We start from the raw sequence: 72,089 nt of genomic DNA on the forward strand, positions 1-72,089 counted from the left end.
GGGGTGAACAGCCCATGTAGGGCAGCCTTTTATGGCTCCCTGGGGGCAGATCTGTGCAAACTACACTACAAATTACACAGTGGGTTGCTGTGCACCCTGAGCCAGTGTAAACAACAACACCATCCCCCCCCCCCCACCATGAATCAAACTGAACTTATATGACCCATGTCTGAGTCCACACCCTTACTTTGTACGCCCAAGAAGGCTTTTAATGACACACCTACAGAGCTTCCTCTCTCCTCCCCCTCCCACTGATTTCATTCATAAAAACTGCTCCTCATTCACTGTGTCCCACTGTGCAGTTGTTTCATTTTAGGAACCCAGGACTGCAGAAGTTTGCCTCGCAGCCACCAGACTACTCTCAGAGCCAGTTGGAAACCACAGCCAATACTTGTCCGAAGTGCTCTGGCAAAGTTAAATATAGAGCCCCTAAGTTGTTGTAAGAGATTTAATAAATTCCTCCTTCAAAGTTTGCATAATGCTCTCTGGTTTAAAAGACCAAAGTCCCCTCACTTGTTATTTCCCAGGCCTATTTGTTGATCTCTTATTGCCGGAATATAGAATTTCAGTAATGGTCTGCTGCAAAGCAGCTGATGTGTTTAATAAACTTTACTGGGCCTCAGTCTGGGAGCTACCTCCCACTTAGTCATAGACATGGAACAAGGCAATGGGCCAGAGGAGGATTCATTCAAACTGTTAATTCAGAAATTAAAGACCCACCATGTATAACTTAGTGTTATTATTGTTTTATTGTCTGCAATTATAATGGAACGTTAATTAATTTGTTCAGTGTGTTTAAAAAAGATGAAGCACGAAGGGCTTGTCAGAAATACTCAGGTGAGAAAAAAAGATAGACAACTTTTTAAAAACTAATGAAGCCTATATTTACATGTATTTGTTCTTCCTACCCTTTTATTAATTTAGCAAATAAAGAGACAATGACAAGATTACAGTTTTTCATCGACTCATAATGTGCTTGTCTGTCCTGTATGAGCTGCATATTTAACAAGGATTGCAGTCTTGATTAAACCAAGCTGTCTGTTTGGTCTGAGATGTGTTTTGATGTCTTTACTTTTTTCCATGCCAATCCATGTTATAAACATGAAAAAGTGGTAATTGCAGTGCTTTATTTTCCACAAACAATGCAAAATAGTTTACAAAAAATGCTGGTAATGAATTGTTCCTGCTCAGGTAAACTGTTTCTGCAGATGATTAGAATATTGTATTATTATTTACATAGGATTAAAAAGAAAGTCAGACAAAAATGTTTATTTTGGTATTTTAGTACAAGGATCTGGGAGCTAATGTAAATCATGTTTTTTTCATGATCAAGCTGCTTTTAAATTTAAATTTAGTGTCAAAGTTCAGTTGTTCTTTCTACATGGCTAAACTCGTGATCTGAGACCTGAACTGGCGTCTGCTTCAGCAAAAGTACTTATCAATGTCTTCATAAACCATTAAAAACTTGCAATCCGGGTGGCACACTCATCCTCAGGTATCAGTAAAAGCAGGCAAACTGGCAGATTCGCTCACCAATATGTGAACCAGCTGTGGGTCTGGGCCTGGCAGTGTGCTCTCCTTAAGACAGAGGGGGGCTCTGTGGCGGAGGTCTGTGTCACGCAATCAGAATGTGTGGCAGTGTGCTGTGGGTCCTGAGAATAAGAGCCTGGAGCTCTGCATTATCAGCTGGGTTGATAACAGCATGGAAAAACTGAGGCCAACAGGAAAATCATGTAGGGATTCTTCCCAGACCTGCACGGCCACTGTTCTCAACAATGCCAAAAACACACGTCACAGTTTAAAATGTTTTACGCAAGCTGTTGGCTGAGAAAGTGTTATGTAAGTTAAGGCCACTATAACTGATATTTTACACATACAATATAATAAATGATACTATTGATTGATCAATTGTTTTAGGTCATTGTTCAGTTGCTTCATGAATTTATTGGTTTATTTTCACGGCTCTAATAGCTGCGATTTAAACCGATGCTGGCTACTGTTTTTTGAATTTCAGAAGGCATCTTTAATTGCACAGCACATGACTCATAAAGGATCAAAAAGCTGAAGCAGCATGCTAATAGAAAAAAAAGACTTAAACAGAGCAGAAATATGACCCAATATAAAAACTAATAGCAAAACTACTCCATACTCCATAGCAAAACTATTGAATGCATACAAATGTATCAGCTTGCAGGTTTCCCTTATCAACTTAAAAGGATATGTCAATGCTGTGTTCACAACTTTTTTTTGCTGCTCCACAGATTTAAAAAGTAAAACGGACATCATGAGGACAGCTGAAAAACAATAAGAAAATAACTCCTTGTATCTTCGCTTTTTACAAGTAAATAATAAAATGAGAGAACATTAAATCTTTTTGATGCTACGAACATTTAAATTTGGAAAATCCAAATTATGCACTCATGATTGACATTTTATCAAATTATAAATTTGTACTTAAAACATATTACTATGACAACAATCATTTACATATTTTGGACAGTTTTGAGCTATGATTTACATATTTTCTTTTTACTATATTTGACATCTTTTCAGTAGCAGGTTTTTAGAGCTCATTTATTGAAATTAAACATTTGTTGATAAAAACTTGACTCAGACTCTTATTCTTGGACATAAAACTTGATATAGCCATGAGTTAATTAATAGGAAGTGTTCCATTGTCACATGGAAAAACACCTCCATCCCACTGACCTCCTCATGTTGTGCGTCCATGATGTTACTTCCATACATAAACACATAGTGGGAGCGGCCATGTGAACAGAGGGTTGTAATTAAAACCATGTACAATTTCCCCTGTTTTCCTGCTCCCCCTCCACACACACACACACACACACACACACACACACACACACACACACACACACACACACATCCCCCAACCCCACATTAACAAAATGCCTCTCTGCCTGTCCCTCCTCCCGTCTCTTCCTCCTCAGAGGGGAAGAGTGCAGATGTGAGGAGGGTCAAATAAATAGCCGTGATTCAGCCACAATTCCACTTTGACATCCACTTAGCCTCAGGTTCCCTCTGCCAGCAGCCACCTGTTGCTCCTCTTTAAACACTGCTGGTGAGGAGGAAGTCTTCTAATGTGGAACTCAGCCCCCGCCGCCCCCAACCCACCACCCCCGAAACGCTCCCGGGAACTGTAATGGCTTTAACAAAATGGTCCAGGGCCTATAGGCGACGTCATTCAGGCCTTTTACATGCTGTAGAATTATGCAGACAAAAAACAGAGAGAAAAAAAATAGAGGGAAAGGGGGGCAGCAAAAGATAGAGAGATTCAGCCATGAAGCAAGATGTTAAAACCATCAGTGAATGCAGAGAGAGGAGAGATCTACAGTACAGAGTTGGATATAAAATAGCAGGAAACAGGCTGCTGGGATTTTACTATCGAATATTAAAAGAGAAAACATGTACTCTATTTATTCCAACAGTTTAAAAAAAAAGCACATGCACATGCACATTGATTTAAAGAAATGTTTTTCTAATGTTTTTTATTTTTCAGATACATTCCAGAGTAAAATATTTTGGAGGATATACTTTGGCTAAATACCTGTCTTTACTATCCCGTCTCCTAAAGCAAAATGCAACAGTCAGACTAAAAGGCTATTTGTCACATCAAGGTTTTTATAGATGTGCACCAACTTTTGGAAACTTTGCACAGGAAACTACAAATGACTTCAAATGCTTTTCTGATCAAACCCTAATTTAACCATAGGCAATTACTAAAGTGAAATTAGCAACATTTAAAAGCATCCATTTACTTGATTAAAGTTAGATGATGAGAGTAAGATAAGTGAACACCAATACGGGAGGAGATGAAAGCAATAGGTCAAGATATTGGGTGTCACTTGAGCGCACACAGACTCAGAGAACCACTGTGAAAAAAAAGCCACAGGTAAATAAATGAAGAGCGATGACTGTGTCACATCCTCCCTGTCGAGCTCGACTGGGTATCGTGTAAAGCTCAGAGCTTTGCCTCAGAGTGTCATATGCTCCCACACAGGCCCCGCCACAGATGTGCTGGGCCTCTGGTTACAATACAGAGAAATCCGGTCTGCTCAGACCTGGCTCTGTTACTGCCATCAGAACACCGAATGAAAGGTAACTGCCTACCTGAAATTAATGTAGAAGGGTCCTGATTTATGCAGCTCAAGGTGTCAAAGAGGAGCTCTTACTGTATGTATGATGCAGGCCTGACAGGGATCATTATTGTCTCATTAGCAGCCTCTACTTCTCCTTGAACCAGATGAACTGGATATTACCAAGTGTCCTCATGTTAACTGGTAGAATGACAGATCAAGCTCCCTGTGAGGAGAAAACTGTCAAGACTGAGCCTATTGTGTTACTCTAGCCTTGCCAGCTATGAGTGTGTAAAGCATTTGTTACCCCATTTAAATCCCTAAAAGAAAAAAAAAGAGCCTGAGTTTCACAAGCCTTTTGAGTAGCAGATGTTATAAAATAGTCCCAAGACATCAAACCAATCAGGAGCATTTAGCGTAGCAGCTCTGTCTGACCAATAATTAGCTTAAATTGACCTGTTTCTTTCTCTCCTTCCTTCAGTCTTTTCAGGCACTGATATGAATAATGAGGCAAGGGGTTAACACTGGGTCACACCAAGCTCCCTATCTGCCATGTTATTTATTCAGTGGAATGAGAAATTGATCACATTATTGTGTTAAGAGGGACCTGATTCGTTATAATCAGCCCAGTATTGGCAGGCCGGGCCCACGGGCTTCACTATTGCATTAGAAATGCTCAGCAGCCATAGGTCACCCTTGCTCAGGCCATTTTACAACTTCGCATCACCTCAGTGACCTTTTGTTGACCACTGACAAAGACAAAAGAAAAGCAATATATGACAAAGCGATATGGGCTGCTGTTCAACACCATGCATCTTCACCGTAGGGGGGAACAGGGACAATCATCTCCCACAACTTCTTCTGTGTTTGCAGCAGCTAAAACAAAAAGTCCTTGTTTGTTCCAGCCTAAACACTTATAAACACGCTATATTTCTGCCAAAAAGATTGACATTTATTGAGCAGAAACTTAATCATTTAATGATTAAAAAAAAAATACAAATCCGAGTCTGAGCCTTCTCTGTGTTTCTTTGACTGTTTGCTCCGTCACGGCAGCGTTTCAGCAGATGAATGGAAAACTGTGTAAACAACCAGGTGCACTTACGTGGTTACATCATGCCAGCTCATTAATCAAATTATTCTGCTGCTCTCTTTGCACTGGGCCAGAACATATGAGTTGGTGATTGTTGATTAAACCAGAACACTTTAGCGCTTAAAAAATAGCTTTGGATTCGATATTTGTTTTGTCTTCAACAAGACACATTTTTATTTTATCAGAAACCATTAACCTTCAAATCTCTGTCTGTGCTTATTTGCCGCGTGTTAGTTTTTTTTTTTATTAATATAATTTAAAATCAATAGTAAACATTTGCAGATATATAAATCCTGGGACAGCCACATATTTGTGAAACTCTCTGCGCATCTCACTGTTGGTCAGCTACACAAACTGAACTTGTCTCAGACAGCAGAGCCAATAAAGATTATTCAAAACAGATCTACTAAATAGTTGTATTGTTAAGCATGTGTATGAATAGTATAAGGTCACTGTGACATGTTACCAGCTGGCACATCTCACAATGCCTGATTGACAGAACAGTCAACAGTCATGTTCACAACATACACTAAAAGAATAATGTCCTACATCTACTAAAATTATCTTTGATTTAAAACTTATTTTAATGGTTCAAATACATTTTTAGATATTATACAGCTTGATCAACAAAATACTTTTACTGCCATACTTTAGTTATCAATGCATTAGCAAAAAAATTAACTCCAAACTCACATTACATTGACTAGTAGCTTCCTAGCTAACATGACATTATACATTAATATCTTTTTTCTTGAACTTTGATTCATTACCAACTTAGCATATGTCTTACTATAGCTAACTGGTGATCAACAATTGCATTTCAACTAAATATTTGACAAGATCCTTGTTCAGGTTTTCTATGTTCATTTTCTTTTCTTTTCAGGTGTTTACACACAAGGAGGAGGTTAGATGATAAGGATTAAGTTATCCTTACATTTTCACAAGTAATAAGACAGCAGTAACAATAATACAGTGTTTGAGCTTTCCACTCTGACCTTTACAGCAGAGGAAAATGGTAGCTGTGTGAATTGTGGTCAGTGGGTTAACACATCTTAGCCTTGTTGGTAAAAGCTTTCGAGCCTTTCACAAGGCTTGGTCTGTCAGGAAGAACCCATGTTGCCTTCAAGGAACCGTGACACAATAGACGTATTGTACTACAAATGTGTTCAGTAAATGTAAACCGAGAGTATTCTTCAGTTTATGTCAACGTTTTAAAGACAATTCTCTCTAACTTGAGCCATTCTCCATACAAAATATATTTACGTTTGAATTCAAAATTTGTAGAAACACCACCGGCGTTGAGTCATGTTTTTCAGTATGCTTTCCACCTCTGGAAAACACCCCTTACTCTCTCTCTGACTTTCATCCCCTGCCTCCCCCCACATTCACTACTGTTTACAGTGAAAAACATCTGCACTGAAATTATTCCACTTCCTGGGGCTTGAATAAAATCAAAGCTCCACAAAACAACAACATGAAAAGGGCCATTTTTACAATAGCTGCGTTTAAATTGATGAAACCTGCTAGTAGAGATGGTGTCATCAAGGACAGGTGAAAAATAGCAACCTCTTTACACATTAGCAGACGCTGAGAGAAAATAAACCCTAAAACAATCTTTGTCTGAGCTTTTTCGTTTTATAAACAAAGACTGTTTTACTGGTAACCAGCTTTTTCTTTCAATTGATTGAATTTAATTCTGCATGATTGCTTTCTGCCCATGTATTAGGATTGAATTCACTCCTGCAACATAATTATCTTTTAATTCTATTTGAATGTTATCTGTACATTTTGTACCTCTTCCTTTTTCTTCTTTTTCTAGACAGCATATGTGCTTCTCTAACTTGAGTGTTCTTTCCTTGTGGACATGCAAAGAGCACTAACTGGTCAATCATTAGCGAAGAGCAGCCTCTCCTTACCCTGGGCAATACCACATATGCAGGTCACTCCATGAATTTACTACACTTTTTTTTCAAACTGGGGACTAGGAAAAACAAAAACAACTACAATGGATTTTTACCTTTGGTCCTTATTCATTTTTAAAAAAAAATGGTGATAAATAAAAAAAAGAAGAAAAAAAAAATTAGAAGCTGTTAAATGTGCTAAGAATTTATGGTGTTTTAAAAGCTTGTAATTTTTTTTGACAAGGAGGTCATTTATTAGCTCATTTATCAGATTTGTCAAACAACATATCAACAAAGGTTAAAAAAGTATCTTTCATCCACCCAGTCATAAATAATAAAAAATAAATAAAAACGTTCCTTCTGCACTTTACGTGATCTTTCTCTCAACTCCCCCCCCCCCACAAAAAAACCAAGTTCCCCTGGAGACATGCAGCTTTAGAGGTGAGACCAAAACACTCGAAATGCTTCAGGTACTGATATAAACAATCTCCATTACTTTTCACGCTGCTTGAAACTTGTTTAAAAACGTCTTAGCTTCACCCTGAAACGTTTACACAAGCTATTGTGCACGCAGAATTAATCCTACAAGCTTACAATTAAGACATTGAGGAATTTCCCTCGACATGAGATGAGGCTGGCAGCCTGATTCTCTCTGCCAACAGTAGCCCTGAGAAGATGTGTGTACATAAACTCCTGTGGTTACCTAAATGTTGTAAACTGTATAACTAAAGCTTATAGGCCTCATTCATAAGCTGTTTACCTGGTCGATAAATCACAGTGTCCCTCAGGCGACAAGTCGTGACAGGAGACTCGCTATGACCAGAGACCTGGATACTTTAAGTCAGAGACAACAAACAGAAATTATCTGTTTAAATAACTACACTAAACCTTGGCTTGTGTTTAGGCACAGAGGAGAAGGCTGTGAAGTGCCTGGAATGACAGATAGACAGATATCCTCTGCCACACTGGCTGATGTTCTAGATGTTTTCTTGTGTGCGACTTTTAGACACTGAGCTTGAACAATCTGAGGTCACATGTGGAACAATAAGAAACATTAAAAAAAACTGTCAATCAAAAATCATGTAAGATCACATTCATACTGACACATGGACATGAGTATGTAAGTAAAAGAAATAAGCTTGAACTCTTTTTTTTTTTTTAAGTGACTCTAGCTGTGGTTTGTCATGAGGATGTGTACTCCACAAATAATGCAGTGTCTGTCGACGGAGTCTAAACTGTGAATTTAGGTTCAAGTTAATCATATATTAAACACAGCACTTGTGATTCCTTCATGTCCGTAAAACACGTTCTTGCCTGTCTATGCAGCTTGCATTGGAGGATCACACTCTAATAGCTCTGTGTCTGCTCATACTGTATCTCTGCCTCTCGTCAACATAATGCAATACAGAATTATTTGTTGTCATTATTTCCTGTGTTTGCAACAAGTTTAATGAGGATTCTACTAGCAGAAAGACTGAGCGGTGTTTACAAGCTGGTGAAAGGCCTCAACAGGTTGTTTTCAGAGGGGGAACTTTTCCTGCTAAGGGAGAAGACGGATTATACTTCGGCACATTCCTCAAGTCACTGCAGTCTGCTGGACACCTCGGTGCCAGATTCCTCATAGTGGCAAGTAAGTGTTCACTTGATACTGTCTTCAAAAGGCTAGCACGGCAGACCTGCGCCACGCGTCATGTCCCAAGTTGATGGATGATCTAAAACATGTCAACTGAAATTAATATCATTACAAAGAGAGCTAAATATTGTAAAATATAATCTGATCTTCAGTACATCTTAGACCATGATTGTTCAGTGTCACTATACATAATGCAACGGCTAATTAAACACAAGAATCTGTAAGTTACACCTATGTCCACTTATTGACACACAACAGTATCATATCACTGTATCCTTACACTGTGCCTCCATTACCCCTCTGAGGAGAAGCACCTGCTGTGACAGAAGTCACCGGGGTCATGACACTGAATTTCTCTGCAACAGGGGGTCTCAAGGGTCAATTTGTTTCTCTGAGCGCTTTTCTAGGTCACCTTCACGAACCCCACCTTGGATCAATGATGCTTGACCCAACTCCACTGAAAGTCAGTCAAGTACACACACTGGAAGCAGCAAGTTACTAATTTGAAACTAATAGTCATGGAAGCCAACTGAATAAAAAAGTGCATTTTTTTAAAGCATTCTGGTAAAAAATTACACTTTTTTGTTAATGTTTTACATTTTTTTTACAAAGGTTTTTCCCTATAATTCACACAAATGTGTGCCTTTAACAGAGCCTTTCCCATATGTGGGAAAGAGTATCCAAAGTTGTATTTACCAATTACAAAACATAAACGTGTTAAAAAGTTGTGAATCTTCATTGAACCAAGAGATAAAAACACACATTTTACAGCTGCTGGTTCTGATTTCACATTGTCCTATGAGAATTACGACAAGCAACAATATTTAAAAAACACATTTCATGAATTAAAAGTAAACAATCCTCTGTTCCTGTAAATCATGAAACTTTAAGCTCTAAATCCTGAACCCAAGTGTTGATAATTCCTATTTAACTTAATATAATTATTTCATGTCTTTTTCTGTAATCAGATAACAAAGAATAATTTAAGATGCTGGATTAAAATGTAATTAAATAATTCATACAACAAAAACAAAAAAAGAGCAAGACAGATGTTCCTTAATTTCAGTTTGGCATAATTTACTTACAACAGCTATACTTAAGACAACAGCAGCAGCAACTACAATACAATATTTTATTTCATTTTTTTTATAATTTATACTGTACATAGCTATCACATTACCATTGCTGCCTAAATTAGTAGTAATTTAAAAGAAAGAGAATATGTAATTTGATATTGCTAAATGTATTCATTGGGCTGCCCTCTCGACTTCAGAAATGAAAAACAGAAAGCGTCATGCAGCAGCAAGCCCTGGCAATGTATTTAACATCAGCAGTCACACTGTTTTCACCTGGTAAAGTCACCCTGTAGCTTACACTGAGTCAGCCAGCCGAGGCACTGTCTGAGAATAAAGATACCCAGTCCCATTTACGACAGACCAGCCCAGTAAAGTTGGAGTCAGTCTGCAAGTGAAGTGTGGAAAAAAGGAGTTTCTCATGTTTAGAGGGGCCAGACTGAAAGCACAGAGGCCCCGTCCCACAGAGAGCTGTCCCTCTGTTAATAACACTTTAACTGTGAAATAATAGCAGCAATACAGATTGTGTGTCAGTTCATATATATCTGTGGGATATGCTATAACAATTTACATTGAACATCTATCCTTTAAATTGTGCCATAAAGCAACTTCAGTTAGAAATCCATAACAAATGATACACAAGTATATTTCAGGTTAAATATATTGTACACATTTTTAATGATTTTTTTATTCACACTCTAAATATTCCAAAACAAGTTATATTCCATTAAGTGCTCTCCTCTACTTGTTTTTGCAGCTTGCAGGATTACAGGAATTACCTAACAAGCAAAAGTGCTTACAATCTCTCTTTCATTATGAATGATATCACTGAGAAAGTATGTAAGTAGAAATGACTAGTTTTACATTTTTGGTCATGGACCTCTGCGGCGGCACATGGCCCTTTTGTCAGCACGGGATTATCAGGAGCGAGCGCTCACAAAAGGAAATGCTTGTGGAGCTACAGTAACAGAAGGATAAAATCAGCCGTGTGATGATTGGGGTGACACATTTGTTTGGCTGTAATGAAAATAAGCCCATTGATGGAGCATTCAGTCACAGGCCCCCCAGCCCACATCCTGTCTCTTTATCCTTCATACAAGTGGCAGACAGATAGCGAGCAGGGGGATATTACAGCAGCCAGCCAGTCAGAGGGGCTCAGTGTGTGTGTGTGTGTGTGTGTGTGTGTGTGTGTGTGTGTGTGTGTGTAGGCCTGACAACCTGTCACTTTGCATAATACTGCTGATGTGTATGACGGAGCTGTCTCTGCTGCGGTCCAGCTAATCAATGTATGTTAATCTGGAGGCTTTAAGGACTTTAAAATACCACACAGACTGACGAGAGGTGTAAAAAAGTAACAACTGATTTTTTTCTTGAACCTTTATTGAACTTTAGTAGAAGTTTTGAAAAAGATATGTGTTGCTTTTTCAAAATGTTTGAGCCAATTTCTATGTTTACTTCAAAACTGATTGGACTTTATTTCCTTTATATATTCATTTGATGTGTGTTTGCAGCAACATTTTAGGCCTTCTCACTCTAAATATCACTGAGCCTCAGCAAAACCCCATCGAGCTAATAAAACATCAGGCCTGATGGTAAACTCAGATCCCACTGGATGCGTGTGATTCTGGGATAGCGGCTGTGACTCACCGCTCTGTGTGTGTTTCAGCCACTGGGTTGCACACACATGGTGAGAACATGGCGGAAACCTGCCTTCAGTGCACCACAAGGTGACTGGATGACTGCAGACTCAGTGTATCAATCAGAAATCTACCCTGCGCCCCACCCGTCAGCCTGGCTAAAGCCCTGGGCTCAGACATGCCACACACAGGAATCAGATCAGGATTCACATGAACACGGTCTCTCTCTGCCAAACGTCTTGGTAGCTGCAAGCAGCTGTTGTGTAAGGACTACCAAGGATGATAAAGAGAGCAGCAGGCCTTCAGCTACAAGATTTAGATCTGGTCTGGTGTTTTTGAGTGATACAATGTGCTCTGTTTTAAATACTGCACTCACACAGACTATTCCGCATCATGTGTAATTGTTAAAAGCGTGTCGGTTCTCAAGTCCAAAGCCCAATGTCTTCACTCATTCAGCACCAATTAAATAGTGAGTGATCACATCGACAAGTAACAATCTTATTGTTCATCCAGTGGTGATAGCTTTTAAGAATTTGCTGACTTTAATCATTACATTGTGTATCAATCATCGTTTACATTGAACCATCTGCAACTTTTGTTCTACAAAAGTAGAGCCAAGCTTGCATTCAAGTTCATAAATCATCTTACAATAGGCTTTTTAAAGTTTTAAAGCATCGACATATGAGTGTATTACACTTCAATGTACATATCTGGGAAAAAACAAACAAACAAAAAAACAATTGTGTTGTTTAAAAATGTCACCCTGAAGTGTCTACAAGTATATGCAAACTTGTGTGTCTAAGCAGAGGGCATCAGTGTCCCAACTGGGAAAGTATGCTGACTATTACAGATCTATGGCATCTTTCATTTGTGTGTGAAAGTGTTGTGGGCTATTGTATGTATCCAATCATCTACCAATAGTGTTAGTGTCCTTGAACTTTGTGTACAATTATTTCAGTAACTATATGTAAAATGAAAAAGTTGTCAGATCAGAAAACCTTGTTGTAAAGCATCAAAGATGTATTTTGGATCTATTTCTACAATTTCTCAAATATTCTTGTTTTTTTAGGAGGACTGGTTAAAAGTTGATTGCAGACATATTATATAGAAATTGATAAGAATACCTTTAATATTTCTAAAGAGCTGTTAAACATAATTGTCTTTTAACAAAATAAGAAAGAGATCTGACAAACTTTTTATGTTATTCAGCAGAAGTGCTTTTAGACTTAAATGTGCAAGTGTGTAATGTGTTTCATCCAGTGGTAGCACTAGCATTTATTAAATATATATATTAAAATAAACAGAAAAAGAAAAGGACAGTTAGTGTTGGTGTACAGTAAATCCCCTGAGAAAAAAACAACAAACAATAACTGAAATATATGTTAGGTATTGTTATTTTTAACACAAGTTCTGAAAATAAACTCTGTTTTCCAAACATTTTCAGATGTTCTTGTGGCATTTTGTGCTCAAACAATTAGCCCCCACCGCTCCACCCCCACAGTGTGTGTGTGAGAGCTCTGACATGGTGTTTGTGGTATTAGGTGTTACACAGGGGTGCATTTCCCTCTCAGTTGTCTGAGCAGAACACACCCGCTGCAGCAGGGGCCCCCCTCGGCTCAATGTGTGACAGTAATTTTACACAGTCGTGGTCCTCAGTCCCAGAGGTGGGCCATTAAAGTTCAGGTGAGGTTAATTACAGAGAATTGTTAAAGCTGCTGCTGTGCGCTGGACTGGTGGGAGGGATTTGATGCCTCCAATACTGATTTCTGTGTGACAAGCCTCCGCCAGCTCCACGGGTGTTCAGCAGCAGATTTACACACAACACCTACAGGCGCCAATCACTCACTAAAACAGCTCGAAATTAGACCCCGCAACACAGCCACATGAAAATACTACAGCTTGTTATTATACTTGACGTATAAATTACAACACACAACATGCAATTATCCACATGAAATACGCAGCAATTGACTATAACTACCGTTGAATAAACAGCCAAATTTAGGAGAATTATTTTGCATACAGGGAAGGCGATCTCTTCCACCAAAGAGGTTTCATTAACTCTTCGACGAGCCAGAAGCCAGAAACACAAGAAAACAAGCAAAGAGCGACTCTAAGATGCAGTCGGCTGTGTTTGAGTAAGGATGAGATTATATTGGATTAAAGGGGATTTTTGCAATGCAAATGAATGCACCTCAAATCAATGCTGCCTGTTCTACTCAATATACAAACTAATTAAGAGGTAATACAATCAAACCAGAATAAAACAGATTGTGCAGCTTCCTCAGAAAGAAATCCAATCAAACCTTTTTATGTGAAAAGATAAAATCTAAAGCGATCTCTCTTTGTACAAATAATGACCTGGGCTTTGTGTCCATTTAATAAGGAAAACTTGTCTTAAGAGGTTACGCTCAATGTGCATATTCTAATCAATATGAATTACATAGGGTTTTATCTATGTTATCTGCTCCAGACTGCTAAGCTAATTAATGTTTTATTGAGTGTTTTAACTCAATTATTTCACAAAGTCAAAGAGGTTCAACGCAATTCTCTATGAGCATCAGGAAGATTTTCAGAGGAGGGGGATGCTTGAATTCAGTGGCCTTTGAAAGACACAGAAACATGTTTACTATGTTAAAAAAAAGTTAGCAATTAAAATATTTTAATGACACATTTCCAAAGGAATTAAAGGTGGCATTCACTGTAGTTCATGGATTTGTAGAGAATAAAGCCTAACAGGCCCAGTGTTACATTTTGTCTTGTATCATTACTAAAGTTTGGACGAGTCCCCCCTCCTCTTGCGCTTCATTCCAGCTGATTGCTCATTTTCTAATGCTAATGGTGCTGGGCCGGGGCTAGGGTTTCTCCCCTGTCAGCTGGCCACTGGGGCTGTGGGACGGATCTAATGGGCTCTGACAGGAGGGAACTGATCTCATTCAAAGGGGATTTGATATGTGGCATGAATGTGGTGACCCTCAATGGACATATTAATGACCGTTATCATTCACAGACTTTGAGCCATTCATAAAGCCCCTTTTCTGTTGGATGCACCGGTGCTGTGCCAAATGCCATGACTTATGGATGAGCTAGCCATATATTGTTTTCACTGCCTTTTAGGTAACATGTCAAAGTGACTCACAGCTCCGCTCTGGCGGCAGAGGCGGCGGCTGGTCCAATGGTTAGAGCAGCATCGTGCAGTAAATAATAACATGGTGGGTGTTGTTTACAATTCAATTACAACCACACGCTGGCAGAGGGAAAGACAAAGGCATACAGTCACAGGAGACATCAGTGTGGAGACGCACTGTCAATATTTAGCTTCGCCCCCACTGCTATTTATGACTGAGGTGTCTTTTCATGCATTCAGCTATTGTTTGTGCACATTTCAAATTGTTTTCTCACTACCCTGAGATAAGCAAAGAGGAAGTAAAGTGGAACGTTTGTAAAAAAAAAAAAAGGTGAGATTTCTTGAAATGACTACAAACAATCAATAAAGTTTAAATGCTACAAAAGGTTGAATAATTAAAAAAAAAACTGTCAATACACAAGTCAGAGTTCATGAAATGTATGAATATACAGACATTATATGACAATTTTTTTCCTTTCCCATCAGTCCTAAAATAATCTCTATGCAAAAACTAAAAAAAAACCCAACAACATTACAATCAACATGTGGACGCCCCTGAATAAACAAGTCTTAAAAAGGCAGCACTGCTGGTGCACAAAACTGAGCAGCCACATTTTAAATGTCTTGGGCAGGATGTTCATCAGAGTGTGGTTTCCCCAAAAATCCCAAACAAATCTAACCCGTCTATAAATGGTTATTTGGTCATATTCAGCCATACATGCATCCGGTGAGAAGTGAAGAGGAGAGATTCTTTATTACACAGAAACAACCTCTGCAAACACATGTGGCCGAGCGGCTGCAACCTGAGCTGTTCATACTGGTACCTGGTTAAGATATCTGTCAGAAACTTGTGTATCTTTTAAAAGAACAACCAAGACATGAAACAACAATCAAAGGTTTTTGCATCCTGCATCAATCAACAAGCGGAAAAATATAATCATCATATTCACTGACTTTTATCAGCAAATGTAAACAATCAAAATGAAAGTCTACTTTGAAATCAAAGACCACATGAGTGTGTGTTCTTGGAAAAGTACATTTGCTCCACTAAAATGGTTGCTATTACAAATTCATCATTAACTTCTAATTTGATGGTTTGTATGATTAATTATGAGCATGATGGGCGCTTTCAATTTTCCCAGCATGCTCTGTTATGGGGCGGAGGTGCAGATCTGAGCACAGCGGCAGCAGCTTGGGAGGTGCTGTGAAGCGTTCTCGACAGCTGCACAGGATGTTACAGCCCTCCACACGTCGAGGTGTCACCAGCAGCGTTTTTACATTTCCAATTTAAATCTCAGATTCCTGCCAAATGTCAACTTCAAAATAAAGTTGTGCTCCTTGTTGCCTCCTAATAACAATCTGTGTACTTTCGACAGTGTCACAAACATGCAGGGCTCAATTAATAAATTTGCTCTGTTCTTTTTTCCCCCCCAGTTCTTCTTGTAATATATTCACAAATGTCTGTTTAAAGCACAATACACAATGAGATGAGACACTGTTCAACTTCCTTTAAAATGTCTAAGATTTATGAGAAACATGGTAAATTTGGAAAATATTGCTCTTTATTTTATTTATCGAAATGTAAAAAAAAAACATCATTTTGTGAAATATTTGAAAAGTCAGTTTTAGTGACATTCGACTAGTTATGGCATCATCATTATTATTATTCTGCATTCAAGTATAATTGGTTCATAATCTTATCATAAAATGTTACCTCTACTTAATATGTTTGAACTGAGGGAAAATGTCCTTTTAAGAGTATTTTACATATATAGATAGTTCAACATCCACTTTAAGAACATATTTAAGCTTATGTATGTACACCACTTTCATTCTGTCGCTTGTATCTTGAGAATTTTAAAGGAAATAGGTAGCCAAAGTGCCACCTGACCTTCAGGTGTATTCTGTTTCAAACTTAACACAATCAACAACAATGACTGAGTAAACTTCCTATAAACAGATAAAAGAAAAAAGCAAATACGAGAAGTAAAGTGCTGTTCCTCAATCTGAGGCAGAGGCAGCGGGACGTTTGTGCCTGGCTTCCTCCACAGTCTGGAAAATCCTCCCCACATTACAACCATTGTGAGAGCAGCTTTTCTTTCACAGTCCAAAGATCAAAACAGCAGCCATGTTTCCAGGGAACAAATGTCTTACCAGCTGGGCTGGTGTGAACACAGATATAATGCTGACAGGAAGCCGAGGCAGTCACTTGTAGAGCCAATTATGGGCAAAGCCATGGGGGCAGGTTTACAAACACTGCTTTTCTTCTATCGTGCAACTCAGAGGTGTATGATTAACTTCCTCTCCAAAAGTACCCAGGCAGCCCTGAATCTGCCTCTCTGTAGGTGGCAGAGCTGGTGAGTCGAGGCATAGCCTGGCCGACACCAGACTGCTAAACCAAACAAACCCTAGGCTAAAAGCATTCATTTTGTTGTTGTTTTTTTTTAAGTACTGACTGTATTTCCACATTCTTAGGCCTTTAACAGCTCTTCTTCAGGACCTGTTTAACTGTTTGGTCTAGACTAGTTTTACAGTACTTCCATCACTACGAGAATGCAGGTTACAGGCCTCTCCTGCAGCCACAGAAGCTCTACATTCTCCATTGGAGTCAGGAGGAATTCAGATTGACCCATCTGAAGAAAATACCTTTGCTTTCTAATTAAAGGCCTTTCATGTGAATGGGGGTTGAAAGAGCAGCTTAAAGTGTGTCCACTGCTGCATTCCCCCAAACAAAATCATTTTCTGGAGGATCACAGGAGCTTTTTCCTCAGCATTAATGTAAAAAAATTCCTGTTGTTAAATCTTGTTTGAATAAAATGAGTGTCCACAGTGAGTACCTCCTCCCATGTGGCTTTCTGGCAATGGTAGAGCAGGGTTACCAGCAAACAACAGTCCTTTAACTATCCATGGTCCAGCAGCCGACCCTCACTGCTGAATTGAAAAAGTTCCTTTCAGCACATCTGCCCTATTTGTGCGGCCTTTTCTTTACCTGACTTGCTCAAGAGATTCGTTTTATCTTAGAGGTCATTAAATTCAACTGGGCAACAAACAGTGGTGAATATAATTGTCCCCAATCTTTCCCTCACAGAATTCATGCTTGAGTCGTCTCAAATAAAGAGCATCCCTGCCAGCGAGAAGAAGGAGCTCACAATCAGCCTCCATAGGGGCGGCTCTATAGAAAAGAGTCCCTGTATCATACAGTCCCCCTTTACAACTCTACATTTCCATTTAATGACACCCTACATATTAACCCTGGTCAGCATCCAATTACACTGAATAAGAGATTTATCTGTCCCAGTGTGCAATTTAAAAATGTTTTTCATGCAACGCAGGGCAGAGGGGGAGCCGGTGCCCCTTTTTTATTTCCATCAATTCAGCATTCATTGAAGTGCAAGCTTGAGTTATTTCGAATCCATTAACTCTAAATACAGGTGATTCCCAGCCCCTCCATACACAGGACCACCGAGATTCCCTGTCACAGGGTGTTTGAGGGATCTAGAATGACACCAACACAACTGATTTGATGAGCTTTCCTCCACAGACCGGCACTCAACCAAACAAACTGTTCAGACAACCAACAGCGCTCCATTCATATTTAATTACAGCTTGCTAACATCCAACACAGATTACATTACAGACAACAAATATGGGAGAAAGAATTGCTATGAAATAATAACACATAGTGAGAGGATAATTCAGAGTGATTAGCATCATACAAATCGGACTAATAAAACTTAAGAGAATTAGATCAGATAGAAAGTCAGGGAGAGTAGCACTCGTCCCTCTTTTAATGCCATGTAAATAACACCAGGTGGTGAATATTTAGTATCAAATGTGGGACTCAGTCTGTGTCACATGACCCATCTCTGTGGGTGTAAAGTCACTGGTGTGCTCCCAGGCAACAAATGTGTGTGTTTGTGCATTTGAGTGTGTGTGTGTGTGTGTGTGTGTGTGTGTGTGTGTGTGTGTGTGTAGGTGTGTGTGCATGTGCACGCAGAGGGGGTTTAATTTAGCAGAAATGACCAAATGAGGAGTACAGCCATATCATGTCAGGTTTACTGTATGTAGCTCTTAAGAGCACAGACCAGCTCCCATAAATCTTTAACACTTACACCTGCTTTATAGTAATGTCTCTGTAGGTTTAAAGGCATCAGAAAGTTATATGATGGAAGTGATATTATTTCAGTATGAATTATTACATTCCCCATAGATTTTTGCTCACAATACAAACTTTTTTTTGTGTCAGATAGAGATTTATCTTCATAGTTCTTAAGATCATTCCAATGACTGAACTGAGTTGCAAAACAAAACGTTGTCTTAAATATTAAAAAGGCTCATGTCATTTTATTTGCAAGTAGAAGTGATTAAAAGAAACATAATATTATATAATTTTCTTCTTCTCCTTAGTATTCCTGTTGTTCCTGTTGTCCACACTTCCAAGCCATGGCAACAAAAAAGAATTTCTGGGAACCTAATACAAGCTAATTTTGTGTTTTATATAAAAAATGATAGTAAGCAAACTCCTGCACGTCTAATTTATACTGAGACATTGCGCAGGATTTTTTTTGTATTTTTTGATGGAACCGTTATACTGGCAAATGTATATATATATATATATTTGCCAGTATAAGGGTGTGTGTGTGTGTCTGTATATATATATATATATATATATACACATACAGACACACACACACACACATCTTTTCATGGGCCAAAAATTCCTGGAAATGCCTCTGCACATAAAAAAAATAAAGATACTGTATACCTGAACACACACACAGAACACACATTCATAGTCTCATGGTGTGTCATCGTCTGTTGGCGCCTGTCACTCAGTGGGGTCCTGGAATATGCACTGGGGCCATCGACAGGCATCTGTGTCAATGCCTTACAAACCTCAAGGCACCAGGCTGTAATTGGAACGACCAGCCTAATCCTCAGATCAAACCAGACTCATTGACAACCTAAGCGGGCGGCAATCCCAGCAGTGCCTTATTAGCAAGGCTGGCCTCTTTGCAGGGTGCTCTGGTGACATCACTTCGAGCCAAAAGATGCTGCAAAAGGCTTAAAGCAAACACACGACAATGTCAGATTTTGTAATATGAACATTTACATATGACATGGGCTGTAGTGTTTTGTTCTTTTGAATAAACTTGTGTTTTTTGTTTGTTCTACACTAGTAAAGATTCTCACCTTAAACGGACAAGGAACTATGCCAATTGGCCACTCAGTCAAAGAATGGAGGTTGCCATAGTAAAGCTTTTACATATCAAAATCGCAAGTGTCCGGTGTTCCCATCCTGTTTAGAGTTACTCCTAACTTCATAAACCTCAAATAAATCGTAAAAAGTGGAAACAATTACACTGCACTCCAAAGTACATTTTTGGTCATTGTTGCAAAAAACCACAAAAACAGGATGATCACGTAAACTTGAATAAATATTAAAAGAATAGTTCATCATTTTTGAAAAGGCACTTAGTCAGATTTTATATTTGAAAGCTTTTTACAGTGTTCCAGTATGTCATATTTTTTTAGAATTTGGTCGAAGGTCATGAGCAACTTAGTTTCTGTCTCAGACTGGCTTCTCCTCTCTTATTCCAGGTTGGGGAGATACAGGCTTGGTTGTTGATTAAAAACATGGGTTTAGAGTTGTGTGTGGATGAATGGTGAAAAGCTACGGTTGAGGCTTCCAACCATGTGCAAAGGAATGTTGATTGTGTTGTTGTTTTTAAATCAGCTTTGAGTTTTAATGAATTCATCAATAAGTAGGTGAGTATGAAATTGTAATTATAGAGCATATAACACTTTTCTGTATCTGACCTGGTGCTGTTTTCCTGCTTTAAATGTACAGCAGTTGGTGTGAGAGAAAAGAGTCAAAAAAGTTGTTGTAAATTCTTAGATATCTGCCGAATCCTCTTCACAGCTGAAATGGTGATCACTTCTCTGGCCAAAAATCTTTTGTCTCAAGGAAGCAGGTGAGGTTTATTATAGAAGTTAAATAGCTTTGGATGTTAAATGCCTTTCATATCACCTTGGACTGTCAACATAGTATTGATTCTCCCTATTCCTTAAACTTTATGATAGAAAAGTAAACCATCCGCTTCTCGGAGATTAACCCACCCAAACAAAGTGCCAGCCTACACAGTACATGCAAAGAATCACTCACAGCAACACCGGCTGCTTTGGTTGGTGCATACAGCAACAGATCAATGAGATGTTCAGACAAATAGCCAAAGATTTCTATATCTTGTGTCCTTAAAAGCTAAGTTGTGAAAAACCCTCAGCACACTGTTTGTTTGTGGCCATTCTCTCACTGCCACAAATGACAAATGCCTGAAATCCCAAGGTTTGATAGGTCAGATAAGATACTAAAATTGTTTATTTAGTATATTCACAGTGAGAGAATCATAATCTATTATGAAATCAAATCACATTATTTAGCATAAACGTCATGTAAACTGAAAGCTAACTCCTGCAATTTAATTCTAAATTAGACCAGAGCTTCTAGTCTATAGTCCAGTCAAGCTTAGTTTCTATTCATTTATTTTTCATCAAGTGTGATTTTAGCTCCTTTCAGTTTCATTTTGTTATGTAACACATACAAAATACAAAAATTAGCAATATAACCTTAATATCAGTATTCAAAAACTGTACATAGTTTTATTTAAAACAAAGAGAAAAAAGTAAGAGGCCAGCACTTTTGATAGGCTGAGTGGTCTGAGACAAATCAGAGAGCCAACAACCTGATGCTGATCTTGACATCAGTACTTCTGTGAATGTCTATGCTTGTGTATTTATGGTTCAATGTAAATGTGTGTGTTTAAGAGTGTATGTGTGTGTGTGTTTGTAGTTCCTGGCTTTTGTAAAAGCACTGGGAAGCTCGAGCCGTGCACCCAGGCATGTTTGTGCAGTGTAACCGAGGCTGACTGGCTGACCTCAGACTGTGTGGGCCCTTTAGCAGAAGATGAAGGAGCTTTTTCATCGACACAGGAACAGGAGGTATCGCCTTCCCTTTGCAGCAGCACTCATTCATGCCAGACACAATGCGTTATTATTGGTTTTGAATTGAAATGTTAATTTTGGGAACTGGGCAACTGGGTCTGAGAGCTTGCCTTGCTCATTTCTCATTTTTCACTTGGCTGAGGTGGTCTGATTGGATGGAGAGAGTTAACCCTGAGCTCTCCTTGAGTTACAATACTTTGGTTCAGTTCGGTAATGAATAAGGGCCTCAACATGCAGGGCTGTTGTATCTTCAGTGCAGCGTCATAGAAGAAGAGAAAAGTTGGAGTTAGAAGATGAAACCTGTGAACAGTCACTATTGATGCTGAAGGAGGAGAAAGCTGCTCTTTTAGTGCTGGAGCCGTGAGGTAGGCAGGTCAGCATTCTGCCACACAACACTACAGAAATGAGTGCATCAGCAGGCCCTCGCAAATCTATATGACGCAAATTAAACAGCATAATCAAATTGTTTGCGCAACCATTTAGCATCTCATCCTCTGGCTGCCTTGAGCCAAACTGACCACTGGAGACTAGCCAGCCACAGAAGTAACAAAGTAGGGCAATAACTAACAGCGATTAGAGGAATATTGATGGCCTGTGACACACAGTATCCTGAAAAAATGCTATTTGGTCAAATAGCTGCAATAATTAAGTATATGAGGGTCAGTCAATTTTATCTGCTGCTTTTATTTGGATCGATTATTTCGTAAACTGGCCAAGCCTCAGAGAGCATTATTGCTGAGTGGGGTGTTGATTTCATAGAGTAAGTGCTGCTGCCAAGATACACAGTAGCATCTCACAGAGGAGAGGAAGCACACAGGGGCAGTTAAGAGTGTTACAGAATATTAAATATGTCATCACATTGAATTTTTTTATTTTTTTTTTTTAAATCGCCCACTGTATATGCTGCATGTTTGTTTTGTGACATTTCAGTCATTCAATCCGGCATTTGATATCAAAGTAATGTTCTTGGAAGCTAAATCCATTCATACTTTACAGTTGACGAAGAAATAAGCATATTGTTGTGAAATATATACTCTCACCATGAACTGATAAACATTAGGTGAAAGCCAAAACATTGAAGTTTTGCTGTCCAGTGCATTTAATGTGACGCAGTGGTTAAAAATAAACCAAGCCATTTAGAGGCTTCTGTCTCTCTCTTGGTTGATTGATTAAACATTAACTAGCTGGATCTGGGATATTTCTTATTAATCACAGGTGGCACAGACTTAACTGAGCATGAGAAAGGCACGCACAAAGAGACTCACACATAAAATACACACACACACACAAATGTGCTATGCTTGAAACATGTCATCATAACATATGCCATTACGTGGACCCTTTAATCCAATAAGTGTTGCAGTTTTAGCACTTGTGGGAATGAATAATCTAACTCTAGTTGTGCAATTGAGACATACACACACACACACGCCCACACACATCTCCATATCAAACAGCACCTGGCAGGAATTGCCATGACCTAATGTGTTTCTTATCTTCCATTTGATTACACATTTTACAGAAGAACTTGTGTTCCCCCTGTCTGAAAATAATACGCACAACAGTATGTACATCCAAAGACAAAAAAAACTACCCTGGCTTAAGAAGTGAGTCATTTGAAAGGAGGGTGGCAGATCTGTGACCTTGAAAAGTTAGATACAGGAATGACACTTTCCTTATTTTCCCACAGAAGCACCTATCACACTCCAATAACGTCACTGAATATTCAGACTCTGTTGCAGGCTATTGCTTTGATGTGGCACTCATGTGGGTGGCCGGTATGCACAAGTCCAACGGCCTTTACTCTCACACTGACAGAGCTCTGAAACTAACTCTGAAATAGCTTCGCTTTTCTGGCTGTTACCATGGGTGACTTTTTTGTGCCTGAAGAGGCTTTTATGAGAAAATTGACAAAGTAACTATCCTTTCAGCTGTTTCCCTGATGAATAATGTACGCACTGCTTTAAAAAAAAAAAATAAAAAATAAAAAATCCAACAGCTTCAGGGTTGTCCCTGCACATCAGCTGTCATGGTATGATGTGGGTGTTGGTCCTGGTTGCAGGGTGTCTTACCGCAGCACACAGGTGCCCTTTTCACTCCAAGGCCGAAAATGACAAATTCAATAAACTCAAGACATCTCTGCGGAGCACCTATGGAATCAAACACACCTGACATGCGGCTGAAGGGCATCTTCCTCGTCCCCCCTGACATCCCGTCTTGACGCTTGATATCAATATCTACTAGGATGTAGAATAGCTCTCCATCTCACTAGCATGCTTTGACACTGTGAGAACGAATAAGAATATGTGTCAGAGGTTGTGGGACTGGAGGTAAGATTGTGATGCGGAAATTGAATCTGTAAGATGACATTAACAGAGAGTGTCCCCCTAACTTGGTGTGTGTTTGAGCCACAGAGCAGACAGGCCTGGCTAGGGTTACCGACAGTAATTCTGATGGTGAAAGGGCCACAATCAGCCTACTTAATCTCCAAGCTGTTCTTTAAAACCAGAGAAAGACGATCTGTCTCCTTTCTACAGTATGAAACAAGGAAACATGTGATTCATTGTCAAATGTAAATGCACATTAAATTAAATTTGCCTTTACAGGGCGGACAAACCTTCGACTCCAGGTTTTTTTTTGTGATAACAAAAACGGTGCTTGTACTCTGTCAAAAGAGACCATCTCATAAAGCTAGCCTGACCTAAAAGAACAAAGCCAGACATCAAATTTTAAAGAATTAGCATCACAATGGGTTTAATGTCCTGCTTTTGGTAAAAGCTCAGTAAAACAGCCTTGCAATTTCAGTGGTGATGATAAACTGGAGATACAGATAACGGGGGCTCTGTGCGTAGGACAAACCCTTACTGTATGTTTATTAGCATCCCTCAAGGTTCCCATCTGACCACAAGGGAAACAGAGCGCTGAGGCTGTTCTGCAAGCATGAGTGCCTTATTAAACAAAGGAGCCTCAAGTTTAGTGATTCTTCTCCAGGAGGAGCTCACATCAAGGCTCCCACCTGTTTGTCTGGGTGCTCCTTTGACACAATAGGTCATGAAATGCAATATGGCCTCATCCTTCTCCTTCTCACCACACAAAAGCCAAGGAGCGGATGAACTGCAAGATAAATGACCTTGACTTTTGGATAGTCTGTGCCATAAAAATAAACCATGCAAAGGCAATCTCCAAAACCTCATAAGACCAAAGCACAGCTTCAATGGAGAACAAACAGCAGCAGAATAAAGGGGGGAAAAGTGTCTGGCAGGATGGATAGTTCCTCAAAGACTTTGATTTCTCGCCTGTGATAACTGTGAGAGTGTACAGGCCGCTCCATGTTTGTACTTACAATCTAGAGGTCTTGTCCTCCAACCGACTGTATACACGCAGCAGACAGGCTCCATTTTCCACAGGAAGTACCATGGAACCACAGGAAGATAAAACCAGCCTGCAATGGCTGGAGGGAAAAATGACGAGGCAAATTAGGTTTTAAGTTTATACGTTACTAGAGCAATGATCACTTTCCTACACTTCAGTTACAAAAAAGAACTTAGGACATATTTTAATAAAGTTGAAATTTAATGAATGTGTTTTATTGGAGCCCCCAAAAGGAGCAAAGTTAAATCTATTAACTTCTAGATTTGTCAATTTAGGATCTCTTAGACAGAAACATATATTTTCACCTTATCCAGATGAGGAATCTTATTATAAATGAGATGTAGGAAAATAGCTCTACCATGAACTCAACTGAAGGATGTTAGGCTAAATAAATGTAAAGGGACCAGAGACATGTGTAGACCTTAGAACAGGCCTATCGCCTGGGTGACACTGATTGACAGTGTGGGCAGGTGTGTCCATGTGTCCAGGGAAAGTGAAGCTCAGCCAACTAAATGTGGCTCACCATTGTTCTCAGTGGGTCTTTGATCTCCCAGCGGTGGGCCAGAAACTCAGTGGGGAGTCCGGACCGGGCCCCAGGCTACAGTTTGTATCGACTCAGGAGGGATGACAGGACACGGCTGATGTTGTGGGAGGGGGCTAAGGCTTCGTCATTCTCTTTGTCTCAACCTGAACTGCACATTGACAGGCCACGGAGAAAAGACACGAGAGATGTTAAACAGATTTTACTCCTGTTTACTTTAAATCTCCCCAATGACATTGTTCATAAAATGTTTCTTTCTTCATTTGCTTTTGGTGGACACACACCTAGACACTCACACACACACACACACACACACACACACACACACACACACACACACACACACACACACACACACTACATCACTCACCAAGACTTGCAAATAGTTATGGAGATCACAAAAGCACAAATGTGTTGTTGCATTTATTTGTTTAACAGGACGATATATTCTTATACTTAAATATCCTTAGTTGTTTTTCTAACACATGTGACATGTTAGATGTCACTAGTAAGCATTTTTTAATGTTTTTGCTTTTTTTTTTTTAATTTCAATTAAGGCACCTGGTTTCACCCCCCTTGAACCATTGAAAGGTTAAGAAAATAACTTTATGACAACAAAGGCAGAATTAAGAAGATCATCCTAACTTATTCTGTTAAAAAAAATGTAGTTAACTTAAACTGGAAACAAATGATCTTATTTTATTTGTGTGGCAGCTGTGCATACAGCCTTCATTTATGGCCAAACCCTTAAATGAACCTTCAAGTGTACTGTAAGTGGACAGGAGTGACTTACAGCTAAAGAGAGTAATGTTTCTCTGCTGATGGTTCCCATCCTCTCCAGACGCTGCAGGAAGAGACCATCAAACAATTTAGCTCAGAGTGGAAACAAACAACCAACAATTAAATAAAAACGCATGAGATAAAAGTCTTGAAAATATAGTCCAAATCAGTAAGAATCTTTGCATGAAGCTCTGTGTTCATAACGTCAAGAGTGCACAGTGTATATTCAGAGCAATAAATGAATAAGACTCACTGCACTACAATAAATAGTGACAGTGAACAGGCAAACAGGGACAGCCCCTCTTAGTGTGCAGCGATAGTGTTTCAGTATGTTGGCCCGGCTCTTTCTGTGCTGCTCTGTGTTGTGGAGCAAGAAGCCACTGCTAGGAGCCACAGTAGAAGAGATCAATTGTACACATTCCTGCCACCTGAGATTCAAGTGTTTTTGTAATACTGCACAGCTCAATCAATAACCCAGCTAGGAGCAACGAGGAAGATCTCCACTCATATACTGCTGGGACTGCATGCCCCATATGTGTGCTTACTTGTGCATAATTACATTTTATACTGTTGATTCTTCTGCACAAATAAATTATACACTTTTTTAAAATTAATTTTATTCATTTTTAGCTATTGTCATTTTATGACAAGTATTTTTCTGTTATTTAAAGTTTTATATTTAATACAATAATCCAACATTCTTAGATACCCAAATAACACACAAGAAGAATGAGGAAGATTATGAATAATAATAATAATAATAATAAAATATAAAATACAAGAAGAGATGCATACAATTCGTTATGGATGGAAGCCAAAGTTTTAAACTAAAAAGGTAGCATTCGTCATAATTAGCAGAGCAGACATTTAGAAGGTGTCTTATTTTTCTTAGCCTACTCTGAAAGAATCTCTCAGGAAGCCGTTGCTCTGCACGAGAGCAGCTCACGGAGCAGATGTGACTGTAAAAGAAAAAAAAAGCAGTCATTGAAGGTAAGGATCATTTAGCTTCTACGTCCTGAAATATAAAACGTAAATATTGTACATTTGGGTTCTGTCAGGAGGAGGAGAGCGCCGAGGATGCTGGACATAAATTAACAGATCCTGTATTACAGGATGTGCAACGATGTGTTAAATGAAATACAGCTGTTTAAATACAAAGTGGAACTTTCTCGGTTTGAATAAGAAAAAGAAGAAAAGAAACGCTTTATACGTCGTCAAAGGATTAACCGTGGGATCTTTTAAAGCTCAGAGGCAAATTATTATATCGTCGCGTTCTTCATTTTTCCACCATAACGCATGAAAAGCCTTGATCATTTAATAGAATATTGTCTCTGCTGACATATGTCCAGGCAGAAAACACGGACTTTCATGTTTAATAGCAAATGGCAAGAGGTAACATTTTCATTTTCACAATAAAAAACAAAACACAACTCGATTATTCCGCTGAATTAGCGGTAAAGTTGCACTTTCAATGATTTGCAATGGAATGTTTTTTTTTTGTCTAAAAAGTCGTTCAATTAATTAATAAAAAAATCAGGTATGCCCTAAAGACTGCTTCCAACGTTTGTGCTTCAGCTGATCCTATTTGACAATAAACCAGAGAGCTGCCTAAGTTGCACAATGGCCCTGAAAGCAAATGAATATGAATAAAAAAGTAATTTAATATTTTTCCATATCTTATTTCAAAATCATGTTTGCCTTAACTGTGACGCAAAAACGGTGTTCTATTTTCATGAAGGAAGGAAAAAAGGCACACAAACACACAATGATTCTTTTGGAAAACTGATGTATTTGATTATTTGAGTAAAGAATTACAGTATCTTAGTTGTTAGTAGGTATTAAAGTGTAGAGAAACTGGACCCATAAAGATCTTCCAACTTTCCAAGAAAGTGCATGTAACAGTCCGAAGGTTGTCAAACCCAATATATATTTTATATTTATAAAAACACTATCATTTTGTCCCCAGGCCGTGATTGACTTCTCTTGTGTGAGCTGTATGTACATTTTCTAAGGAGGGAGTTTGTATTTCCACATCTGAACATATTTACAGAAGCTTCAACACATAACTTCGCATTTAATGTCAGTGAGGATGCTGGGACATAGCAGCAACATGGAAATCCAGCTGAGAAACTAATGGAGAATCCTGCTCATTTGATTGGCTGTCTCAGTTCCAAAAACCAATAAAAAAGGCTAGACCAAATGTTCCCTTCTGACTTGCTTTCCATATAACCAAAATACAGGCAACAACAAAAAAAAGAGATAGAAGAAAAGAAACATATGGAAACAAACAAAAAGTAGAAAGTACAATACACAGAAACAGTAACAACAGAACAAGTTAACACTAAAGAAACTCCTTAAAATGTAGCAAACTTCAACGTTTTGTCATACTTAAATAGAATAACAGTAAATAGAAGTTGGAAAGAAAGGAACAACACCAGATTTCCTTTGCCTGAATTGTTTTGCTTTGATAAAGGGAGGGTGGCATGAACACAGATGTTAGACCATCTACAGAAGATCAGTGTATAATATTTACATCAAGTCTGTTTGCTTAATACAGGGCTAATGCATTACATCGACAGTTCGGTTATAGCTACTACAGACAGAAAATAACTTAATGCCAAGGTAAGGTAATCTACCCAGATATTCTAAGTTTCAAAAGCACATGTTTTAAGCACCCATACATACCCATTCTGGCTTTAAAACAAAGAAAAACCTAAATGTTAATGCTTCCACTTGGTTTCAAGCAAGGTTATACTCACTAATAAATAAGCTCCGTAAAACTATAACATGTACATTGTACAAAAAAAGCAACTTGTCTTCACACTTGTGTTCGTAAAGATTCAATGCGGGTAAAGCAGTTCAGTTGATTTTGTCCCCGTCTTGTTCTTTCTTTTGTCTTCTTTCCTGTGTTTCTACATATGTGTACAATATGCCTTTGGGCATCTTCATTTGTCTATGCACAATTGAGGACATAAGCTCTAACTTGTGACGATTTCTTTATTGTCCTCCATGAAACGTGCAAACCGAAAGTGGGCCCCATTCTCTGTGTTGGCCATTTTCTCCAAACCAGCAAGAGCAGCATTGGGCTCCATGCTGTGCAGCTTGTCTAGGCTGCCAGTTAGGCCACCAATGGGAGAGCTACCCCCATTACCCACACCGCCTGACATGTGTGGGATGCCTCCATTCTGAATGACAGAGATTTCATTCGTCTTCATCGCCAGGCCGTTAGAGAAGGCTGCAGCATACTGGTTCCAGAAACTAGCTGGGTCTCCATTACTTGCCCTCGATGCCATGTCCTTCTGGAAAATTTCAGGAAACTTGACTGGGTTGGCACCCAAGAAGGCCATTGGCCCATCCACAGAGAGCCTGCGGCCCCGTCTGGCGGGAGCACTGTTCCACATGTGTGTGCCCATATGAACCTTCACAGAGAGAGGGAAGGAGGGAGAAGAAGGATAAAAGGGAGGGGGAAAGATAGAGCATAAGTGGGATGAAAATTAGCGACGTTTACAAACTTGGCCATAAATACTGCACATGAGATGATGCAATGGAAAAAAAAAAAAAAATGCTTAACCCCGAATTAAAATAGCTTCACACCCTGGCTGCAAAGGACCACTTAGTTGCCTGTGCTGTGAGAGGTACCAGTATGGTTTAAACATCTTATTTTGGCAAGAAGGACACATGCTGTTTCATCTAAATCTTAATTTGCTCATCTCACAAGGGGGCACAAAGCTTTTTTTTTTGTAAAATTCAAGCACAAAAATCTATTACACATAACATTTTATCTCTTCCAGTTCCAGTTAGTTTTTTTCCTGCTTAATAATCATCAATACACATTAAATTAGTTATGCTTATGGCATGCCATGGATAAACTACTTCTGAAGTCTTCAGAGAATTTTCTTTGTTGATTATAGTTGAGCATCTTCCGATACAAACAAATTTTCCCCTGTGTAAATCAAGTTTCTACCAAAAACCAAAGCTTGGTTTTAAATCACTTTTACAAGTTATTGTTAACATTTTTCCAAATGTCTCTCTAGGTATAAGGACTGACACACAACATACTTGACATATTTTGTCTTTAATTCACACAATTCTCTGAAAATGCTGTAGATAAATGAGTAGGATATTTTTCTTAATGATTTGATGAAACTAACAGCTTTCTAAATGTTTTAACACTTACCTTGAGGTTTCCTTTGGTGGTGAAAGCCCGACCACAGATACTGCAGGCAAAGGGTTTCTCCCCTGTATGGGTTCTCTCATGGATCTGTAGAGCACTGGAGGATGAGAAACATTTCCCACAGGTGTTGCAGAAGTGTTGCTTCGGTGTCCTGCGTGGTGGAGCACCGGAAAGCACTGGGGAAGTAGAGGCAGATGATGTGACCAAGCCCAGAGGCATGTCCTTGTTTTCTTGGTGAAGGCCATGGACAAAGCCATTGACCTCTGGTTTGTGAAGAGAGCCTACAGACAGGAGGGATGGGGTTGGGCTGGATGACAAGCTGGTGTTGGAGGGCTCAAAGAGCTGTGAGGGCAGGTCTCTCATTTGATGGGTGAGCATGTGCTGCTTGAGGTTGCCCTTGGTGGAGAAACCCCTGTTACAGGCCGTGCAAATAAATGGCCGTTCTTTGGTATGGCTTCGATAGTGAATGTCCAAGGCACTCTGACAAGCAAAGGTCTTCCCACAGATGTCACAGGATGTGTTCTTGATGATGTTACGCTCACGAAAGGAGAATATCATGCCCAGGGGATCTTTTGGGTGATTGACGGATGTTAGGTCTAGAGCTCCAATGTTGGAGGGGTTAGGATGCAGGAGGCTTGCACTAGTGTGCTCAAAAGATAAGGCCCTCTGGTGCCTTTCTTCAGGGTGTGGGGATTTGTGTGGTTGTGTCTGCATGCTTGTGGGGGACGGCGCCTGCATAGAGGAGGTAGATTCAGACACAGCTGGACTCCCGGCGCTCCGGCTTTCAATATCCCCTCCCAGAGACGAAGAGTCATTGGTGAGACAATCCCCTTCAGCTAAGCCATTTGCCACAGCCCTCATTTGGCTGGTCTCTATTTCATTATTGTGGTCATGCTCTAGGCCATCTTTCTGGTGCCCCTCTTGGTAAGCCATTTCAGGGGGAACTGGGGAGTTACATAGACTGTCATGTGACCTAGGTGTGTCTGGGACACTGCTATCTGGACCTTCCTCCATTCCTTCAATGTTGTCATCGGAGAAGTTGTCCAGATCATCAAAGTTTCTCTCCTCAAATGAGCCAGTGTCAGAGGCCATGGACTCAGGGTAACTCTCTGGCAGAGGGGTGTTGGGGATCTGCCCACCCATGTGCATACGAATATGTTGCTGTAAAACCACAGCATTAGTGAACTTCTTCTGACAAATAGGGCAGGAGTGTTGGACTCGAAGAGGAGGCATTGCCCTATGGACGCTGTAGTGTGTCTTAAGATTTCCTTTGGTGGTAAATGCCCTGCCACAGACTTTACACTTAAAGGGCCTTTCACCAGTGTGAGTGCGATAGTGCATTTTCAGAGCACTTTGGCAGCTCAGAATCCGATGGCAGATCACACATTCATTGGGGTCTGTAACCTTCCTGTCAATGTTCTCCACTAGCTGCTGCAGCTTGGAGGTCTCAGACCCCTGGAGAGGATCCAGGATGCCACCAAAAGGGAACTTAGCCTTGAATTGATCAGACATAAGAGGCATTAGCGGGTTTGTCATCATGGGCGGGCTGTTAGATGTTGTGTAATCAGCAGTGTTCTCTGTAGCAGAGCTCACATTTGTCATGAAGCCTGAGGAGTGGCTGCCTTCTTCAGTTTTCCCATTTGAGGTAGGCAGAGTTGCACCTTCAACCTCTTCAGAAACTCCATCGATACTTTTAGCTGAAGGGTCAGCAGCACCTGAGTCACTCTTTGTGGTAACAGAATGGCTTGTAATAGCTATAGAATTATCTTCCTTTTTGATGAAATGGGGCAAGCTTGGCATGGTTGGTGGCAGCAGCATACCAACTGAGGAAGTCAGAGTGGGCAAAACTGGTTTGCTATCCAGCCAGCTTGTGACGGGTTTCTCTGGGGGCATGGACATGCCGTATGGGATGCCTGTGCTTGTTGGTATATTGTCCAAATGCTCAGGAACAGGGTAAGGATTCATCTGGATGTGTGGGTATTTTTCTTTATGTCGCTGGAAATGTACCTTCAGGTTACCTCGGGTGGAGAAGCGGTTACCACAGATATTACACTTGTATGGTCTTTCCCCAGTGTGAGACCGCAGGTGGATCTGCAGAGCACTGTCACTCCCAAACACTTTGCCACAAAAACGACACTTATGCTTGAAGAAAGCATCGTCAGAGCTGCTTTTGTGCTCAAATGAGGTGACATTTGGCTGCTTGCCTTTTGTTCTCTGGGCCAATGCTGCTAGAGAGTTGAGGTCCTCCACAGTAGTGCCAACACTGGGCAGAGGGTTGGAGAACATGGGGTTACCAGGTGGGGGCTGAGGTAGAAGGGGATTCACCGCAGAGCTTAACAAGCTACGCATACCAAATGATGGTGTTGATGACTTCGCTAGTGAGGGGTTGCTGAGCTGAGAGTGGAGGCTACTTATATGACTCTGCCTCTTGTCAGAGGACTGGGCATTCACTGTTGATGGCCCCAATGTGCTAATGCTCTGAGATGTCTCACTGCTGCTTGGGTTGGATTGAGGTAGCTGTGCCGCTGCAGCCAGCTGCTTTAGGCTGCTAATACTGGCTGACTGGCTGGCCAGGTTCTGTGCTAGGCCTGCGGCTGCAGCCAGCTGTTGGGAGAGATGGGAGCTGAGTGTGGTAAGTGGGCTGGCAGCAGGCCCCATTGTGCCTGAAGCTGAGGCAGAAGTTGGAGGCACCTGTATTTCTGGGGACTGAGAGGCCAGTAGCAGTATCTGATGGCGAATCTGCTCAATAAGCTGTAGTTGGTGTATCTGTTGCTGTTGTAGAGCCAAGAGCTGCTCCATGAGGGCTGGCACTGCTACCCTGGGCCCCCCATTAGAACGAGCCTCTTGGGAGAATTGGGCTACAGCCACTTTGGTGCTCTGCAGATTTTCAATTATGACATTGCTGTTAATCATGGAGAAGTTCCCCAGTTCAGTCAGGTTACTGAGCTGAGGTAGAGGGGCAGAGATAGCTGAAGTACCTACTGCAGGAGCAGAGGGGCCCATGACACCATGGCTGCTTACTGTGTTAATGGGGCTCCCACCATCTGTATGACTGCCTTCTTCTTCATGACCACTGCTCATTCCGGAAACGTCCACGTCCATGGATTCATCTCTTTCGAGAGAGTTAGGCTCCAATAGGTCATTGCACTCAGTTTGATCAGTGTTATTAGCCGTGTCATTCATTTGGTCATCTGGATTATGGGGAGGAGACCCAGGTGAAAAGGTTCCGGTGGGGGAGACAGGATTTTCATTCACTATCAGAACTAACTGATTCTTAGTGCAATTCTTCTGGTGTTCCTCAAGATCAGATATTTCAAAGAACTCAGCACAACATCTGCTACAGACATGGGCGTCTGACTCTTTGCAGGGGGGGTCCTCTGAGCAAAGTTCTGTGTCCCCTGAAAAAGAGGAAACAGAGGATTAGTGATTAGAAATGTTTTGCAGCTGAAGAAGCAGCTTTATCTCCTCAAATTCCATTGTTGTTAATCTTAAGTTAATCAGTTTTACACTTATCCCTTTGATGTGTTAACAAAAACAACGGTTGAAAGGCAACAATAAGCCTACAGAAATGAGAAAAGGCGTCATTCAATGCAGTGGCCACGGAAATACGATAAGGGGGACACGAAATCAATGGGAACTACTCAAATATTTCTTAAAAGTGATCTTTGAAGATTTACATCAGGGTTTCATCAGCCCAAACAAAGGTGATCATTTTCACCAGATAATCCATCAAAATATAGAATGGAGTGAAGTGTGGACATTGGCCCTTAATGAAATTTCATAGAAAGATATTGATTTCCTATATTCCATGTCCTTCAAAGTCTTCTTGTCCACTCGAAGCAAATCAAGCATTTGATGGACTTATTAGACTTTCAATTTGCTGTCAACTTTGCTCATTTTCAGCCGACTATGGACATCTTGGACAGGTTATCTATGTCACTAAACTAATTTGTATCCACTCATGCTGCAGTCACACTAAAATGTGAACAACAGAGCCTCTGGCATCAAGGTGGTTGCTAAAAAAAACACAAGAAAATCAAAGAGAAATAAAAATGAAAGCCATTTTGACTGAACAGACTTGTTTAACAAATGGTAGCAAATTATTTTCTCTTGCTTAAATGTCTACAATTGAATGAAAATTGCAAAAATATATTACATATTTCAAATGCAGTTATTTATTGGCTACATATTTATATTTTAGATTTCAGTCTTTGACCTGTAAAAGTCAGCGAATAATAGTCCAAACACCTTAAATTCTTTGCAATAAACGACTTGGTGCTTGAGTTGCATAAGTACGCACACATAATAAACTTCCCAAAACTCAGAAACTGGACATACCAGCTGGCCGATCAAGCAATTCAGAAACTTTCAGTGAGATGAAATTCAAAAGCAATGGCTGCCTTTTAATTTCGCACAGAAACAGGTTTTATAATTTTCCGTTTTGATAAACAAACAGGTCAGAGAGTAAGAAGACACCCTGCCCCCAGAGCCACCGCTGTGCTCCAGACTTTCCTTATTCTGTTCCCTCTTTGTCACACTAAAATCTTGCTGTTTAACATACAAGTTGATTTACAAATTGCATTTCTCTATGAATCCTTTTCATTGTGGCTCCGGCCCCTCAACACTTTCATCAGGGCCAAGAATTCATTTGCAAATGAAACCCAGAGAAGTGCAGCCCTGCCCCACAGAGAGACAGGATGCCTTCCCATTGTTCACGCAGCATGGGAGCGGCGGGGATCGTCGGCACAGCCTGGCCCTGCTCATCTCAGTCGACTCAAAGCAGATCCTGTTTAATTCAGGGATTATCTCCCTCAATGTTTCTCTGCTCAGAGACATCAGATAACACAAAGTTGCCATGACAGTAAACCCTGGCCCTCACACCAACAAACCATGCAAACAGGGAAAATACAACTTTAATGATAACTTTTCCCGTTGAATCTCCCCTGTCACCCTCAGCCCCCACTCGTCCACCTACACACCAACTTTAAAAAAAATGTGTTCAATTGATAGTGTGAAAAACATGAAGAAACACAAACACCTTTTTACTTTTCTCGAGGCTGACTGTACACAAATAAGTGTGAAGAAAATCTTAATGATAATTAGTCACATGAAATAAGAAAAAAACTCATCAAACAAACTTCTGACTGATGCAGAATTGATAAATACATACAAAATGTTTGTATGCATGTGTGTTAATGCTCCAAATCCATGCATACAACAACAACAAATACACAATGCATATGCTGTTTGAGAAATAATGTAATATAATATTAGTTATTAATAATTTCACCCATTAACATACGCTAATAAGAGTAATAATAATATATATTTAACAAAAAATAATTTCAAAACAAAGATATTTCTTGTAATGCATAATTAAAAATAAATAAATCCACTATTACAAAAATGTAAATAAAAAGTTTACATTTTAAAGCAATAACTTTGAAATATAAGACCATGAAAAAAGAAAGAAAGATAAAAAATGTAATCACCAATTGGCATCTGTGCATTTAACTATTGAAAGAGCTGGAGGAAAATATTTGTATCTTAAATTTGTTTCACCAAAGTATGCAGTCCCATATTCACCAACTACGTCTTGAGTTTGGAAAAAGAAAATTACTTTAAATTAGGAAAAAACATTATTATCATAATTCATCTCTCACAACTTTAATGTAACGCTAAAGATTTGTTCTTTCAATAAAATCTTTGACTTTGACACCAAAAATCTCTTTTAAATCAAAACTAAATCAATGCACGATCACAAATCTACTGTCCACAAAAGTCTAGCATAGGAAACATCACAGATGCTCGCATTAGGCTTAATTCCCAAAATAGCATGGATTAACTTCGAATTAAAATTTAGATAAAGTCAAGCTGGTAGAAAGATGGAGTCTGTAAAACTTCCATAGAATCTCTATCAAAAGCACAATGTAAGCGGTGCACAGGGCTAAAGGGCGGTGGAGAGACAAAGAGAAGAAGACAGAACCTCAAAGAGAGTGGCCAAAGTGTGAATATGAGAGCCAAGAAAGCGAGGATTAGTGGGAAAAAAAAGTTGACGGCGAGCTTTGAGAGATCCTACATTATTTTTTGCGCGGGGCCTCTGTGAGCCTCTCTTGACACTTGTAACTTCAGGAGGGTTTCTGCTCTCATCGGCTCCAGACACTGAACACTAGATGGGGTTCCACTATAACTGCCGAGGTCCAGGACAAGACTCACATCTGAGAAGCTCTGCCCCGGTGACATGCTTAAAGCTCAAGGGGAGGGAGGAAAAAAAATGGCAAAGCAAGTCCTTCAGGCTACACCTAAACTCCCACCACATAAACACTGGCAAAATGACAAGCAACTGCGCTCTCTGTTTGCAGAGAACAACAGTGGATAGTGGGTTGCTCTGCCAATCTCTCCTCTAGGGGGGCCACTCTGATAGGGCATAAGGGGGATGGCCACAACATTGATAAGGCTTCACAAAACACAAACACACTGAAATAAAGAGTCCAGGACTCGCTGGGGAGCCTGCAGCTCCGATCAGCAGGGTCAATGGCGAGGTAGAGAGGCGCACACTGGGCCCTGAACTCCCCTCACCTCCACACAGAGAGACACTGGCAAAGGTTAAAACAGCTCAACATCCCACCCTCTGTGGCTCTCACTTCAACCTCCTAGTAACCACGGGCCCTCACCATCTCTGACATTCAGCTACAAACACAATGACTTTCTGTTCTCACTTCCGGCTCCCATAGAACACACAGAACATTTGTTATGAGCTCTGTCAGCTAAATACCCCTAATTCTAAAGAAAATATGTCCTAAGTGTTGTATTTACAAAAAGACATGTGGAAAAAGGTTCAACATTTGTCACTGCATTGGGCAAAATTAAGAAATGTTGCTTTCTGTCCGTGTGACAAAAGGGAACTTTTCATTAACTTTATTCAATTTAAAACAAAATGCAGACAATCCAGCAGTCAGAAATTAACTGCATCCTGCATAATCATCAAGTTGCTAAAAATCACGTGAAATTTGCAGCAAATACTTTTTCTATGCCTGACGTTCTCATGAGAGAAGCAAATGTTTCTTTTAAATTACCTGCACATGCTTTTCAGGCAATACTAAATACAACGTGGCTTTTAGAATAGATAGAATTTATAGGCCTTATCCCTTAGGCCTATCCAACTCTAAAAATATTTTCTCTTTTTATCTCTATGTTTGACGTTGGCATATCTCGTTGTTTGTTTAAATTAAAATAGAAAAAAATAAGAAAAACTATGTAAAGAAAAACTTTACATACACACTTTACGACAGTGCAAACGACTGCATTTAAATTACAAATATTGCCTTGTGTTTAAAAAAACAAACAAACAAAAATACAAAAAGACATTTTCTTCAAAACAAGTCATTTCAATTAGTGTCCAGAAGTCGGTCAACAAAAAATACACGTTGCATGTGACATCCTGTTTGGACATAGGCCTACACTACACTACCCTATTTTTATTCTCAGACATTATTTTACTTCGAAGTTTATGGTTTTTAAAATTGTCTGTAAATAATAATGCACAACCACTTTTTTCCCCCTCGCTTCACTGAAAGTCACTGGTACTGAAACTTTGAGCCTCATACAGAGGGGTTGCTGTTTTCAGCTGTCACGTTGTTTAAAACAATTTCACGTTAAGCACAACTGCAAGGTTAAAACATTTTTTTCACTTTATCTATGAAGATGAATCAACACTAAATTATTTAACAGAGGATCAAATAAATCTAAATTAAGCGCGAGCTTCTTAATGTAAATTGCAAAGATCTCATGTATCATTTATGATTTTAGCCTTTAAATTCTTTCGTTAAAAAAAACACAAAGCATCGTAGGGTTGTGAGCGTGCATGGGACAGTTTTGGCGTAATAGTAAAGTAAAATCTAAATAACGATAAGATTAGATGGGGTATCTAAAGAGGTTGTGTGCGTGTGTGTGGGAGACGCTCTCTTCAGCAGTTGCTTCTCCTTTCATCCAACTTTTTACTGTAAAGGACGCTGTCGCTCAAACGAGCACTAACTTATCGTTGCTTGTCATACAAGTGGGAAATCATTGCTCTATTAAAAAGCACGAATCTGCGGCTCGAAAAGTTGCTTTGGCCAGGACACAGGAAAAGTTTGATTCACCGCCGGAGAGACACGGTGATCTCTCCGCCTATGGAGAGGCTCTGAACGCTGGGAAGCCTCGGAAAGGACCGAAACTGAGTTGGCGACACGTTACAGAAAAGTTGCTTATATGCCATTTTAAACTGAATTAGACTATGAAGTTAGATGTTTTAACATGCAGAAATGGCATCACAAAATGAAAAAAAAAAAAAAAAAGAATTACGCACAATAATTATATTTTTACCTATTCAAAGTTTATGGCAAAGTTCATATTATTTTGACAACGTAGTTCTGAATGTAGAAAAATACAAAAAGTAACTCTAAATTCCTAATAAATATGGAATAAAGTCAATTTAATTGATATATTGGATTTATGTTTTAAAGAAATAAAAAAAATAATTTTCAAATAAGTAAACTAGTATAAAGTCAAATCAAAGTAGGCTATATTAACTTAAACCGTGAGACGAAGCCACAGACATGACATAAAAAGCAGAAAGTGACATATTTAAGTTATTTGGATAAAAGCAACGATATGTTACTGGAACTCACCATTGTGCTCCGATAAGGGGAGATGAGGGTCGGACTGGAAGTGTTGCGGCTTCGCTTGTTTCCTCCGCGACATGCTGGCTGGCACATCAGCAGGCGAAGAATAAAAAAATGACTACAAAACCCTCTCAAAAATTACGTAAATCGAGCCCATCCACCGCGCATGTGCCGCGTTATGATTATCAATAATGCTCTACGATTAATCATACGGGGGGCTTCTTTGAAAAGCGATTGGCACCTCGCCAACCCCCCTCCTATTCAAATGAAGTCTCTTTAATCAATTAGCTCCTGATTTGCTGGGGACTCTTGTCTCTCTCTCAGCTCCCACCCAATGAGTTGATCCGTACGGAAAAGAAAGGCTGGGTTTTCCAAACTTTAGATACGGTTTAACCCCTTCAGTTAGCCAAGTCAACGCTTATCTTGACTACTACAGGGGGACTGTCAGCGTCTCGAGTCAGAGCCTGCCACAGTATCTTTCAATCTATCACATTGATCAAGCAGCGATCACAGTTTTTCTTTGCTTTTTTCCCCTCCTGGAGATGTGAAGCAAGCGGACGCTTACTTCTCAAACCTCCACAAGCTCCGGCCAACTTTCTTCTTTTCACTAAAACTCAGTAGTCCGTCCTCCGCTCTTGCATCAAGATCGTAGTAGCTCAGCTCTCTTGCTGCAGATCGACACCTACTCTCTGAAGAGTTTGTTCAATCGGGGATCCCGGTGCGCTAAAGCGCAGCGTCGCGCGAGCATGTTCCGTGCGTAAATGGCACCGGTACGCGTTCCCGAAGTCCACAGCGTCTTCCAACGTCCCAATCAGTTTCATTTGATTGTTATTAGTCGAAAGGGGGGTCACTTACTAACACGTTTTCATCACACACTGCATTCCGCGAATAAACAAACTTTGAGGGCCCGTGCAGCGCTGGGTCAAAATGTGGAGCCCAGCCCATCAACGATTTGATTGGTCACTGGGCTTTTCAGTCATCCTGCCATTCACCTCCTCCCCTTCCTCCCCCCGCAATCTCTCTCTGTCTCTCTCCCTTCTCTCTCTCTCTCTCTCTCTCTCTCTCTCTCTCTGATTGCGCACAGCAGATCTAAAAGCTTTGTGCGCATCGGGAAAATCAGTGGCAGAGACAGGGAGACAATTCTGTTCATCTGAATAGGAATACATAAAGCTTTTTATTTCTTACCAAAACGTTTTCCTACACACAATTATATTGCGTGGACTTATCTATATTTCACTCCATCCGTTGGGAACGAAAACATCCTTACATCTTTACCAGACAGTGTATAGTTTCTTTCGTAAAATAAGATAAATAATATTGTGCTTGTAAAAAGTGTTACGTTTTGAAGGCCTTCTGATAACTTTAAATATCTAACAATGTAGAGGAAATATGTAGATAAAAGAGCTATGTTAAAATGTAATACCGGATACTGGAGAGCCAATAAACCAGTGCTTGATGAACACTGTAAAAATTACAAATATATATATATATTGTTTTATTATTATTATGTGGCCTTAAATAATGCACTAACAGGAGTGTGCATCCAGTGGGGATGTTTTAGGAGGGCAATAGGTCCCACAGGAGCTTCACACACGCGCTGAGTCGAGTAGATTTATTAGGTGAAAAAGATAAACGAAGCTCTCAGTCGAGCTGATTTTGAGAAATGAAGATAATAATGTTACTATAGGTGATGCCTCGGATGCCATTATTTTTCACTGAATATTTAAAGAGCGGCTGCAGGCTAGATGGATCTGGTCCTCTCTTGTGTCAGATATCTTTTAGGTTCGACTAGCCTTACTATTTACTTATTCATGAAAAAAAGAAAGAGCAAGGAAAGAACCGGGAGGAAACCAAATACTTCTGACGGCGGCAGTTATATCTGTGCGTTATGCCAAATATTAAAATAATATATTTGTGTTTTTATCGTGTACACAGATCTGACTGAACCATATTTAAATGTGACAAACGGAAAAGTAAGTTGTGACTGATAAAATCAAACAGCAAATGATCATTAGGAAGGGAAACATGTGTGTGTGTGTGTGTGTGTGTGTGTGTGTGTGTGTGCGCGTGTGTGTGCGCGCCATTAAAAAGCCAATGCAATTATGTGCACCAAACTTGAAATTGCTGGGAGAGGAAAAAGGGGTCCGCAATATTGTAATGTCCCGGGCGGGAAAATCAATGGCCAGTTAATTGATGTGAGTGTTGGTGTGAGATTGTAAACAGGGTGATTTGCAGCCCAGCCGAGCGCGAGACATTTTAAATGGGATTCAGTCGGGACGGTGAGGATACAGTGTTCACAATCATGCGCTGAATGACCCACACTGACACAGTTTGGGGACTGAATACATGTAACTCATTGCCACTGCCTGGAAAAGTTTTCAATGCTAAGGTTTTTTTTTTGGTTTTTTTTATTAAACTCATGTTTTACATTAAAGATCAACTGACTGGACTACTTGTTGATTCTAATATATTATTCATAATATTCAGCACCAAGTGTCTTGTACTGTGATCAGCTTTGTGCTTACAGAGAGGCAATTGGGGGTTAAAAATAAAAATTTTCTCCACGAGTTCAAAGCAAAACTCCCACTAATGACAGGTATTCGAAATATATTTTCATATCAATAATTTTCTTTAATTAACACACATATGTGTATATTCAGAAAATACCACACGGGCCTTCTTAATGTCCTGTCAGTTTATCTTTGAATGAATGAAAAAGATTGACTTTGTTTTCTGCAGGGGAAAATGACAGAAGCCTTTGGCGCATAAAAAGTACGCATTACTCTTTTACACGCAATCGATGCTGTGCTCAGCATATCACAGAGGGTCTGGCCTGAGTGCCATCACTCACTATTATCACTGACATCCCATGATTGATCATACAGCCGAGAAACACTGTGCGTTTAAGCGCATAATGTGATAGCCGGGGAATCTCCCACAGCCGAACTGTTAGTGATCCTCACACAGTGTATTTGTGTGCAGAAAGACTCTTTTCCGTGTGACACCGCATTCAACACGTGGTGGGTTTCTATTCACGCTCCTGCTCAGTGCTCTACGCGATGCCTAAAGAATTACAACTAGCTGGATCAGGCCTTCATCTGGGTCAGCTGCACGCGCGTGCGTGTGTTACTTGTGCCCGGATGGCAAGACTAGAAAACGGGCAAACTTAGGTGGGTTTAGGGTTTACAATGATCTATAGTTTCCTAATGTTAACACTAACACGAAGATTATTGCATCTGCTCACAAGACTGTTGGTACTTTTCATGATTACAAACCATTATTTTTGATTAATTATGCCATAAAGATTCAAGGCTCTTTGATGATAATTGCGAACTCAAAAGCAAAGTCATAGAAACATAAGAAGCAATACATTTTATTAAATCAGTAAAATCAGCTCAGCTGTCATTCTATTTATATCTTTTTAAAGACATAAAAGTATGTTCTTGCTATGCAGAGCTTTATTCCTGATGAACAATATGCTTAAACATGTGACCTCCATTGCTCCCAACACAAATATCAAGAAGTGCATGCCCTTATTTATGGCATGCTGACGTCTTGCAAAAGGATTAGGAGCTTGATTAAAGGGATTGTTGTAAGCTGGCCTCATGCTCAAAGAAATAAAGAAATAGGCCCATTTTCTTAAGTCCTACACACTGTCAACTGTATGACTATATGCAGCTTTCTTTAAGCCATGTAACTTAGCACATTTAATATGCAGATTGTATGAAAACAATAAAACTATGTATGAAATGTTTAAATTATTTACAATGTATTACTATATTTTTACCCTTTACTCCTCATATGACACTTCAATTATCAAATTAATTAAGTTTATACAGAGATGTATCAGCTGTAATATAAACTGTTGATATTTTATGTATGAAGTGAAATGACAATCACAAAGTGGCATTTAGAGCTGTTTGGCCCCTCAAGAAATCCCTTTGAAAAATTACCTGCATTAAAATTCAGTACCTGCAGCTGCCGAGAATGGCCTCCATTAATTAACAGATCAAATCCTTTCTATTGTCCTCCAGCAGCACTGCCACCACTTGTCCCACTGATCGTCTCCCCCCTGACAACTTCCTGCAGCATCAGCCCATATCAATGGGCCGTGTTTGTTTTTACATTATCTCAGCTGCAGTTACAGACACCCCCTTTCAAACCGACGTGTTTAAGGGAAAACAAGCAAACATTCAGAAGTGTCAGGGAGGTGTGAGAGGTCACCGTCCCATCACACACACCATCTCCACACTGTGTGTGCGAGTGTGCATGTGCTACTAGTGCAGTCGTCAGTGAAACACACACACACACGCACTCTACAATTCTTTGTGTGTCAACTAGCTGGTACAAGTGTTCAGAGATGTGCGCCAAAGTGTTCCTGCCCGAGAGTGCCGTCCTCCAAGATATTAGTGAGAGAGACTAGAGGAAATTACCTTACTGTAGTGACTGCATGGTGTAAATGGAAACCACAAGCTACACACTGTCGTATTATTTGAACTGGTGCATTTTTATTTTTGACCACAAAGTACATTCAATGAATTGTAATACAATTTAGGACATTAAAATAATACCCCATATTCTGTTATATACCAACGTAAAACATTTAGAAAATGTCAAATGATTATTCCTTTATAATATTAATGTCATTATGGCATCAACACATTGCATGAGTAACAATAAACAAATTCAAGCTTAACTTTATCTCAACAAAAAACAGGTTACATTTGAAACTACTAAATACCTTATTTGTGAGTATTTCAATATTTGAAAATATAAAAACAGCCAGGATAATCTTAGCTTAGATGCTTACTAAGGTAAATATAACAGAAGTTCAATTCTGTAAGTTATGCTTTGTTTCTGTTCCTCATTACTTTTTATTTCTGACCATTCATGAAAAGCAATCATGAAATCGTTCAATTGGTTTTGATACCAATTCACTTGATTGTATGTGATTAAACATGTTCGCTTGAGTTGCATTAACGACAAACACCATGGTATTGGACAACCACCAAGATGCCTATTTTAGCTCTGTCACATTCTCTGAAAAACACATAGTGCTTTCATATGACATTGACGAATGATATTTGGATGAAGAGAGATGCTTAGCTCGTTAGATGTTTCACAGAATGGAGCCGGATTACACTGACACAAATCACTGAGAGAGGAGGTTACAGAGGAACCACGCACTCCAAACATCTTGAAGAAATTACACACATCAACCCCTAAAAGCTGAGTCTTCATGTATTTTTAAGAACCTTGAAGCAAAACTAAAAATTACACATTGAATCACCCCTTGTTACTTCACACGCTCTTAAACACACAACATACAGAATATGCACGTGATCTCTGTATCACACTGTGAGAGCCATGTAAGCGCGCAACTCGTGCAGGTAACCACGGAGTGAGCAGATGAGCCACATCAGGCAGAAAAAAAACAACAACACACACGATCTTACAGTAAATACAGCCACAAAGTTGAACCATATCAGGTGGTTTATTCACAGTAACTCTGGGCACAAGATGTTTATCACCCCAGCAGACAGCTACGTAGGCCAGCAGTTAACTGTGTCTCAGACAGGCTCTTATTACTATTGATAGTTAGCATCAGTGTCCCGGCTGAGAAATGGGGCTGCTGTGGGCAAATGCAAGCTATTGATCTCCAACATGTCCCTGACCTGCCTACAGGCAGAGGGGAGGAGAGGGAGAGGAGGCCGGTTAGAGCCTCCTGAACTCTTCCAGTATCTCCATCCGGCACCTGTAAGGGTGCTAGTGACTGTACCCAGAGGTTATCACTTCTCAGGTTGGTGCTTGTATTTAAATGGATGAAGTTACAGTCATTTGATGAAATCTATATTTTAATACTAAGCAAAGTAAAAACTTTACTGTCCCAAGAAAATCAAAAGTTCTTAAAGTTATCTATGTACATCTTTTTTTCCCACAAAAATTGTTTTATTTACATGCAAGAATGTGATAATTAACCAAAGGAGGATTTCTATTTGGCAGAACGTTTTCCACAGTCTTCAATGAAACAGCTACATTTGGCCCTTTGCTTCTTTAATGTGTCGCCATATTCCAAATAAAGGAATGGGTGCTAAATATGACGCATTTCTATACTTAATTGCTCTTTAAAACAAGCACAAACACACATTAGTCTCTATGCTGAGGTTCCTGTGGTTCAAAACAAGCCATATTGTAGGAAAAAATACTGTTGGAGTCTCAATGTGAGGTCTTCCTGTGTGTTTGCATGTGTTCTTTAGCTATATGGGGGAATTATGTACAATGTTTGCATGTGAGTGTGTGTCACGGGGAGCCTCTTTGATAAGGCCACACAAAAAAACACAGAGGATAAAAAATTTTGCAGTGCTGAAAAAAAGTCAGAGATTAGGAGTGAAATGTTAGCGTTTGAGCTGTATTGTTGCACACCATGTCTGCACTGGACAGAAGAAGTGGGGTGAAACTGGCCTGGAGGTGAAAGAGGGGGTGAGGTGGGGCTTGTCACTCTTTATTTACCCCACTTGTAGAAGTCAAGTTGGATACAGGACGTCAGAGGAGTCAGATCCCTGATCACTAGCGAAAAGACTACCTCGGGGTAAACTCACTGAAGTTACAACACTGCCACCACTTCCTCTGTTTGCTTTCTTTTTTCTATGTGTCTCGTCTGCTTTCTTGTCTCTACACAACTTGAACTCTCTAGCACTTATTTTTACTTTCTTACCTCCCGCCTCCTTTGAAAGAAAAAGTACTTTCTTATTGCAGTATTCGCAAAAATGGTAAAGAAAAGTGAGCATTCATAGACATCTAATTGAATTTATCATTATAGATTAAAAAATGCAGGGCAGATTAACGATAAGCTAAATGAGATGCACAAAGGCGCATGCATGGATTCATGCAGTACTCGCACGTGTTTGTATGCAGTATTGACAAATCAAAAGGTCTCTTACTCAGCTCATTAAGGTTGCAGGTCAGAAAAAGCGGCAATACGACATCCATCAAACTACACTGTCTTTTTTACTTTGCTTTCTATCAAATCAAAATGTCTAGCGAGGGGACACAGCACGGATCTCCTTACCTGTTTTACAAGGCCCGTGTAATCCACCCTCTTATCTTTCCTTACAGAGTATTAATAATATTTCGGTCTCTGGGATTTTAGTGTCAAAAAGCTGAATCTCATTCCAAAACTCTACTACCGGTAGCCTATATGTCAGAATGATTCAGACAGGCAACTGCAAACAACACCCAAATGCATGCATATGGACTCACAACCTTGACACACGAACATGCGCACGCACACACAGGACACTTTTCAAAGAAGTTTGCTTTTTTTATTACTTCCTTTCCCATTCAGTGGCCTCCCCACTTTTCCAGAGTGCCCAGAGTATGCAGTGAAAGAGCTGTGCTTATTATGTGCTCCGGGCTCTCCAAACCCTGCTTTGTTTTGTCCAGATAGCTGGTTTTCTCCTTCTCTCTCGCTTTTCCTCTCCCTCCTTCTCTGTCTCTCTTTAATATTCACAGTAAGAGTCTTGGCTCTCACAAGACGGCTGTTTTCCCAGTCCCTGCCCCCCCCCACTCACAGCCAAGTGTGGCCCCGATGAGAGTAAACACGCAGGGAGGGACATCTCCGAACAAACATCTCCGAGGATGTGCCATCCTGCCCTATGTCATTTATTCTCTACCTGGCACTGGAGCTAAACTGGTAACACCAACATGTAAGTGCCCAGACCCTGAAGACTGCCAACGGCTGAACAAGGTCTAAATAAATTCACACCACATTCACATCTGCTCTCTGCACTAAAATGGATGGATTATATGAGAGTATCACTCAATGGTTGTGTCCTCTAACAATGTATAGCTGTTTGTAGAATTTAATGGCTGCATTAACTTTCTTGCACAGGAATTTTTCCACTAAGTGAGAAACATTTTTTGATTGGACGTGGCCCAATAAATCTAATTCAGGCCATCACATCACCTTCATGTAAACCCAATCTACTTTAGTATTTCTCCCTTGGAGGTCCTGGTGGCCTTGTGTGTCAGCTTGTTCTGTCAATGTGAGTTGTGAATATGTCACCATGACAAATTCCTCCACATTCATTGCACTTGGCAGTTAATGTAATTCTCATTTGGACTGCAATGTCTCCCAATGATTCTTTGTTTAACCAGGTGGCTAACACAAGAGCCACCTCTCACTGATTGACTTGCACCCACTGGAGAAAATTGTCATTACAGTGCAGCCCAGTATCTTCCTGTGACAGCACAGTGCTAGCAAACAGCATGAATTAGGAGTGGAGCCTATACTTAAAGAGAAGATCACTCCAAACATTGATAAGGCAGCGCATTGCATGGCAGTCACACCCCTGGTGATGTTAACAGCACTGCTATTATCGCAGGTGTGATCGCTCACCAGCCTACAACCACATTTACATCTTAATTACCAGCCTAATCAATGGGGTTGCACTTTGACTTTATTTGTGACATTCATGAAACCTCATTTAAGATGTAAGAATAGGTGATCGTAAGTATTGGGGTTAAGAGTATAGCACCTATTTTCGATGGTATAAAGGGTAACAAAGGAGATACAAAAGACTCCTGAAGTCTCACAGGCATTATCACACTGGGGTTGACAAAGTGAGCACTGGGAGATGTTTATGATAATTGCATACTCCTCCCAAAATGACAAAGCAAAGTGGTGAGACGAGCTGTATATGACAGAAAATGGATGGCATGCGGGCCTGAGTTAGGTGATTTAAATGGCAAGTGATTGAACAACAAACTCGCATTAAGACCGTATTGATGAGTTCAGTGTTTCATTTGGGATCGATAAGGCGATTGGTGGAGGCCAAAGCCAATACATGCAGCACTGTGAGACTGCAGATACGAGACAGAGAGAGAGACAGAGAGAGAGAGAGAGAGAGAACATATTGAACTGCTTCACGATAGAATAGAGAAGATGCTAGGATTTGTTTACCTAACAGGAGACCTTGATGAAAACTCAAACAACATGGCTACTAACAGATGCATGGTTTTCTCAGTTTCATGGCAGGATATGAATATCACATTATACTGATAAAAAAATAATAATCTGGAAACGTGTGCAACTAAAGATAATGAACAGATCAACCAGTGTCTGTCAAATGGCTTCAGAAGGCATCAGACAGATTTCCCCACCAATGGTATACCTACTATCTAAATTCAACTTGAAAACAATATATAAATTCCAAATATATATCAATGAGTAAATCAAAAGTAAAAGGTCATTGAATACTTTAACATAACACAACATAACAACAACACCAACAATTGTAACCTCAAAATAATAAATAATCTAGCTCTTAGTTAGGTATGTATGAGAACCTTATATTTAATGAAAAGCAATTGATAACCAGTGTGAACGTAGTAGCATGTAGTAGATTTATTAATAAATTCGTAAAATATTGTACTAACCTAATACATGACTAGTTTTAATAGTAAGCTTAATGTAAGCTATAAAAAAATAGCTTAACATCGGCTAACTGATACAGTTAACTTAACCCATATCCTTCAGCTATGAAGGACAAAAACTGGAAACAACAAGTTACATGTAGGCTTACTGATGAAATAATAGCTTTATAAAAATGATACACAGTTTAAACTATTAGCTAAGCACAAAATGCTGGGCTTTCTATACGTATATGGGCAGTTTAACTAGATATGAAGTAGTTTTGAATATTAATCTCAAAACAATTTAGTTCCAGCAGACAGAATTGTTAAGAGGTCTAGTGCCATAAAGCTCAAGGAAAGCACAGCTGTGTCATCACTCTCCTCCCACAGTGTGACAAATGACGCTAACAATGAACATTTCATCTTGCGCCATACCACAAGCTCCTATTCGACAGAGACAAAGTACATCCGATGAGATGAATGACTGCGCAGTGATTCATCATGACAGGCAAATAGGAAAAATACAAATGAACAATTAGCAAATTTAGCAGTAATTAACCGCTCCCAGACAATAAATGAGCATGTAAAGTGTGTGTGAACATACTCTGAAACAGTCCAAGCTCTTTAAGCACGTTGTAGAATATTACAATGTTAATTAGGGTTAATTGAATAATTCCCCATCCTGCGTACTGATTATGGATGTCAAACACAGAGGGGCTATCTTGATTAATCAGTGTTCTGAATAGAGGTAGTCAGGCTAATGCTGAGAGCTGAAATTCCCATACAAATAGAATTAATATCCAAATGTACCTTACTAAAAAAACTCAATACACATGAATAAATGTCCACAATTAATCTTTATACCAAAGAACAAGTGCTGGATTCATTCTGTGTTAATTTAAGCGTTATCCTTCATCACAGCAAAATAATGTCTGAAATCTAATTGTTCAAACTAAGTCAGTATAAGGTAAGACGACATGGAATGTGCAGTTTGTGTGGTTTACTTGCGTCACATGGGTTCAGATTTGGGAACATGTTGTTTCCCACATCATCTCCTCATGAGTGATAATACAATTTAGCCTGCAATAGAATACCGTGTGAGACCTGAACAACAAGCTGCCCTCGTCTCAACACTGACTTCAACTTAAGACCCACGAGATCTGCATTGTTGGGACTCTCACATGCACTGACACACACACAGACACGCACAAACGCCCAAACAACCAAATTAGGACATAACTCATAATTCAATGTCAACAAATCCAATTGGACTCAAGAAAACTCAATTTGTCTCGAGCCCCTAAAATAGTGAGTTGATTTAAGTAGACGTTCTAATAATATGTTTTGGTTTACAGAGCATTTTCCTGTTCTGACATTGTGCAGATAGGTAAGGGAAAGGGAGTGCAGTAATGTGTGCCCCTTATAAATAGCATTTTCATCAAACCAGAGAAAGCGCCAAGATAGGTAGTTAGGGAAAGAGATATTCTATGTGATTCAAAATGTCATGATGCTTTAAAATTTAATTAACAGATGTGGTAAGAATTTTATTCATTATGTGGGATATTTGGAATTGTATAAATGTATCTATAAAGCCATACAGCATACAAGGTTAAATACCTTTCTTTTGGTGCTTTTGTGCATATTTAAAAACTGTGTGTACGTATGTGCTACTGAGAAATAGGGTGATGCCATCATGCTTTGGTTTGGCAGCATATATCTGACTAACAAATGATGATGTGAAAAGAAGGGCTCATAAGCCTATAAATCAATCTTCCCCCCCTAACAAATTAATAGAGTTCACAGTTGACGGCTGAGAGGACGAACTGTAAATTATTTTTGACACATGACAACTGGAGTGCAAACATGTCAAATGTTATTTCCTGTTTTAAATGCATATTTCTATTATTTGTTTTTAATCAAATTAAAGGAAATGTATCTTCTGAATTACAGATATCACTTGATTTCACACAGTCAAACTAAACTTAGATATATATCTAATAATCCGTACTAATAATGTGAAAAATAATGTGACAGGCCAGAAGTAAAAATATATAAATAATTGATTTTTTTTTAACAGAACTCCCCATGTCTGGTGTCAGGAATGATTTAACATTTTCTAATTTTTATTTGGTATAGGGCAACAGCAATTTCGTGCATCCGCATCACATTACAAACAGCTCTGAAATGGCAGTGCAGACTTATTGTTTAAAGGCATGTGGATGACAGTGAAGATTAAGGAGGAAAAGTCAGTTAGAGAAGAATAAAAAGAGACAGCAGAAAACAAGAGAGAAAAGAGGGGGAGGATGGGACGGAACTAAGTACCAGGGAGCGTGTCAATGTGGGGGGCTAATGGTGGGGGTACCAAGGTTGCAAGCAATTTCTCTTTGTTATCAAGTGAAATGACTCTGCAAATATGACAATAAATCACAGTTGAAATCAATCTGAGAGGAGGCGACTGTGAGGCACTGATAATGCATCAATCAATATTTAATGTTTAGACTTTAATTAATCCACAGGCGCCAAGCATTCTTTAAGTGACAAAGGGGGTGGAGAGGGGAAAAAAACGAGTAGGGAGTGCTTTTGCATAGAACAGCTCTTATATCAAACTGAGACACTAAGCTGAGCGGCCCCATCAGACAGTTTCCCACAGCTTCCCCCGTGTGACTTTATTACCTATTCTCTCATTTACTAGAGCTTAATACAGAGTACAATGAAAGCAAATGTAACTGTTTTGTCAAAACATGGATTAAGGCCTTTTATGAGTGCACAATTTTTTTTATCCTCTGCTAAAAATGACCAAATTTCTCAGGTGATGCACCAAAATCCCACCAGGATCCACTCCAATCCTTAGACCAAGGAAAAAGGTTGTTTGTCTTTCTTGGTTCTCTTTGGGTTTGTAAGCATTTTCTGACCGAGCTGAACAAAACGTCTATAAGATTGTCTTACATAGTCGAGATAAGCTTAAAATAGTTTAGTTGCTCAGAGATAAAACTTCTATATTAACCACCTGGTAAATTTGAACTAGTAGTCCAAAAGGATGAATGACATTAGTCATTTATTTAAATATAACATTAAAAATTACTTTATTTGAATAATAATAATGGAGATTTTTTTTTTTTATAAATAAGGGTTATATATTCAAAGTGCTTTGACACATGAAGGAGCATATATAAGAATATAACAAAGCATACAGTAAGAAACCAATAGCAACAAAACACCTCAATATGGTGGTGATGGTAGATATAAGGCTCTCTAGTGATGCACAGCTTTGTTATTTGCAAGGGACCGAAATATTGTTGTTAAAAAAAAAGGGAATAGTTGTGTGATGAAGGTAAAACAAATCTTACATGTTTACAACGGTTCTAAATGTCACATTCGAGTGCGAGGTGAAAAGCTTGCAGTTGGGAAAGGAGTGATGAAAGATTCATCGAAAAAAGATTGCGAAGGTACAAATTTAAGCTCTTCTGAAGTGATTCCTTAATGGAACAAGAAATGCATTTCCATTCACATCACAGTCACGTCCCTGCTGCACAACTACTTTTAAAGTTGGAAAAACTTATTCTTCTGTCTGTCCTAGCAATTGTGGGAATGCAACTCTCAAGGCTGTGAGAACACCTGCCCTTGCCTCCACACCTGCACACTGCTGACACTGTTGTAGCGTTTGATTAGGGGCTCTATTGAACAAAAATCCCTGCCTGTACAAGGCAACCACAGAGCTGTTATGAGGGACTGGAGCCATGCTTAGCCCGCGCCCTCTGATCACACTGACACATCCCACAGGTACTAATTACTGAATCTACTCCGCAGAGAAGTTGTGGAAGAAGTAACACGGAAGAAGCTTGACATTTGGATACCTGCTGGAAGATTCACAAGGAGATAATTGGGACACAACCGCGAGGGAGGTCCGCAGAGTCGGTTTAAGTTGATAAAATGGCTTTAGGTAACTCTCAAAGTAAGGCACATCTCCAAAAACATGACCTCAGAAGAGCACTCCGAGGGTCAGCACAGGACAGGAAAGAATCATGGGAAATTCAAGTTTAAAAACCTGCAGTCAACAGACAATTATGTGAGGAGTTCCTTGAGATGTGGATAAAAAGCTTTGCCAGAGCAGCTTCTGCTATTCTTGACCGCCCATATTGCGTTTGATCCTGTGCCGTTGTCCACAGATGTACAGATCTTGTATCTTCAAAGAGGACCTATCAAGAGCAGGTTGAAATGTGCAGCAAAATGCACTTTTTAAACCATTCTTAAAATCTTTTTAAACATTGATTGTATAGGAAAAAAAACTTTTATCAAAGGGTAATGTTTTACTGCAGGTTTGTTTATTTGTGCATATGGTTCAAAAGCATTTACGGACACTAAAATTGTACTTAAAAAACAGTGCTTAAATGCTGCTAGAAAGAAAACAAACACTGTCATAGTTTCAACATGTATTGATTGGAAACTAAAGGGTTGTGTCAGGGTGGGGGGAAAGTATTTAACTGACTTTTATGACAGTTGTTAAGTCATTTCCTGCAGCAGTGGTTTATGTCTTTGCAATAACCTCCATGAATGATGTAATGAGAGATTATGATACTTCCTCCCTGGTTTATGATCTGCGCCTCCTGCTTCATGTCAAAACACTCGTGTGTGTGCTCACATATTGGGTGAAGCTTATATCATACCAATATTGGCTCTTACTTTATCATTTATGTCCAGTCTGATATTGTACATTTATATCCATAAGCCGAGATAAATGGACATCAAGTCTATAACATATGCAATAAAATGTTACTTTCTTTACTTTTTATGAATGCTTTAATTAATCAGTGATTTATGTAAGCTCTTGAGCTTTTTTTCCTTGCTCTATAACTCTATAGTCTATAACAGTTCTATTATGAGTTTCATATAAAATTAATTTGATTACATTTTGAAACATACCGTTGCTATTTGAAATTCACAAAAAAGCATACAGGGGCCTCCGAAGATGTCAATGTGCTTAGGATGTAGCACTTCTGCAAGCTTTATATTTATGATTAAAATAAGATTCTGAATTTGGTTTGCTTTTAAATTTGACTCATTAACACGACTGTGGAGGCAGGTCAATGTCTACAGTACTTGAGTCCAGGACAAATATACTCAAGGGGACAAACATTTGTATTGCATCCTGTCTTATATTGTCGTTTATTGTATTATTGGGTTTATACTGTTAATGACATATTGCATGGTACTACTTTATGTCGTGCAGACTGTTAAAATGGGGACGTTTTGCAAGTGACAGTGGATACAGAAGTCAAAGGGTTTTTTTTTTCTTTTTTTTCTTTTTTTAACGTGGTTGGTGAGGATTTCTGTAATTTGAGGCGTAATGAGCAGGACGGGTCCAAAACACTTGCAGTATGTTAAGAGTTATTTAATTAAATACAGAATTTAGGTCTGAATTATTTTTGATTTAGCTACATATTGAACATTTAAATATTTAATAATTAACTTTTCCAATGATGCATGTTAACAGAATAGAAGTTCACATTAAGCTTAAGTTTTAGTTTAACAATAGTACACAGCCGAATGATGGAGTCACACGAGACCTTTTAAGGACTTTTAAACAGGGTAGATTTTAGGGAAACCTCTTTGTCTTTTGGCTCCTTGTTGACAATAGAGCACAGTGTACTAGGAACATGACAGTTGCCAACAGAACATATTCAATTGGTCAAGGTCATTAAAAAGAGGCACTAAAACAAGCTACACCGAAAAAGAGTTATTTCAGGGGTGAGTCGGCGGAGGAGCCATTGGTTGATATATAAGGATGTATCAGTGTGAGACACAAAGTGAGTAATGAAATAATCCAATGTGTGAAATGCAGCAAACTGCGAACAGACAGGGTCATTATTTGTAGAGGCCTAGAATGGCATCTGCTAAAGAAAGACGGCAGTGTCACATATGTCTTAATTCCTTCAGACACATGTGAACATGTGTAACTGTATCATCATACTCTAAATGCCACTGGCTGACATGTTTGCGTCCCAGGCCATGTCTGAGAGGAAGAGGTTACAGTGACCTGCTGTCATCTCCTGTCATCCTAAAAGTGAACTGACAGCCCTGAGACATTCTGCCCGGATGTCTCAAAACACTTTATGGTCCATATACTTAGCATATCAGCTGTGACATATTGACAATGTGATTAGAGGGATGTGTACAGTATCTACTGACATAATGTGTGAAAGTTACCCTGAAAAGGTAGGCAACATATTTAAAATCAAATATAGACTCTGGTCCATATGTTCATGTCTTTCAAAGTTTTTTTTATGGGGAAAAAAAAATACTCCTTCACCAAAGTTTCTCCTGCCAGCCCCCGAGTATTATTTCCGCAGCAAGTCTGCGAGAGCAAATGTGAGAATGCAGCAGGATATTCTCGAGAGAATTGTGCATGTAATTAAACTGCTGCATTATCTTTTATGTTCTCCGTGCTCTTCTCTGCTCTTTTGTTGATAGTGTGATGTTAATGTTGAACTAGAAATATTTTCATTATGGCAGATTGTTGCTTCGTCAGCTACTTCTGTGTCATTTTTTCACATTTTCCCTTAGGAGATAAAACTCTTCAAATATAACACGCAAAAATGTATAACTTTATTTATAACTCGGTACATATGGGTAAATCAAATATTTTGACTTTTTTTTGGAAATTAAAAATGTTGCAGCCAAATTTTGGTTGTATAAATGTTGTGACAAGGCTTTCATTTTCCTCAGGCATAACCCCAGTATCTAACCACAGGTGACGAGACCACAGTCAGGGGTTAAATGCTAACTAGCCAGACGTTCGCCTGACAAACAGGATTTATTGCAGCAGCAGGATTTAAGCTCAGATCAGACCTGTCCTGCTCTGAGCTCTGTGTTTCACAAACAGGAAAGCCTCATAAATATCAGTCTTACAAAAACAACAACAGTATGAAGAAGGTGATAGGTGACAGATAATCCCTGACAACACTTTCCAGCTGACCCTGAATCTGTATGATGACGTCATGCTTTTTAACATCCCACTGATTAATCCCTTGACCAATTTGAAGCATAAATTTGCTGCTGGGGATTTAAGTATGCATCCAACCAATACAAGCTGATTGCACACAAAGTCATAGACTTGTAATGTTAGATTGTGTGCATGTGTGTGTGGGCCAAGGACCTTTAGGAATGCCGAGCTGCTCTGTCCTTTTGTACAGACTTGCTCCTGTGCCAGAATGAAGGCCCTGTCTTTAATCCATCCTGATTTGGTAAACACTGACGCTAAGACTGCGCCCGGCCAACACTTAATTCTGTTGTTTTCTCCTCCAAAGAAAATGTGTATTTCTTTGGAGATGTCTTGAAGCAGATGGAAATGTGAAGGGATAAATTTAATCTGACTAAGACTTGTGCTTTGATTGGACCCCAGATTAGGATTGCAGCCGAGCATTTTCAATAATTATTCTCTAGTTGAATTAAACGCATCCTCTTAACACGAAAAACATACGCTTGCCGTGCATGTCTGCTGAACATCTGTAGGATCATTGCTTTTAATCTCAAAATATTTATCAAGCAAAGGAGGAGCTCAGCATGCAAAAAACGTGACATACATGAAGCACATTCATTTTATGGTCTACAGTTGACCTGTGTTGAGAAAAAAACACATATGCATTTAACGTAAATGATTCATATTTAAATTATTGTTTTCTCCTTTCTATCTGCATTATTCAACTACAGCATCATTCTTTAACACTCTATCTATAAACGGATCTGTTTATTGCAATTGTTGTTTTCTCTTAGCTTATTGTCTGTAAACTGTTTTTAATCATTATTATTTATCATGACGTGAGCTGCTGCCCTCTTAGTCAGGTCACCCTTGTGAAAGAGCTCTTGATCTCAATGGGTTAATTACCTGGTTAAATAAAGGTTAAATAAAAAAAATAAAATAACAAATGTTGAACCTTCAGCTGATTACATGTATCCAAAGGCAAGTTTTCTCCTCTCCACCATGCTGTCACCTGGATGATATCCTGTAAACGTGTCAGTCAGCACTGTCCCAAATCAAACATGTTTTGTTTTTGTGTCTCAGAGAGTGAGCCTGTTTGCTAATTGATTGTAAAGTGGTCAGGGCTTTCATCCACAGAGCCCTCTGTATGGAGGTGTGGAGCCCCTGTTCCTGTGTTGAATTAGACCCACTTATTCAGCCCGCTAAAGCCCCATTGTTCTTTTTATCACTAACCATTTTAATAAATCTCAGGTAGTAATCTCCCAGCGCTGTCCACCACACACTCTTTAAGGTGCTTGTAATAACCGTTAACTTCACAACAATGGCCTCATTGGCTGACTTTATCTGACCAGTGTTGATAAAGAAGGCAGCTGCCCTGGGCATAAGGTCAGGATTAATACAACACCACCCTACAGCACACCAACCCCCACCACCAAGTCTCTGTTACACTTCTAGGATTGTACTAAGGAGTTAAGGAGGGAAGAAGAAAGAAAGAGGATGTTCATTGTGTCTCCGTGATCAGATTTTATCAGGACAGCAGAGGATCTGCTCTCTTCTCGTCAATGTGGAAATAGTGTGTGCGTGCGCCTGCATGGTTTAATAAAGTCCACCAAAAAAAAAAAAAAAAAAAAAAGCCCAGAGCAGCAATGAGGCAATCAAAAAAGAAGGGAAAGATTAAAAAAGCATATGTTTTAGAAGTCATTAAGCAGGACTCAGCAGAGCCTGCTGTGGACTTGATTTACACTGGGCAGTAAGCCGCTGGTGGGTGTAAATAATGTATTAATTTTTAAAGAGATTTTTTTCTCTCTCTCTTCTTGCAACGATAAAAAAAATCTCCATCTGGTCAAGTGTGAAGTAGGACAGAGCTAGATTAGAGAATGTTCTGTGTTATCTTATCTGAGCACAGGCTTAATGTCTGCACAATCAATGCACAGCCAACAAGTGGTTCATTAAAACAGAATGGCTATGTTTAATTCCATGTATTACAAATGTGCGCTGACACAAAATCTGACAAGAGAGGAGTCCAAGCACAGAGTGGGATATGGATTCACGTAAGAGTCATGAGTGAATCAACTTGGTTAATGGAAATGTTTGATTCAGAATTATTATGAGTGCTGTAACGGTGAAGAAATTATGTTTTGTTGCAAGGGTGGTAAAAGAACAACAGGACTTTAAAACATGAGGGTATTTATCAGACACAAGACTGAAATAATGAGTTGATTATTGACTCGTTAAGTAATCTGCAATTGTTTTATTCAACTCAATCAGAAATAGTCAGGTTCTAACATCTTTTGTTACATATGATTGATTGAAATCTCATATCTTTAGTTTTTCTGCATACCTTTGGGTTTCTGACCTTTGGAGAAAAAAAAGAGCAATTCCAAGATTTTCCCTCTGGCTAAGATCTGGGTCTTATTTACAACAATTAGGCCAATCAGATTTGGAAAATAAATACATACATGACAATCTATAAAAACAAGGATATTCCAATAATAATAATAATAATAGTCTGCATCAAAATAATTTTGCAAACATATGTGGCTTGCCATCATAATTCAAAAGCTAGAGTCTCATGATGGCCTAATGTTTTTTTTGCCAGTGAGCTTCTATGACACAGGAACTGTTCAGTATTCTATTATTAATCTATGTCAGCAGCATCATCCAGCACAGTATGGACAACATGGACAGTGGAGCATAGGCCCACCACATCGTGTCCCATTAGTCCATTGCTCACCGAATCATTCAGCCTCATAATTCATGGTTCAATTCAGGGTCCTCTAGTTTTTTTGCCCTCACACTGGTGCCATCCCTTCAGAGAAGGCAGAGGTGTCAGATTATTTAGTGCCTATGTGTCATCATGCTCTGAATTGCAAAAGCTCACATAATGTTAAAACTTTCAACCCAGGTTTGAGGCAAAGCCACAGCAATGCTGCTACATGGGGAGAACGAATGGATTGCTAGGGATCACACACTTAAAAAGAGGGAGCATCTGAGCATCTGCTATTTGTAGATGCTTCGTTATAGTTCAGGTTGCCTGTGGTAGGGGGAGGGGGCTGGTGACTGGAGATTGCAAATGTGACGTCTTCTGAGGGCGGGTGGGATAAGTGAGGGTGTCCTGAGGCAAGGCACGTTTTAAACACACTATAGGAGACAGGAGACAGCTGAAAACTGAAGGTAGCAAATAACAAGGACGTTGCCAGAAAACACATGCTTTATGAGTAAAGATTTAAAGAAAACAATTATATTATTCATTCACTGGGTCAGGCCAACCTGGATGGTGAACTATTAGTAGGGATGGTGAGATCAAACATCTGTTGTTGAATGCAAGCAGGCTGCAGTGTGACATGTTTGCAGTCTTGTCCTCCTCTGATGTTTGGCCTACAGTGATCCACTTCAAACACTTGGCTTGTGTTGCTCTCTCTGTCCTGCTCTCTTCCTTGCTCTGCAGATTCAGCTAAGCTACAAGGACTGATACACTCCTCTCCTTGAATCCGTCAGTCCTCGATCTCCCTCTTTTTCCCCTCTCTTCCTCTCACCAGTGGTTTCCTCTTTCTGTCACCATCCTTACCCTTCTCGGGCTCTGCTCACTCTATATTAGCATCTTTGGACTTGCGTGCTTGGTGATGATGAGATTTGATCCTGCTTACTGGATGATCCTCACCTGATATCTCACGCCAGGCACAATCTTAAGCAGGTTAACTTCTAGGTCTTAAAGTGGAAAGGACAAACCCTCTTCATTTTTTTCCCCTCTTGAAATCAGTGCAGCACAGGCTAAGCCGGCATTAGAGTTGAGCGATGTTTCCATCAAACTAAGCAGTCTTTCTGCAGAAATAGCAACTACAGCAACATGATTAGGTCAGAGTAGTCTGCAAACAAAGGCAGAAATTATGAAGAAAATGGGCATAACAAAGAGATGACTGGAGAGCTATATCAGATCCCCGATATAAGGTGAGCAGGAGTGGGTGCTGGGTGAGGCTGTTGAGGAACAGGCAGTGATAATTGATGGGACATCTGCTGAGCTGCAGGTGTCCGTTACTTCACTCCTCCCGTGAGAGTTACAAAATGACTTCACAAAGGCTGTTTAAAGCAACAGTACAGAGCAAAACCATAGAACATGTGTGTGAAACTTTGACTTTGGTTTGATGCAACTGGGACATTAAACATTGTTGTGACAGTATTCACCTACATCTACAGAGTAAAGATCAATATGGTCAGCCGAATAAAACCAAAAAAACTTCTTGAAATAAGATCAACCCTCCACCCCCAATAACTGTGGGATCACACCATAAATCTAAAACCAGAAAACGTTTATTTTTCTAAAGAACTTGTTTTCTTAGAATCATCTCCCTCTGGTTAATCAGTCAATGGTTTTGAACTGTTATTCAGCGCTGAATAATAATCACTAGATGTAAGGAAATAATACCACATCAAACGCTGCTCAGTACCTTATGATGGTTGACAGATTTGACATAACATCATGAGATCTGTTCATGAAAAGTCTCCCAATTCGTGCCCAGACAAACTGCTGTAATGCCCTCATCATGACTTCAGAGGAAAGGCATCAGCCGTTTTTACATGAGACCGAGCTTCAGCACAGCTACATTTACCAACCGATGAAGAAGAAGACATTATTTTTTTGCAAATACAGCTGGCAGGCAACTTAAAAGGGCCATTAGACTGCTCTTGTAATTGTTGAAAGATAAGAGAACAGAGAACTGGGAAAAATGCAACCAGGACAGAGACGGGAGAGCAAAGGGGGGAGGGGGAGGGGGGTTAGGGGGAGTCATTCTTCAAAGCAGTATCAGTTTTGCAAATAATTCAATCTGAATTGATTTTCCTTCTTCAAAAAAAAAAAAAAAAAAAAACAGATTCTCAGATGCTTTTCTAAACTGTGTCTCCAAATGTAAAGTAACAGAAACACAGGGAGGGAGAGAAACAGAGAGAAAGATAAAGACAGAAGAGACAGAAAAAGGGAGATCATGGAGTTCAGCATCTCTTTGATTGCTATCTTGGGGCTATAGTGAGCAATTACTGGCTGGAACCTTTAAAGCAGCTGATTACAGGCAGTCACTGAATGCAGAGCAGGAAGACAGACTGGGTCCCAGGTACCAGTCAGCTGTCTGCTGGCAGTCTTACTGCCACTCACGACCCACAGCTACCAGAATAGTGAAACCCAGAAGGCTTCACGGGAGCTCCTCTGTAGCAATCTCAGCCTTGGCAGACACAGGCGAGGGGCTCAGTGCGAATAAGGTCGACAGGACAGTCTCTCATTCTTCTAGTCTGCCTTCTCCACACCCCTTGTTCTGAGGTCTTTAGTTTCATCTTTCCATGTCCCTGGAGGTCAAAGAAGGAAGTGAGGTGTTGCAGAGAGGGACGGTGAGATAAAGAAGAAAGAGGGGAAGGGGCAGATCATTTGTTTCCAGTTTTCTCACAGCTTGGGGCCCGGCGCTCCTACTTCTGTTGATTTACTGCCTTTCTCAACACGACCACATCTGAGAGAGGAATAATTAGAAGGCTCTAAAACTGTGCAGTTTAGGGCTCTTGTAATGAAATTTGTTGGCCTGCAGTCGTGTTTTTTTGGGGCCGGGTCTAACCTGAGAAGAGGTGTGTGTGTGCGTGTTTGGTAGGGGGTGGAAGGAAACAGATGAGTGTCTGAGATTCCAAAAGTCAAGCATGAGAAACGAAATGAACACAAACGCATGCATGCCAATACACATATACAGTACTGTCGGATCTAATGCTCAGCTTCCCACAAACTCTGATCCAGCTTGTTTGGAGAGCTTTGCAGCGTCTTTACAAGATCATTTTATTCCTACCAACTCGTGTTATGGTGATTAAATATATCCCCAATGCAAGGCATCAATTACTGGGCAGTGGAGCACCGCAAAGGAGCCTGGCTTGGAGCTCAGGCCGGGAAGGGGGCTCGCCTGCCTATTTTGTTGGCTGGCTCAGTGGCTGCTGTCCTGGCTGTGATGTGCAAAACGGAGGAGTTCCAGGCCTCGTCATTCCCCAGCTCTAGAAGAGAGCAGAGGAGTGCTGCGGGGCCTGGCTAACAGGAGCCCTGGCTGGGTGAACAAGCAGCTGCCTCCCTGGCTCAGATGAATGAAGGAGCTCCGTAGGGAAGCCAAAGAACCTCCCACCACTTTTTAACCAGAAAGCCAGAAAGGCCTTAAAAATAAAGATGGAATTGTTATGGCAGTGATAAAAGCTTGAAAGGTGGATGTAGTGGTTAAGACATCAGTTTTATTTTGTGGAATGACTAGTAAGTTCCTCACAGCAGAAATGACAAAGTCAGCCATCTGCCTGGAATAAGTGAGACAAGAAACAACAAAAGAATAACAGCTATTACTGCCGTCATCTACAAACAACTATAATCTGGTCTTTGCCATCAGCCCCAAAGCTATTTCCATTTATCTTGGGTGCAGCTCTTTTTTGTCAATGTGTTGGGGCTCTTGACTACTGCTTCAACAACATACGTGTTTCTGCAGCCTCCATTCGGCCTGCCACCATTCCCCACTTAAACATAAATAACACACAAATAAATACATATGTACTCTGATAAAAACAAGTCTTTTTTTACAAATTTGGTTAAAGAAGATGATTAATGTCGATCATTTAAGGGATAGAGGTAATTGGACATTTTGAAAAAAAGAAAAAAACATCCTCTGTGTTTGTTTAATTCTAAAATGATACATCAGTGTTTAATGAGATCCTTTGAATTGATAAGATTTACGCATACCTGCACACACTCTTCACCATCAGCCTGTCCAGGTGACCCCCTTGACATCACAACCAGCCAAGTAAGAATGGCAGCTATGCAGGCTACCCTTCTTTAATGGCACCTTGCCTCTTATTTACTGATCCTGAGGCATGCATCATTTACTCTGAAGCTACTGGTTTTTGTCCACCTGTCACCTGACCCCTTCCTTCACAGTTGGAGAAGGCAAGGGGCTCAGGTGGCGTAAAAGGGGGGACACAGAGGCCATCACTCACCCTCAGTGGTTGTACATCCCAGACATCTACACTGCAAAAAAATCCCTCTTTAAGAGCAGTTTGATGCTCTTGAATCGTTGACTTTTTTTCCGAGTAAAATGTGCAAAAGAGAATTCATTGAAAATAAAGTTTTGTGATACCAGCCTTATTATCTACCTCTAAAAGGTCATACAGGGTATTAGTAAGTAGTATGCCATAAGATGGACCAAAAATCCAAAGGTCAAAAGGTAACTCTTGACAGTTACACTTCACTGATCTTCTTCTTAGCATGCACTTTTTTGTGCTGTTTTTACAATACTGAAGTCTGAAGTCGCAAACAAATTGACTTCGGAAGAACGACTTCCCAACTCCGCAAAACATAGACGATCCAAGCAACACCTGAATGCAGTACTATTAACAGACATTTACAACACATACATATCTCTGATGAGGCAAAATGATGATTTTTTTTTTTTCAGAAAAGAAATACAGAGCTTTCCCATCTCAGGGGGAAATGAGGGCACGATGCACAATCATTCAAAATACTACCAGTTTTCTAATAATACAAAGCTAAATAAAAATGGCCAAAGTATCCCTTTAACTCGGAATATTAAATCATGAGATTTTGACATAATACAAGAGCAGTGAGGCTGAAGCGAGGTATTAAAGATACAAATAAATAAGGTCAAATGCAAGAGCTGTGATGCCACTGCCCTTGATAGACTGAATTCTGGGCATGTCAGGGCTTGACCTTAAATTGCAAATTCCAGGGGTCCACATTACATTTTAAAAACAGAACATTTTGGACAGATCTATTAAAAGAGATTTCAAACAGTATTATACAGCAGTTATCCTTGATTTGACTTGTGGCCATTTAGTTTTAGTTTTGTTCAACAGTGCATTCATGCTTATTAAAAAAAATAAGCTGTTCACTTTACAATCATTTCAATGACAGGTTTTCTGATAAGATCAGACTGACGCGATTCTCAGTAAATCTACTCCATACAACAGTGCAACACTTCATTGGACATGTGTGGAGCCTTTTTCTATATGCAGCCAGCCTTTCCCTGCTCACTTTCTAATCAGGGAAGGGGAGGGTTAAGGGGCGGCTGGCCAAGAGGACTGAAGAATCTTACTGGGATGTAATCCCGTCCAAGTGGCACTGGCTATTTCTTTTCTCTTGTTAGGGCTCCTTTGTGAGGATCCAGAGCTTGGGGCCCGGAAGGGAGCAGAGGATGTGCAGTGGATGTGGCAGTAAGGCAGGGGAGAGGTGAGGGTGGGGGGCCGGGGTAGATCCTACACTGCAAGAAAAAGAAAACGTCAACAATAACAAGCAGTTCATTCCAGCAATGGCATTCAGATTATTGTTTGTTTAAGGCAGGAAAAAGAGGTTTTGATATGATAAGGTCATTGTACTTTTCAGAATGTTTTGTATTTTAAACTTCACCAAATAAATGATGACTCCAAATATCTGCAACTTTGTTCGCTTTCTTGATTAATCTATCGTTTAGTTCATAAAATGTTGTGAAAAAAATCCCATCACAAGTTCCAAGAGTACAAAGTAAAGTCAACAGATTCTTTTTTTTCTTTTCTTACCAACAGTCCAAATGCCATAGATATCCAATCTTAGATAAAGATATTAGTTAATACAAGCAGGACATTTCTTATAATTTTTGGAATAGGACGGGAGCAAGTTCTGTTTAAACTTATAGAGTGAATTCAATTCAATTTAAAAAAAATTGAATTTGTCCCAGGGTGGCAATTCAAAGGCACACAGAGCAGTAAATTAATGACAGTGCAGCTACACTAAAAATGTAACCAAAGATAAATTGACTAAATTGTAAATGTTGTAAACTCAGTGTGTGCCTGTCTTAAGTAAGGCAGACATGCCCAACTTTTAAATGTCACTGACATTAACATAACACTATTGTCATTCAAAAACCAAGTGATCTATGACAAATGGGCATGTATACAATGAAAATAAACATGCTGGAATCCAAAATGAATCTGTGCACATCTGTCTCCTCGCACATGAAGAAGAAAATGGTCCACATGTCTCCTTCTTCGAAAATAAATGGCTTATGTATCCATACCAATACATGTGTATATATCTTTTTTATTGAAGCCTTTTTGTATGACAACAGTGTCACTGGACCATCTGTGCAGTCTCTGCATGATAGTGCCTGTCTTTCTGCTCCTCTGAAGTGAAGCTGGTTAGACAGACAGTAAATGGGTGGGGACGGAGGGCTCAGTAGGAATGCAGCCCTGTGTGTTGTTTGTAAAAATAAACCATCTGGACAAGATATTTGAAGAGAATTTATATTAAACAGCTGCAAAAGCAAGCTTCTGTGTGTGGACTTGTGATGCAATAGGACCACACCACAAGTCCGAATCTGATCACCTTTCAGGGCGATGAAATAAAGGAATCAGAGAAAAAGATTACTCCTACCAAATGTCTGCCCCAGTGGAAGACTTCTTGAGTCTGTAGTGGACAGGTCAAAGTGGGGAGCTGTTGTTACAACATGGGTGCACAGGACAGCCCTAAAAAGTAAAGCTGAGACTCTCACCCAGTTGCTGGCACATTACAAGGAGCAGATGTGGAGAGCTAAGAAGCCTGCTGCATGCAAGCGGCCATCTGGCCAAGCTAAATATTGCCTCAGTGCACCCCCATTCTATTTGCCTTTGGCACATTTGTATTGTCCATGGTCACACATAGGTACACTCCAATCACTGTCGACAGGGAGGGGGATTTATGGAGGTGCCATCAGGGTGATTAGTTCCACTGGTAAACAATGGCCTACCCTTGTTGTGTTTGACTCTGTGCGCTCTACAGCAGGCGTGAATGGCACGCAGCAGAACAGCACTCCCACTACTCAATGGTGTCTGTCTCTCTGCTAAAGTAACATCAAACAAACACTGTGAACAAAAGGGACTACCGAAAGCAGACACAGAATCAAAGGGTCGGTGTCTGCAACACTTCACTCGTTCCAAAATGCCTCCTGGTCAACATTTCTGGACACAAACAACGAACAGAAGATCTGCTGAATTGAGGGCCAGCTGTATCATACAAAAGGAAAATAACTACCACTTGTTGCATGTGGCTTGCAACATCGACAATAAAAGACGAGGAAAACTGAATTTCATGTCATAGCTACCACTGGCAAATATCAGCACTCAATCAAAACAAACAATTAAGAACCATACTATATGTCACATTAACTGTTAGCTCAGACACAAATTAACAGAGAGAGAAGACAATGTGATGTTTCACTCAGTGTATGGTCTTTGATACAAAGCAACATTGATACAAGACGTTAAGCTTGTGTTTGACTTGTTCTACATACAATGTGAATTTGAATACAAATACTGTGTCTTAATGAAAAAAGAAAACACAATTAATCATTATCAACTTTTGTCAAGATTACAATAAAACAATGGATGATGGGTTTTTAGGGGTTTCAAATCTTTACCTGAAAAGTTGTCACTAATGCAGGACGAGTTCTGTGTGCAGTTGGTACTTTCATTTTCACAGCAGTGTTTGGCTTTTTATTGGCTTTTGTAGGGTATGCCTGTGATATGTTTGCCATACTCCAACCTAATCAGGGCTCGTGCCTGGAGCAGAATTTAACATAACATTTAGTATATATATATATATATATATATATATATATATATATTATAATGACAATGAGGTACTTCCTTCTCTGTCACACTGTAACATGCCTCCAGTAGGATACAGATTTTTGTGATGATGAAAAAAAAAAAGCATCCATCATTAAGCTCACCTTGGTCTACAAGCATCACAGACCAGGCATTCCATGTCCTCCTCTAATCATCTGAAGACCAATATCCTGCAATTAGTTCAGTTTCCCCACTCTGCCCTGAGGTCCTGCTGCAGTCTGGGAAATGGGATCCAGTCCCTTCCTAAGCCTCAGCTTTGGAACTGCAGAGTGCATCACACATTCACAGTGCAGCCTGTCAGCCATGATGTGGTTTTTATCTAAAGTTTGCATGGGAACCACATGCAGTCAGGACTTTTTCTTTCATGTAAGGCATGTAAGTTAGCACAGTCAGTGGCAGGACGGGCTGAGGATACGACAGACTGTTCCATGATGATTAAGTCCTGCTAAGTGTGATGTTTAAGTGTCCTTAAGCGACATGGATAATTCTTGTCTGGCTTTGTAAATTCCAGAACTTAAAAAAATGGAAAGTGTCTTTGCTATGATGTGGTTCATAATGAGTTCGTGTTCATGGGGATTATAGAAAGCAGGTAACGTTCCAACATGCTAGTTATCAAACAGAGAATATGTTGTGTTCCTGTCTATGCATACAACTTTGAAGCATGGACGGGGTCAGTGAGAGTTTATCTACACAGAAACTCTTTGTCAATGTCCACTGGATTGGGATCATATTAACTTCAAATAGCACACAGGCTGATTGTACAGTCGCATGTATGATAGGAAAGTTGCACACAGGCATCAGTGGGCCCCTGCTTATCCCATCACAGCAAGTTAATAATAGCATGCAGAATAACGTTCTTTAGAATGTGCTTTTAATTGGTTTATGAATTCTGCCAATTATGCTGCGGCATTTCCCTTGAGGAGTCACCTTCACTAATCTGCTTCAAGCCTAAGTGGAATCAAACAGGCCGATGTCATGGAGTCAAAGACTGTCGCGAGAGAAGGGTGTGGACAACATGTGTTGCGTGTGTGCCCACATAAATATGTGTGTGTGTGTGTGAACAGGAGAAGCTTGTCCTGCAGACTGGCAGATCATGTGAATACGGCAGGCCAATTGGATTAGCAGATTAGCACAAGATTTGCCCTATGACTTCTGGAAGGTACTCAGACAGCCATGTCTTTGGCTGGCTGACGTTGGTACAGATTGTTGCTTCCTCCCACACATACTGTATACAGTTAATACACACATACACACACACACACACACACACACACACGCACACACACACACACACACACACACACACACACAGGATGGGTAATGGTGTAACCTCTCTCTGCCTGGAAGGGCATAGATAAACAGGACTCTAGTCTATAACTTAATGTTCCTGCTTCAGGAGGATTACAAGTATGAAGGAGATTAGCCCATCCACTACAACAATAGGAGGGGTTAAACCCAAGTATCTACAAGTGCCAAATCTATGCACTTACCTTTCACCCTGTGGAGGTATGACAGACGGACAGACAGACGGACGGACGGACAGACAGACAGATCAATTGATCTACTACTCGGGTTTTAGGCCATCCCCTGTCCTTGAGGTTAAAGTAGGCTTTCTCACCCCGACAGCCCTTATGTGTGGACACATTTTCTCAGAGTAAGTAAACACTTTGCCAGTGGCCCTGTCTGTACCTGATGCCCCACACATCACCCCTGCAACTCGATGTATTTCATTTCCCAAGTCTTTTGGCTGACTGACAAATCCAGGTTATTCACACATGTTGCAGCCATTGTTCCTAATCCATTACACAGGTCACATGTCCAGGTTTGCCAGTAGCTGCTCTCTAAACAAGCAGAAAAGACATGGCACCCTTGCTGCCATAAGCCTTTGAAGAAAATTACTTCCTCTTGCACACCACGGCTTTAATTATGTGTTGGAGAACATAAAACAGGTTGGACAATTTGTAGAGGGAAATCATATTTCCATTGAAAGGATTTAGGGCATAACCAATGATTTATGGGAGGAATGTCATAATTATTTTTCTCCAGCAGGCCAGGGATCGGGTTTCAGCTAATGGGTGTCGAGCTGAAAGCACTAATTAGGTTTTGTAGTCAAGTGACACAAGCAGAGAAAGAGAAGGTGCCACAATAAATAAGTTCTCACCGTGTAACTCAAAGCCTGTAATTTGAGTCGATGCTCCTGTATTAGGTTGTGGGAATTATAAACGTCTCAACAAAATGCAGATAAATAATTGTGAGGTGTCTCAGGCATACTTTGGCAGCATGAAGGGGCTCTGACAAGTATGATTACTGGAATAAACCCAGAACAAAGCTCTCAGTAGGCCATTGTATGATATTAAAAAAAAAAGCCAACAGTTTATAAACTCATGATGTGTTAATAGTTAGTAACATACTCCTCAACACAACACAACAGGCTATTATTATAAATGTTAAACAACTGAAGAGAGACATGATTAAATGGCTATATCAACACATTGAACTTCTGATTTACAGACACATTCCATTCCAAGGGCTAAAAGTGATATTTTTGAAGAAACAAAACCTGGTAAAAGATGGATTGTTCATTCTTGTCCAAACACAAGATAAATCAGTCACTTGCTTCATGATAAATGTTGTTTTTCTTCTTTGTGCCCCACATAAAAGCTGTAAAATTCTATAAACAGAATGAAATATTTTCCACTCTTGTATGAGCAAACAAAAATGTGATGGCCTGAGCACATGACCTTCAGGGCTTGGGATTTGTTTCACCTCTTAATTTGAATGACTGAAACATGACAATTTAATCAAGCGACTAACTGATTCATAGATGTTCAGAGATGTGCATACATAAACGTGTGCATTTGGCTTCCTCAGAACATGAGAAACAAGTGCACCAGACAGGTGCTCTCTTAGCAGGCTGTCATCTTGGGAGACACTCAATAGTCATTAAGGAGGAATGAGGCCCTATCTCTCAATCCAGGCGCAAGACCCTTAGCAACACATTCACACAGGCAAGTGGCACCTTCCTGTAAACACAACACGTGGCAGCTGGGCATGGCAGCGGCTCCTCTATCTCTCCCTCCCCTGACACTGATGGTTTATGTCCCTCATGAATTAATTCTCATCTCTGGCTCTCTGGAACACACCAGCTGAGTGATCCAGGACATCTGATGTTGGCCAGGTTGGGTGCTGCCATGACCTGATGGAACACTTTTCAACAATGTCAAAGTAATTTGACTGACTTTCGTTAAAGCTTGTGTTTAAATGTCTAAACAGACATGCTCCTCAGCCTTTCTGCAAATACATACAGAGACTACAGAGCAGCAGCAGAGCAGCCTCAAGTGGTAACTGTAAAGTTTAATTTTGCACAACATCCTTCACTCAAATAGCTTTTTCTGTGAATGGAGTAAAATCCTGGAACTCATTACATGATCACTTGAAGTTTACTGCAAACTTTGCCACTTTCGAGAGAGCAACCAAGTCCTGTTTAGTTCAGCAACAGACTTGTACCTATGTTTAGTTTGTAAATTTGTATCTTACTGTATCCTACTTTAACTAGTTTACTCTTATTTTCTTCTTTTAAACAGTTTTTATCTTCTATTTACATAAAAGCCCTTGTAGGCACAAGTTGCAAATTAGCACCCGCTATAAACACTATGGGCCTGATTTACTAAACGTTTGCGTGTATTAAAACGTGTGCAAACTTGATACCACCAACAAAAAATATGCTAACTATCTACATACTAACAAAGTGCAGTGTGGACTGCGTCTTTCATATGAGCGAAACTACTCGTATTGTCCAAATAGTATGTTTGCCTTAATGAATATGCAACATGAGGTGTTTCTGCCTCAGCGTGCAAAATACTGGGAGGAGAAAATGCAAGGAAGTTAAGTTAGTACACACAATGCGATTTACCAAGCCAGGTAAAAATTGTGGTGATTGTGACGGTGTCTAAATTTAACACCTTTGAAAGGAATGTGCTAATCCAGGAGCCGAGTGTTACACACAACAGACTGCAGTTAGGAGGAGACATAAGCACAATAAAACACGTATTAACGTGTTTAAATGACAGAAAAATAAATAGTATGCATTTTTTAAAATCTTGTTTCAATGATAGTTTAAAAGAAACACCCTGATTAAACTATAACTGAATATTCACAGCGTCTGCATTCTAAAGAATTTCAACATTGACACTTATCCCTAACCCTATGTCCCTCTTCTCGCCAACATTACATTTTAAATAGGGCATTTCCTTTTTCTCGGACTGCGTGTCTCCGGTGCACTCCGGAGTGCTTCTCCCAAACGCGCACATCTCTTGACACAGCGCTGACCAGCTTCTGGTGCACAACAATGGCACGAGTGGCACACACACTAAGCATCAGTGCCACAGAGGACTTGCACCTCCTGCGCAATGTATGACAATTCATTCAAAAGAGGGAGGGAAGAAAAGAGAGGCCGTGTTTAATACCGAGGTTTTCTTATAAGCCAAATGTTATTTTTGTTATATTCAGATTTATTACTTGAAAACACTGGACGTTCATTTGTCTCTACCACTAATACCTATTTTGCGCTTGCAGTCGTCCTGCTTTCCGTCCAAACTCTTTGTGACGTAAACCAGTAGAACACACAAAAGCCTGTCTGAAATACTACCGCCTCCACAAGGTTTGCACCTGACGTCATTCACGCAAATAATCTTAGTAAATCACCCGCAAAACGCCCACAAACCTAACGTGCAAAATTTTGCAGTGAACACGCAATTTAGTACTCTTTAATTGAGATCTTAGTAAATCAGGCCTTATGATACTTGCATTGGATTGCTGTTTTCAGTTATCTATGTACTGTATATTGTATCTGTCCCTATCAAAAAAAGCATGAATACATAAACGGCAAATCAGACAAAAGACATTACAGGCTATGTTTCCCTTTTTCTTTATGAAACAATGGGAATAACAATATATAGTTGTATCAAACAAATCAATGCAAAGCCTTTTAGTATAATGTAAAGTTTCACCAACATTAAATTAAAATCCAGGACTTGGCACACTGTAGACTGGAAAAGTGATGAAGTTTTTTTGTAGGCCAACCCAGAAAAGGCTCCGCCATGGGTTCGAATGAGAATTTGCCTATGGGATTTTTGCATAGAATTTTGGATCATAGCAGAAAATAAGCTCTGTGTCAAACACACGTTTGTTATGCATAGCTGTTTTGTTATGCTGGAGAATCTTTACAGATCAACACAAATTTTAGGAAATTTGAAGCGTTAATGCAGTCGAGAGAAGTAAAAAGCTAACATTATGCTACAAGTGAACTACACCGTGGTCAGTTGATTTTGACATCAAACCGTTATGCTTCATTGATCTACTCAGCAGTTTTGACAAGCTTGCGAGACTGTAGCTTAGAAAATTGTTTATTATCCTAATATTAACAAGAGCTCTGAAAAACAAAACTAGATGTAAGAGGGATTAGTGAGAGAGTTCTCTGTGTGATGTCTCCGACAACCAATCTAGTCTCATTTACCCACTTGTAAGCAGCCACCATTATATGTTTGTGTAAAAACTTAAAAATTCACAAGTGGGGGTCTAAGCTAACATAGTTTATTTTGTCGAATAAAAAGTCAACATCTCTCAAACTCGTGTTAACCACAGACCTAATTTTAGACATCTCACCACAAACCCAGTCAAAATCCCCATTGACTTTTAGAGTTAGGAACCCATGGCACTAAAACGCTAGCTCACTTCTGGGTTTTAGGACTCATTCCTGTGTCGGTCTATTGAAGAATGTAAGCATCTGACTCCAATCATCATCTGGCCTCCTCTTCTTACACAGGACACCATAACAAGTGTACAAGTCTGGTCAGAAACATGACAGGGAAAAATACATTCTGTCCAACACAACATGCTCCAACATGTCATGAATGGTAAGGGTGTAACTAGCAAAGGCTTTTCATTGAGTTGG

At 39.8% G+C, this 72,089-nt stretch overlaps 1 protein-coding gene across 1 annotated transcript; it reads right to left on the bottom strand.

The window, feature by feature from the left end:
- Positions 1-28,025: 28,025 nt before the first annotated feature.
- Positions 28,026-40,005, bottom strand: sall1a (spalt-like transcription factor 1a). Its single transcript, XM_079340419.1, has 3 exons — positions 39,100-40,005; positions 30,434-33,828; positions 28,026-29,675 (listed from the first exon to the last, which is right to left on the bottom strand). Exons 1-3 carry the CDS (start codon positions 39,170-39,172, stop codon positions 29,235-29,237), a joined length of 3,909 nt encoding a protein of 1,302 aa, XP_079196545.1. The 5' UTR covers positions 39,173-40,005; the 3' UTR covers positions 28,026-29,234.
- Positions 40,006-72,089: the final 32,084 nt, after the last annotated feature.

Source organism: Symphodus melops (assembly GCF_947650265.1).
Source record: "Symphodus melops genome assembly, chromosome: 3".
Classification (NCBI taxonomy): Eukaryota; Metazoa; Chordata; class Actinopteri; order Labriformes; family Labridae; genus Symphodus; species Symphodus melops.

Coding starts and splice junctions, on each gene's coding strand:
- sall1a (XM_079340419.1), bottom strand. CDS start 39,172: ATGTCGCGGAGGAAACAAGCGAAGCCGCAACACTTCCAGTCCGACCCT. Junction 33,829..39,099: donor CCCCTTATCGGAGCACAATG/GTGAGTTCCAGT, acceptor CCTCTTTTTCAG/GGGACACAGAACTTTGCTCA. Junction 29,676..30,433: donor CCACCAAAGGAAACCTCAAG/GTAAGTGTTAAA, acceptor CTCTCTGTGAAG/GTTCATATGGGCACACACAT.